The sequence below is a fragment of the Haliotis rubra genome, unplaced genomic scaffold (genome assembly GCF_003918875.1).
Source record: "Haliotis rubra isolate DU_JTF1 unplaced genomic scaffold, ASM391887v1 Scf141, whole genome shotgun sequence".
NCBI classification, from domain to species: domain Eukaryota; kingdom Metazoa; phylum Mollusca; class Gastropoda; order Lepetellida; family Haliotidae; genus Haliotis; species Haliotis rubra.
In genome coordinates, this window is record NW_025765348.1 from 113,134 (window position 1) to 178,759 (window position 65,626).

The 65,626-nt window shown below is 43.3% G+C and overlaps 3 protein-coding genes and 1 long non-coding RNA gene across 4 annotated transcripts; all 4 read right to left on the reverse strand.

The window, feature by feature from the left end:
* Positions 1 to 598: 598 nt before the first annotated feature.
* Positions 599 to 16,270, reverse strand: LOC124269009. Its single transcript, XM_046704038.1, has 6 exons — positions 15,088 to 16,270; positions 13,994 to 14,894; positions 12,221 to 12,323; positions 11,023 to 11,160; positions 1,845 to 1,997; positions 599 to 892 (listed from the first exon to the last, which is right to left on the reverse strand). The coding sequence occupies exons 1-6, from the start codon at positions 16,268 to 16,270 to the stop codon at positions 599 to 601; spliced, it is 2,772 nt and encodes a 923-aa protein (XP_046559994.1).
* Positions 16,271 to 16,280: 10 nt separating this feature from the next.
* On the reverse strand, positions 16,281 to 44,368 carry LOC124268977 (GON-4-like protein). The gene is made up of 19 exons (XM_046704005.1): positions 44,296 to 44,368; positions 42,350 to 43,194; positions 41,388 to 41,621; positions 38,837 to 38,971; positions 38,420 to 38,545; positions 37,498 to 37,641; positions 36,400 to 36,513; positions 24,952 to 25,129; positions 24,176 to 24,301; positions 22,776 to 22,872; positions 21,988 to 22,120; positions 20,823 to 20,909; positions 20,139 to 20,364; positions 19,132 to 19,288; positions 18,387 to 18,537; positions 18,131 to 18,247; positions 17,766 to 17,894; positions 17,505 to 17,596; positions 16,281 to 16,602 (listed from the first exon to the last, which is right to left on the reverse strand). Exons 4-19 carry the CDS (start codon positions 38,939 to 38,941, stop codon positions 16,281 to 16,283), a joined length of 2,304 nt encoding a protein of 767 aa, XP_046559961.1. The 5' UTR covers positions 38,942 to 38,971; positions 41,388 to 41,621; positions 42,350 to 43,194; positions 44,296 to 44,368.
* LOC124269010 (dentin sialophosphoprotein-like) lies at positions 41,417 to 42,918 on the reverse strand. The gene is made up of 2 exons (XM_046704040.1): positions 42,350 to 42,918; positions 41,417 to 41,621 (listed from the first exon to the last, which is right to left on the reverse strand). The coding sequence occupies exons 1-2, from the start codon at positions 42,916 to 42,918 to the stop codon at positions 41,417 to 41,419; spliced, it is 774 nt and encodes a 257-aa protein (XP_046559996.1).
* A 3,335-nt stretch (positions 44,369 to 47,703) lies between the features above and the next one.
* Positions 47,704 to 55,131, reverse strand: LOC124268979. The gene is made up of 2 exons (XR_006896388.1): positions 54,812 to 55,131; positions 47,704 to 48,674 (listed from the first exon to the last, which is right to left on the reverse strand). It is a non-coding gene; the product is annotated as an uncharacterized LOC124268979 (long non-coding RNA).
* Positions 55,132 to 65,626: the final 10,495 nt, after the last annotated feature.

The window sequence follows — 65,626 nt, forward strand, 5'->3', positions numbered from 1 at the left end:
TATTGTTACAGTGTCGCAAAATTACGCTACTGAGTCTAGACTGACAAGGCGGGATATCCTGATTCACCTAAAGTGAATGAGACCGACTTCGAGAATCACTCTGGCGAAAACACACCTTACGGCTAGGTGAACCCGGATCGAAATGGCCAACCACCTCGACCAGAAGCGAGACTGAGCGACTCTGGGAATCAAAGCTGATGATGGTGTGTCGAACTGAAACCTATGTTGAGGTGAACTGAGTGGGAATGTGAACCCGTTAGTCCTGGTGAACCCCTTGATGCGTGAATCAGTTCGGTCAGGTGAACCCATTTGATTCGTGAATCAGTTCGGTCAGGTGAACCCATTGAAGATGTACTGGTGAGCGGCTCGGCCGTGTGAGCGGTTCGGCTGTGTGAGCGGCTTCGGCCATGTGAGCGGTTCGGCTGGCTTCGGCCGTGTGAGCGGTTCGAATCAATCAAAGCGCTGTGGTGAGTCGAGCGGAAACACCTGTTGAGGTGAATTGAGTCGGGAATGTGAAGCGGTTCGTCCTGGTGAACCTATTTGAGTCACGAAACGAATGCGGCCAGAGGAACCCGATTCGACTCGTGAATCAGTTCGATCAACTGAACTCATTCGAGGATGTTCTGGTGAGCGCCTCGGCGTGTGAGCGGTTCGGCAGGGTGAGTCGGTTCGGCATGGTGAGCGGTTCGGCTGTGTGTGAGTCGGTTCGGCTATGTGGCTGGCTGTGAGCGGCTTCGGCGATGTGAGTCGGTTCGGCAAAGGTGAGCGGTTCGGTAAAGGTGAGCGGTTCGGCTATGTGAGTCGGCTTCGGCTGTGTGAGCGGCTTCGGCGATGTGAGTCGGTTCGGCAGGCTCGGCGGGGGTGAGCGGCTTCGGGGAAAGTGAAGCGAGACCTAGAAGCGACTCTTGCCAGCCGTGGAAGAAACGCATTGAACCTTCGCACCAGATGGTGATTCAACTTCGTGTGGGTGAATTGTTCGGTTAGATGAAACCGTGGAATTAGGAGAGCGAGTGCGTTCCAACCGCGCCGATCCCGCTTTGGCGATGAATGCTTAGAAGTTCGAAGTCTGTGATGCGTTCGAAGAAACAGACCTACGAGATAATGTAGATCGCAGGTCTGGCGTAGAAGAAATATCGGTCATTACCACCCTGAGTGCGCTCCTGAGAGCGTAAACTGGGTGAGGAACCTCCCCTAAAAGCCGTCTCCGTTCTCAGATAAATAGGAATCTGGCGAAGCGTCCATAAAATCTTAGTCGTCAGAAGCGAGGCGGCCGATTGAGAGCGGTGAGCAGTGAGGGTGGGGCGATCTAAGCATTGTTTCTTAGCGGGAGATGGACCAGACCCGCAGAAATAGTCCTAGCCCTATCTGCCAAGCGTCTGGCACAAACGCGTTTGTAAGATTTAAGCGCCTCATTAGACAGACCTGAACACTTAGGACAGCGTGTGTCCCAGTCACAAACACCCACACAATCAACACCGCGATGTGTGAGGGTCCCATGCTGAAAATACTTTATTACAGCGGACGCCAAAACTTCCGTTTACTGGCCTTAACAGGCTTAACCATTTTGAGCAATTCTCAGGCGAAAATTTTCCCGTCCACTCAGTGGGCGACAAGAAAGAGAATGAGTATGTGAGGTGATCAAGTGGGTGAGGACTGCGCATGCCTCGTGCTGTCATGGACTAGTGAGCACGACTGACACAGAAGACACGCACAGCGGGGAGAGGGGCAAGGTAGGCCTTGGAGCAAAGTTTTAATTCGTTTCCACTCATGGTGAATGAAGAGAGAGAGGTGCAAGTCGTGAGATAGGATAAGTTTAAAATATCTTTGTATCTAGCTGACATTACCTCAAGTTTTCTGAGGAGTGTCCTGGCCTTGCTGACTTCCTGGTTCTTCATGAAGCAGCCACACATGACAGCCTGTTCCGGGAGAAGGAACCCTGCAAAGTCATCCAGCAGCTCGGGGAAGTCCTTCAGCAACTGACTCAAACTTTTGTACACCTGGAAGTGAGAAAGCCACCACTTTGGTCACAATCTTGTTCAACTTGCATTTTGCAGTTTGATTTGTTGAACATATGTGAAAACAACAAAAGCACTATCTGCAATTATCATGATTACATGTAACAGTTAGTATTTCTTCGCAAGGTCATGCATTAGTTTACAAAAGAGAACTGACTTTGTGTAAGGTGAGTGAGTATAGTTTTACACCGCTTTTTCAAGGCAATATTCCAGCAATATCACTGCATGGGACACCAGAAATGGGCTTCACACATTGTACCCATGTGGGGAATCGAACCCGGGTCGTTGGCACCCCCTCGAGCCAGGTGAGCTAATGGTGATATATGGTCACTTACAGTTACTCATGCCTATTTTTACCTTTACATTCTTAACATGTCTTAAGAAACTTGAGCTGCCAGGTAAGAATGTTTATTGAGCTAAGCACTTAAACAGCTTATCACAAATCAACAACTACCAAACAGAGATGAGGGGAACCCTTGATAAGACGACACGCAGTGGACGTACATTTGATATAACAAAGGATAGCAATAGCCCATGATATAACAACTTTCAGTGTACATGTACATTAGACTTTATGAAGGATACAGGCAACCCTTGATATGACTTCAGTAGACACGTACAGTAACAAAGGATACAGGCAGCCCTTGATATGACTTCAGTAGACAGGTACAGTAACAAAGGATACAGGCAACCCTTGATATGACTTCAGTAGACAGGTACAGTAACAAAGGATACAGGCAACCCTTGATATGACTTCAGTAGACAGGTACAGTAACAAAGGATACAGGCAGCCCTTGATATGACTTCAGTAGACAGGTACAGTAACAAAGGATACAGGCAGCCCTTGATATGACTTCAGTAGACAGGTACAGTAACAAAGGATACAGGCAGCCCTTGATATGACTTCAGTAGACACAGTACAGTAACAAAGGATACAGGCAACCCTTGATATGATTTCAGTAGACAAGTACAGTAACAAAGGATACAGGCAACCCTTGATATGACTTCAGTAGACAAGTACAGTAACAAAGGATACAGGCAACCCTTGATATGACTTCAGTAGACAGTAACAAAGGATACAGGCAACCCTTGATATGACTTCAGTAGACGTACAGTAACAAAGGATACAGGCAACCCTTGATATGACTTCAGTAGACAAGTACAGTAACAAAGGATACAGGCAGCCCCCTTGATATGACTTCAGTAGACACGCAATTGATAGTAACAAAGGATACAGGCAACCCTTGATATGACTTCAGTAGACACGCACAGTAACAAAGGATACAGGCAACCCTTGATATGACTTCAGTAGACAGGTACAGTAACAAAGGATACAGGCAACCCTTGATATGACTTCAGTAGACACGCATTACAGTAACAAAGGATACAGGCAACCCTTGATATGACTTCAGTAGACAACGCATAGTAACAAAGGATACAGGCAACCCTTGATATGACTTCAGTAGACAGGTACAGTAACAAAGGATACAGGCAACCCTTGATATGACTTCAGTAGACAGGTACAGTAACAAAGGATACAGGCAACCCTTGATATGACTTCAGTAGTCAAGTACAGTAACAAAGGATACAGGCAACCCTTGATATGACTTCAGTAGACACGTACAGTAACAAAGGATACAGGCAGCCCTTGATATGACTTCAGTAGTCAAGTACAGTAAGAAAGGAGACAGGCAACCCTTGATATGACTTCAGTAGACACTTACAGTAACAAAGGATACAGGCAACCCTTGATATGACTTCAGTAGACAGGTACAGTAACAAAGGATACAGGCAGCCCTCAAACACAAGCCCTCAATCAAGACGTAAATCGGATATAGCAAACTTTGATACACCAACCGTCAATGGACAAGTGCATTGGATATAATACAAGGCAGGGGTGGAAATAACCCATTGCCCGACACCCGAATCCAGTGTTTTTTTCTGTCGGGCAAGCAAATTCGTATATCACACTGTACCGGCATCCAGTTGACTTTCCAATGTTATTTATGTTTTTTATTTTAAAAATTCAACAAGAAAACGGCCGGTGTAGTGGAACAATTATCAGGGCAAATGATTTCATATGTGCCACTGTACCAGAGTACACTAGCAATTTTAAAGTTATTTCCACCCCTGCAAGGTAGAGGCAAACCCTCGTTACGACGACTCTCAATAGAAGATTACATCAGATATAACAAAGAGGATATATTCAACCCTGCAATGGACAGGTACATTGAATATAGACTGGTGGGAAACTCTTGATACATGTACAAAGGCACCTGTTGTAGCGGTACATGGGATACAATTATGAAGTGCATCAGGGTAATTTGAGGAGGGAAACCACAACAGCCTTGATCGACAGGCACAGGAAGCAAAAACCTTGATACAACAGCCTTGATTGACAGACACAGGAGGGAAACCCTTGATACAACAGCCTTGATCGACAGACACAGGAGGGAAACCCTTGATACAACAGCCTTGATCAACAGGCACAGGAAGCAAAAACCTTGACACAACAGCCTTGATTGACAGACACAGGAGGGAAACCCTTGATACAACAGCCTTGATCGACAGACACAGGAGGGAAACCCTTGATACAACAGCCTTGATCAACAGGCACAAGAGGGAAACCCTTGACACAACAGCCTTGATTGACAGGCACAGGAGGGAAACCCTTGACACAACAGCCCTGATTGACAGACACAGGAGGGAAACCCTTGATACAACAGCCTTGATCAACAGGCGCAGGAGGGAAACCCTTGACACAACAGCCCTGACTGACAGGAACAGAAGGGAAACCCTTGACACAACAGCCCAGATCGATAGGCACAGGAAGGAAACCCTTGACACAACAGTCCTGATTGACAGGAACAGAAGGGAAACCCTTGACACAACAGCCCAGATCGATAGGCACAGGAAGGAAACCTTTGACACAACAGCCATGATCGACAGGCACATAAGGGAAACCCTTGACACAACAGCCCTGATCGATAGGCACAGGAAGGAAACCCTTGACACAACAGCCCTGTTCAACAGGCACAGGAGGGAAACCCTTGACACAACAGCCCTGTTCAACATGCTCAAGAGGGAAACCCTTGACACAACAGCTGTAATTGACACAACAGCCCTGATCGACATACATGGGATGAAAACCCTTTACAACAGCCTTGATAAACAGGCACAGGAGGGAAACCCTTGATACAACAACCTTGATTGATAGACACAGGAAGGAAACCCTTTATACAACAGCCTTGATTAACAGGCACAGGAGGGAAACCCTTGACACAACAGCCCTGATCGACAGACACAGGAGGGAAACCCTTGATACAACAGCCTTGATCAACAGGCGCAGGAGGGAAACCCTTGACACAACAGCCCTGACTGACAGGCACAGGAAGGAAACCCTTGACACAACAGTCCTGATTGACAGGAACAGGATGGAAACCCTTGACACAACAGCCTTGATTGACAGGCACAGGAGGGAAACCCTTGACACAACATCCCTGATTGACAGACACAGGAGGGAAACCCTTGATACAACAGCCATGATCGACAGGCACAGGAGGGAAACCCTTGATACAACAGCCTTGATTGACAGGCACAGGAGGGAAACCCTTGACACAACAGCCCTGATTGACAGACACAGGGGGGAAACCCTTGATACAACAGCCTTGTTCAACAGGGGCAGGAGGGAAACCCTTGACACAACAGCCCTGACTGACAGGCACAGGAGGGAAACCCTTGACACAACAGCCCTGATCGATAGGCACAGGAAGGAAACCCTTGACACAACAGCCCTGTTCAACAGGCGCAGGAGGGAAACCCTTGACACAACAGCTGTAATTGACACAACAGCCCTGACTGACAGGCACAGGAGGGATACCCTTGACACAACAGCCTTGATCAACAGGCGCAAGAGGGAAACCCTGGCACAACAGCCTTGATCGACAGGCACAGCAGGGAAAACTTGATATAATAGCTCTTAATGACGAGCTCATCAGATATAAGAAAAGAAATCCTTAAAACAGCCCAAAGGACTGGTAAATGGTAACTATTCAGCTGGGAATCCCTTTACATAACAGCCTGATCAACAGTTACATCACATATGTTAAGGTGGGGAGCCTTTGATACAGTGGCCCCTGAACAGACAGGTGCATGGGAATTAACAAGGAAAGCGTTGATACACTGCCCTACAACTGCAGATATGACAAAGGCAATCTCTCTAGTCCAAATTTGTGATCTGAATGCTCCCATCATCAATATATCAGTAGCCCACTCAGACCAGACAAACACAATGGTGCTTGACAGTCTCCATGGCAACCTGGATTGGCTGAATTTACGAGATATCAGCAATATAACTGACAAATCAGCTTAATAGAACAACACCAGCGTTTTGTTAATATCTAAGTTACAACAAATTGACTCTATTGGTACAAGATTGTACAAATGCACAACCATTCCACACTGTACATGCCTTCTACTGCATCAAAAGCTTTACAAATTAAGAGTCCGGAAACCACATTTGTTTCAAACAATAAGATGCCAACAACATTCTCCGAGGAGAACATGAGGATGTACAAATCAGCCAGCATGGACAAAAGCTGTTTTCTTATCCATAAACATTTAACAAGAACCTCCAAAATCTTTGTCAAATGAAGCCCGACTCTCAAACGTTTTGAATGAAAATGAAACATGAAAGTGACTGTGATCAATTGAATTTCTGTACTAAATTATACTTGTACAAAAAACAAAGTATCAGGTAGACATAGTGGTGGTCAGGCATGTGTTACAGAGCTTGTTTCAGCTGGAAATATCAAATATTTTTACATTATGTCTAACCAATACATTTAGTGTTGTTTGAAGTCTCTTTCAAACAATTACAGAAAGGAATAAAGTCGAAAAGTCAAATTCTAATTGATATGCCCAATCTGCTGACCTTGAAGGTGGATGTTTTTCACACCTAATTCTTTCAGCTTTCATACAAAAACATAATTGGGGCCTATTTCAGGAAAATGCCACTCAACATCAGCTGACTGGACAGGTGCAACTCAGCTCTCATCTGCTGTAATATAACTGACCCAACTAAACCTTGAAGGGTTCTCAAACAGTCGTAAATAATTGTGTCAATGATACCAAGATGGGAGGGGAGCATATTTACGGATACTGGTCATATCAAGTGTGCCAGGTTGTATTATTAGTCAGCATTGAACAAGTGGGCCACTTGCTGTCTGTCATATTGTGTTTTATGTTCCATCTGGGCCCTATGACACACAAACCTAAAGCCACTTCTGATTTTAACACTTTCAAGGCTAGGGTATATTGCCATGACTAGGCTGATTCAATGTCAGCCAAGTACGTCAGTACCAAGTAGCTGTTTCACAGCAATACTTATGCCATGATTAACATTAATAAATAACTGGCTATATTCTACATATCAGGTTAGGCCTAATAATAACAATATGATTCAATCACACTTGACTATAAAAAAATGGTTAATGTACATAGGTAGTATTTGTTTTACTGCATATTTTTCAAAATGGCTGCAACAACGATGCAAAGTCAGTAGTAATGCAGTATTTGATATATTGCATGAATGAATACACATAGTAAATGCCACTGAAATGATGTTACGATCAGTACCTGAAGTCCCCTGATAAATATTCAATTACTGTTGTAGTAATACTCTTATAAAATACAAATACATTTTAAATTCTTTTTCTCAATAATCTTAACAAAGTTTTGTCTGCACCCGTATATGGTTATAGAACATGCTGTACAAAGACAAAGGTAAATGGCAGGTGATACATACCAACTACGGGAGTTAAAGGGTTACATCTCCTCCTGACCAAGCCACGTGAACAGTGTGGAGACGCACCACTCACGCCAGCTGTCTCTGTCACGACAGTCTTCATCATAACGTTTCATAAAGACGTAATGCTCAGAGACAGTCAAAACTCCAGCTGGGAATATATGCCGGAGTCATCGCTTACATAATACCAAGAGCTAGAGTGTTGTGTGTATATACGGAGAGGAGCTGTTTGTGTTTCTTGTACAAGTGTACATCTATGAGGATTATGAACCAGAGAAATGCTTCTGTTCACCTTAAAGTCCTGGATCACGTCCATACACATCTCGACACTGGGTAAAATCGGTGCAATGGTTTCCAATATTCAGTTTTAAACGTGAGTCAATTGTGTGAACCTGACAATGGCGGGGAATTCAACAGAAGAAACGTCTACAATAATGTTTGACATGGACATGACACAGAACGGTACAAACTCAACCTTTAATGGCACAGATGGAATCATTCGGCCACCAATGCCACCCATTGATTTGGACACAATTCTTAACATGTACAAAGAGTACCGATGGTCGAGGTACCTTGGTATCTATGGTTACCCCATTCTTGTTGTGCTTGGAACTATAGGAAATGTGCTAAGTTTCATCGTGATGACAAGGAAAACAATGCTGCGATCATCTACCTGCTACTACATGGCTGTGTTGGCAGTTGCTGATACTGCGGTTCTGTATTTCGGTTGTTTGCGGATGTGGTTCGCTTACCTCACTGGAAATGATGTGCTTATACTAAGTCCAGCGGCTTGCAAAATATTCAACTTTCTCACATACTGGAGTTTTGATTTTGCAGCTTGGATACTAGTTGCCATGACAGTAGAACGCTATATTGCTATACATTTTCCTTTTACAGTCACTAAACACGCAACTATCCCTCGAGCCAAAGTTGTGTCCATTTTTCTCGGTGTCATTTTTGTGGGAATCAACGGTCACTTTTTTGCAACAGTCACTATCAGTGAGAGGGGTTTCTGCAGCTCTCTGGAAGAATACGTCAGATTCAATGACGTTGTGTTTCCATGGATAGACGCAGCCTTATATTCCTTCATTCCTTTCATAGTTCTCCTTGTGTTCAACATACTCATTATCCTTGACAGCAGAAAGGCCATTAAGCGACAACAAGCTCTTCAAGCATCATCACTGAATAACACAAATACTCTTAACATTCGTTCAAATTCACGTCTGACGGTGATGCTTCTGTCAGTGTCCCTGACTTTCCTTGTGGCCTCTGCACCAAAAGCTGCTCTAATCATCATCAAGCCCTACACTTTCGACTTCTACGATGGGCCTATGGTGGACTTCCACCTGCTATCAAAGTATACACTGACAGCTTCCGTGATGAATTTCTTAACGTATGGCAACCATGCCATAAACTTCCTTCTGTACTGCATCAATGGACAGAAGTTCCGCAGCGAGTTGAAACGGCTCATACATGTGTGCACCCACAGGAAACAACGAAGAAGAATAGCTTCAATACAGATTGAGATGGACGGCGTCAGAAGGAACTCAGCCTGCGCTGACCTGGTCATAAACTCAGTGCCAGATTTCGTCACTACGATTACAGATCCTCAAGTCAGTGAACCATAATGTTGAACACTTGGGAGGAAAAGGTGACTCAGTGCAAAATCATCATCACTAAAGCCCTCATAAAATCTCAACATCTTCAAGGTTAAAAATATTCTCCAAAACCCATTCATCACTGCACAAAGTTCAACATGATGAAAATGTGATCAAGTGCAAATTCAGCTCCATCAGAAGCATTACTAAAAACCACAACGCAATGAAAGTGACAAACATCCTCCAGTATCCCACTGTTAAACTGGATCACAACACAAAGTTAAACAAGATGAAATGCAATCAAGTGTAAATTCAGTTTCATCAGAAGGACTACCACAATCTGCAGCAAGATCAAGTTAAAAAACATCATCATTATCCTAAACGCTATGATGGTGACAAATATCCTCCAATATTCCAGTGTTAACCTGGATCACAACACAAAGTTCAATATGATGAAAATCTGATCAAGTGGAAATTCAGATTCATAGAAGCACTCTTAAAATCTTCAGCATGATCAAGGGGACCACTGTTCTCCAGTAGTCCAGTACCTAACCTCCATATTTGATCGCAAAGCAAGGTTAAACGTGATAAAAATGTGCAAAATCAGCTTCAAAAGAAGCCCTACTAAAATCTTCAGCAAGATCAGGGTGACAACTGTTCTCCCTGCATCCAACCGTTACACTGGAGCACAACCAAAAGATGTGATGAGAAGGTGATCAAGTTTAAATCACTGTCACTAGAAAAACTCATGACCTTTCCCCTTCATCAAGGAGACAAACATAGCAAGGACACCAAGTTATCAGACACCTGATAACCATACCTCTAAACTATCTTTCTGTGGTCACGTGGGGAACAGCGCCACAGCGGTACGACCGGTGTGTGGAATGACCCTTTGATCCACAAAGACTGATTAATGTTTTTTGTTTACATAAATATATTCATCAATGTGTCACTGTTAAAAGACAGGTCAGGACACAGCATAAAGTTACAATGAACTTATTTTCTACCCCTGAGTCCCTCGACATGATGGACAAACCGGATGAACAAAGACTGAAGGTCACACTGTAGTGACAGACAATGTCATTATTACTGCAATAACTGTCTATGTTGATATCAAGTCATCTGTTATATAGCAATGACGTTTACTAGAATAAACGTAACATTCGTGGCATATACACTGAGTTCTCTCCTTGCAATACAAACTTGACATGGTATTTCAGACTTTCTTGGTCAATATTAATTCAATACATAAAACTGCTGTTCTGAAATCCTAATTCAAGATAATAATATCTTTGTGAAAACTATTTCATTTTATCTGAAGTTAAACTTTGTCAATAATCTGAGTTTATAGGTCTCACACTGGTCAGCACAGCTATTATGATGCTAGTCTCAGAGTTTTGAAATCCTAATCAGAACAACACAGTCATCTACATAGGTAAACAGCAAACAATATATGGAAATTAAAGAAATTCTGGTGACATGAATATCTACCTCACAAAAGAATGCTGCATATATGAATACAAACCTGTGTTACCTTCTCCCAATTGTAAGGTTAAAAATATTTAGCACTACTGATCCTGGTCCGGGAGACCCTTATACTAACCTCGACAGCTGAGAGTCCATCCTTTCCTAAGTTGTACATGAGTGTGAGGAACTCCTCGTACACCTGCAGGTTTCCACTCAGGCTGTCCCGAACCCTGTCCAGGTACGCCTGGGCGAACGCTGTGTCCTTCTCGTCTTTCTATATGCGAGGACAAGCTTAAAGTGTTCATTATGCATTCATGGATGAACTAAGGTACAATAAAGTTTGGTTATAACAAACTCTCAAAGGGATCACTAATTTTAGTTCGTTATTACCATAGTTCGTTTAACTCATTCCAACTTAAACATTCAGCAAGGGCCGAGACAAAAAAACTGTTTGTTATATCCGTTACTTTGTTGTAAGCCTATTAACTATAAACAGAGTTAGCTGTATTTATAGAAAATTATTTCAACTGAGTATGTAATCAATATCACACTTCAGAATAGTGAAGAGATAGTCTGCCTCAGGGACACAATGGTTCTCTTTTCACGTCAATATTAATCTTTTGACTGGACAAGAGATGATAAGCATGTTGTTTGACTAGAAATACCAATATATACTGTGTATTTTGATTAGCATAAAGCATTGTTAAGTATTTCTTAGTAATACTACATAATATTGTTGACTACAACTAGGTTCGACAGAAGATAAGGTGGAGTTACCTAGAAGTACCCAAGCATGGGATGAAAATAAAAGGGCAAGGTCTGTTTTCCACCTGTATGACCAAATTGATGCACACTGATGAGAATTACGCATCACATGCTAGAAGTGACAAACATTCAAGTAAAACCTGAGATCCAGACAACCGATCCAGTGCATCCAGGAACAGTTACTGATGAACAGACCATGGTGACTAAGACAAATATCACCTGGAAACTTTTTTGGGACCATGGTTATCATGAGGAGATGTCTGCAAGTGAGTGAGTGAGTGAGTTTAGCTTTATGCCGCACTCAGCAATATTCCAGCGATATGGCGGCGGTCTGTAAATAATCGAGTCTGGACCAGACAATCCAGTGATCAACAGCATGAGCATCGATCTGCACAATTGGGAACCGATGACATGTGTCAACCAAGTCAGCAAGCCTGACCACCTGATCCCGTTAGTCGCCTCTTATGACAAGCATAATCGCCTTTGGGTTGCTGAAGACCTATTCTACCCTGGATCTTCACGGGTCAGATGTCTGCAAGCAAATGTATAGTAACCATGACAACACTAACCCTTGGATCCATCTCCAAGAGGTCTGGCGCCAACATGGCCAGTGTTTGTTCCTTCTTCCTCGTTTTGCTCTTGCTCCTCTCTCGGTTTTTCTTGTGGTCAAATCTAAACGACACAAATATGTTGCATTCAATTAGGATGATTAGGGACTATGATCATGTAACGAACGTAAAATTTGCATGATTCAAGATTCTCTGTGAATCTCTGAAACTCAGTAAGTAGTGACTGTTCACATGAATAAAATGAGTTTAGCCTATCTCCCTAAACTCATAATGTATACATGGTAAATACTGAGGCAACAGACAAACATTCTGAAATGATCCAAGGGAAACAACTCTATACATATCTTCTGGACAGAGAATCATGCAAACTGAGGACACTTTCCTGAAGTTTGTGATGTCAACATAGTCAAGATCCAGAGGTTAGTTTGGACTCTTATTCTACTTCTACAAAACAAAGTACGAGAGTGAATGGGTATGGTTTTACGTCACTTTAGCAATATTTCAGCGATATCAGAGCAAGGAAAACCAGAAATGGGTATCAGACAGTTTACCCATGTGGGGAAGAGACACTTGGTTCTTCGGTGGGACAAGCAAACACTTCAACCACTGGGTTACCCCATGGCCCCTACAAAACCTGACATGACATGTTGGCTAATGTGACATCGGGAGAACCGTCTACATGTTTATTGGACACTTAGGGGTCATCAGCATGACAAATAGTCAATACAAACAAACTATACTTCCTCAACTACAGTGTCCAAGGAGTAATGATGAATATCTTTGAAAGGCGCTATATAAATGGCCTATTATAATTATTATTATATCAGTCTGAATTTTGTAACCTTTTGCAATAATGATTAATATCATGCAATATGTGACAACCTGAACAAACAAAATGGTCAGAATGGATAGGTATTAGACCCAATATATACAGGTAAAACCATGTACCTCTACCAGGAAATCAGTCAACTGTCTCCGTAGAGAAGTTCATAGAAATAAATTAGTATTGTTTGTCAGAAATACTCCACATTAAGATCTACATTTCTAAAATAAGCATGAAAAGAATCATTAACAGCAGGGGTTAAGAAATCCCATCGCCCGACGCCCGGGACAAGTCAGTTTTCATTTCGGGTAATCAAATAATGGTATCTTACTTGTCCGTGGGCTAATAGATAATTTCCACTTATGGTTTCAAACTGCATATAAACTTGGATTTAATTTCATATCTGCTCAAAATGTAGCTATTTAAATTTGGCAATGATGATAAAGTAGAGTTATCTTTCTTTGCTATTTATCACTTTTCAATAAATAGTCCAGTAAACATTAACATCAAATACCATGTTGATTTATTCTTTTATAATTACATCATCATGATTATTTCATAAAATCAGGGCAAGTGGAAAATTGGTCAGGACAAGTTACTTTCTTAAAGTCACTTGCCCTGTGGCAAGTGGCTTTTTTAAAATAATTTTGAACCCCTGTAACAGGAAAACAATCATACCCAGAATAATCTTCACAGTTCTGGTGATAAGTTGAGTGACCATATACATTATGGTTGGTTTTAGCAATAGGAATGACAAGTCTTACAACTTCTAGAATGCCTCTCAAACAGTGGTTTCTGCAACTGTGCAATAATATCACAGATAGGTTTCACAAATTAGATTCCACTAAAGAATCAAAATAATGGAAGTACAGGTCCCATATACATATAACTATACGCAAATAATTACAAAATATTTTAGCATGTTTAGAATCTAATGAAATCCAGCCTACCTGAGTGTAGTGCTAGCAGCCATCAGCATATCGAGATGGTTCTTGTCTGCCGTCTGCCCATCCTCCGCCTCATCCTCATTCTGGCTGTCCTCCTGAGACAACACAGAATCTTCCATCTCGCTCTGACCACCATCACTTTCTTCCTGCTTCCCATCCACTTCAGATATCTTCCGCTTAGGTCCGGTCCTCAATCTGGGACCTTCCTCCGACTTTCTACCTTCCTCTGTTTCAGATAAATCATCACTCTCACTGTTGGAACGTTTCAAGGAGTTATGCAGCAGCTTGCGCACTGGAGTTGCCTGCTTTCGTTTCGACCGCCCGATATTTGACAATGATTTGTTGAGAGGGCAAAGCTGCATTCTTTGGATCCTCTGCAAGTCAGTTTGAGGGAGTAGTTTACATGGGCTAGTTCTCTGACAAATCATCTGAGCTCGTTTCCGTAAGCTTCTAGCTGCCCTCTTCGTAGGTGATTCTTTGGTATCCAGCACAAATGTTTTTGGCAGAATTGTCCTGTTTCCAACCACAACTCTCTTATTCTTGGGACTTTTTGAGACCATCTTTGGGAGGAAAGGAGAAACTGGTTTGGGAAGATCAGTCTCAGGCTTATTCAGCTTACAAGGTGATTTTGGTTTTAGTTCACGCAAGACTGTCTCAGACTGCCTCTTTGGTGGAGTCCTTTCTAACACATTTTGCCGAGCAGTCTTGGAGCTTGGGGAGTAGTATGGGCAGAGGGCTGCAATGATCTCCAGCGGAGTCACATAGGAAGTTGTGGAGGTGGATGGGGAGGAGGGTGGGGGACCTTTAGGGGCGAGTTCATCTGCAGCTGGACCAGATGCTTTGAGTGTGTTGTCATGGTTGCCCGCATCTCCAGACATACCCATTACTGTTTCTTGTTTCTGTTCTGAATTTGTTTCCAAGCTTCTCAGAGCTAGTTATTACAGAGTCTTTGGAATCTTTGTCTCCAAGTGCAGTTTGATCTGAGCTATTGATGGTTGGGTCAGTTTTCTCAGAACCTGATGTGATCTCAAACACTTGGTCTGGTACAACCTCATGAACACTGACAGCACTTGTTACTACAGCTGTCCTGTCCTCACCTGCATGTGCTGCTGTTGTGTCTCCAACACTACCTTCCTGAACATCTAATACTTCAACTTCTTTGTCATTTGCAACTCTCACGTCCTTGACTTCTCCAACTCTAACCTCCTGGCCATGTCCAGCACTCACTTCCTTGAGACGTCCACCATTCACTTCCTGCATACAGTCTTCACTAGACTGAGTCTGTGCAGTGTCAACAATCCCAGCAGAAGCAGTGGAAGTGTTGACGTCTGCTTCAGTCTGCTTCTCAGACAGATCTCCACTTGCATCAGTTTCCACACTCAAATTCACAACACTTTCCCTCTGTGATTCCTTCATGCCTGTGGCCACAGCTTGACTAACTTGGTTTGATGTTTCATTACACGAGGATGCTTCAACAACAGACCCCTCTGCCAAGACACCACATGAATCTGAAACATCTGATCTATGAATTGCAGCAGTATCAGATTGTTCACCCTTATCAACATCTGTCCCTGTCGGCTGTACAACAGCATTTTGATTATTGTTGGAGACTACACTGTCACCATGCCCTGAACTTAACCCAGGATCGCCTGGAAGATTTCTATGGGCAGCTTGATGATTATCACCCACATCGGACTCCATAACTTTCTGACACCTCACATCACAATTTTCAGCAACATCTGACTCCATAACTGTTTGACATGTTACATGAGGATCATCAGTTACATCAGACTCCATAACTGCAGGACACGTTACTGGGGAACTCTCAGTATCACCAGACTCCATAACTGTCTGGCTTCTGTCTTTGTCAATGTCCATTAAGTTCATCTGGCTTGTTTCAGAAGCCCTATTTGTTGTGTCATCAGCTGTCTGTCTTTCAATTACACCACCAACTCCACTAGTAGTCTCTACTTGACAATGATCAGCCCTTTCACCAGACGGTGTCTTCACTCTACCCACCGCATCAATGTCACTACATTCATAGGACATCCCTTCATCATCAAAGCCACTTTCCTGTTTGTCAACATTATCAGCAGGTGTGGATAAAGGACATCCTGACTTCAGCACTTCAGTTTGTTCACTAACATCACCACTCACTCTTACCATCTCAACAGACTCTGTCACACCAGCTTCCTGGTTAGACACAGTTGACCGTTCAGATTCAGAGGGCTGTTCTTGGATGTGGACTCTGTCTCGTCCTTCAGAGCCCGCAACAGACATTGTCCCCGAGTCAGGGCCACAGAACAGCTGCACTGGCTTCCCTTGGAAGTGCTATCACAGAGGATAAAATCTGAGGAGATTCACCTGGTTTAGTACCAGGAATCACTCGAATGGACCCATGCAGGGATTTTAAATCAGTTGATAAACTAGGCAAAGACAGCTGTGGGTTGGGAAACGTTGAAGATGGTGTTGATGATGTTGATACTGAGCTAGCTTGGGACGCTGCCTTGAAGGGGATGAAGATTCCCTCTGGCGTGATAATAGGTTTGCCGACTGGCATCTTTTGTGGGAAGTTATGTGCCAGGTGAGAGTATGTGTCTTCTACACAGCGTCTGAAATGGCAGATCTGAATTTGTACTTGCTTCATCAATTGGTATGTGTTGAAAGTTAAAAGGTTGGCATATTGTGGACTTTCTCTAACATATTGACAATCTTTACTGTATGAGAAATTTGACAGAGGTATAACTGAGTTCTGCAACATTCTGTTATTGGCCAAGTAATGCATACTCAGCACATTTGATAGTAACATAGAGAGAAATAGTGATATATGTAGCCTTAACATATGGTTGGTTTGCTTTAGAGTTAGTGAGTGAGTTGGATTTCACGTCACTTTTAGCAATATTCCAGCAATATCACGACAGAGGACACCAGAAATGGGCTTCACACACTGTTCCCATATTGAGAAACGAACCTGTGCCTTCGGCGTGACAAGCGAACGCTTTAACCACTAGGCTACGCCACCACCCCGGTTTACTTTAGACAAATGATCACTGGCAAATAATAATGCAATAAAACAATAGTGAGTGAGTGAGTGAGTTAAAATTTAACGTCACATCGGCAATATTTCAGCCATATCGTGACGAGAACAATTAATTTTATGCATAATAAGCAATGGCAAACTATAAAAACCTGTCAACGAAGGACAGTAAAATAACTAGATTATCACAGATTCGAATTTAAAACTAGCAATCAAATCTAAAACAGTCTAACTATAGGACAATACAAGGTAAAAACAACAAAACAATACCCCATTCTACAAAGCAATCTTAGCACTAAAGGTAACATCCATACTTTAACAGCGGCTTACAATCATCATAGATGGCTTTTTGGAACAGGCACCAGAACAATTTTGCTACATGAACCAGTGAAACAATTTTTCTCAACAGTTTCCTAACAAGGTGGAAGTCATTTGTGCTACTTTCACCAACAAAGGAATTGAACTGAAACACCTTACCTCTTTGTGCCACTGTCTCCATCCTCGTTATCAGCAGGTGAAACTGGTGCCGAGTGGGGTTTCTTCTTGCTTGGGGACCATGTTACATCCACCTAACAGACACAACACTTCAAAACTGAGGACCACATACATATTTTGTAGGAGTGAAACATATCACACAGCAGTAAGTATACTAGCATATTTAAATCCTAGTCTTCTGAACTTTGAGCACTGAACCTGTAACTTAGTTAAAGCTAAAGATTATTATCCTCTAACATTTACCTCAAGTTGATTGCTAACTTCCACCAAATCCAAAGGTGTACTCAGACTTGACGACCTCTTCCTCTCACTGCTCTTCTTCTGTTTCTTCTGTCCCTTCAGTGCACGTGCTGCCTCTTTCGCCCGTTTTTTCTAAAATACATAGAAAATAACACTTCCATTCATAGTATATAATTAATATGTTGATAGTAACAAGTTAAAATCCTACCTGAAAACATGTTCAGTCATTATTGCCATATTAGAATTTAAAGTGTTTTCCTCAATGCTGACTTTCTAAAACCATGCAACACAAAACTAGATGCACAAAATCTAAACCCAATCCACGTCATTGCTGGAACAATAACACACAGTTGCTATGCAGTTAATACCTTGGCCCATATTGGTAGAATACTGTCATCCTGGTCTCGTAAAGCCACCATTTGGTCTGGGGAGAAGGCTTCCACTACCAGAGTCTTTGGCAACATATTCTTGTTCTGCCGGAAATACTGTAAGAGGAGAAAATTTGATTACAACAAGTTATATTGTCATTATTGGTTTCACATTGCATTAAAAGTTAATAAAACATGCTAACATATAATAAAACAACTGCAAATAGTTTATTCATCCAAGGGGAGACAACTCTACCTTGATTGGATTATCTGGGGACCTCTGGCTGGACATATTCTTGATTCGTAAGTTGATCTGCTTCAGGGTTTTGGCAGGTAACAAGTACTTCTGAATGAGACTGCGAGGGTTCTTCAGTCCATGGAACTGCTCCAGACCCAGGGCTATCAAGCTGGAGAAGCAGAAAGATCTTGTCAATCAATTTGGGCTTAAATTGACTGACTGACTGAGCTTGGTTTTACACCGCTGTTAGCAATATTCCAGCAACATCACGTCGGGGGACACCAGAAATGGGCTTCACACAATGTACCCATGTGGGGATTCAAACCCGGGTCTTCGGCGTGACGAGTCAACGCTTTAACCACTAGGCTACCTCACGGTCCCGGGCTTAAATTGAGTACAAGAGTTAAAGTAGTACCTTTTCTTTCTTTTGGGGGTTGTGGGGGTGTGTGTTTTTTTTTTAATCAGAATAGTTAAGAGAGTGTACATATCATCATGACTAGTCACACAAATTGTTAAGTAAGTGAATGAAATGATTTGGACTTAAAATTGCATGACCCAGAATGGAGCATGTAAGCTTAACATAGTAATGTCAATGAGAATAAGAGTAGTGCTGAGTTCCAAGGCAACTAGTAGATCCTGGTACAACAAAGGGATTAACTCGAGAAACAGATTTGGGTTCAGCTATCATGATCATCAAAGTCCAAAACATGTCCAACAACAAACATTTTACAGAGTAAACTTATCAAAGACAACATATCCATACTTGTCCTCCCCGCTGGTGAAGGTAAGACGGCTGTCTCTGGCTTCTTCCAGCGACAATAACCGCCGACAAGGCAGCAACTGAGGGTAGAGGAACACTGGGCTGGACCAGAACACCTCAATCTGAGATGGCAGTAATGGGTGCTTTGTAGACGAGCTTCCTGATGATACAAACACAGGGCTAATTACAGGTTTGCAACAAACCAGAACGAAATACAAAACGAATTACAAATTACTTTGGAAGATTTGTGTGTTTGTTTGGTGTTGAACACCGCATTCAGTATTAGCTAGCTGTATGGCGGCTAGTGGTGGTCCGATTAATTGAAATAATCGAAGATTGGTCGCAATGACTAAAATGTTTTCTCATAATCGAACAAAACAATTTTGGAGCACTTGTTTGCATTAACAATGTTTTTCACAAGGTTGGTTTTGTCTGTTACATTTCATAAGCACTACAAGCTCGTTCCAAGTCAGGATTGAGTTTATCTTAAAGACTCCAGGAAATTTTTGCTCCTAACATACCAGTCATCCTTTGTAAAATTCGCAAATGCATTTTGTACAATTTGCAAAAAACTCGAAAGAACTACGTTTTTTCTGTATTTTTTGTGCATTAACAAACATAACCAGGAAAATCTGATAAATGACGCTTACCAATTATTTGATTTGATTGATCGGTTGAAATGAACCAATCATCAATTATGAGATTTAAACCAATTCCCAACAATAATGGCGGCAGTCTGTAAAGGAACAAGGCTGGACCAATCAATCCAGTGATCAACAGCATGAGCACTGATCTATGCAATTTGCATAAGAGCATGTCCATTTGCATTGCCATTGGTTATGCATTGCATAACAAAGTCAACGAGCATGGCCACCCGATGCCACAATCCTGTTTAGTTGCCTCTTACGACAAGCATTGGTTGCTGAAGACCAAGTGGAACCTATATTTTAACGGGTTTACTTTTCACGAAGCTGACATGAGTGGAACACATGGTTTCACTAATAGTTTACCTTTCTTTCTGGCAATCTTCTTGCCTCCATCCACCGAGTCATAGTCAGAGTCTGTGGCATTGCTGTTGGTGTCTTCCACAGAGTAGGAGGAAGCATCTTCATTCTCCTGGATCAGGTTCCAGGAGGTGTCCTCCCCGACCACATCTATAGCCTGCTCCAGGTTACATACGTTGTAGGACGACAGGTCACGTGCCATCGACACACAGCGGAAGATGTCAAGCTCCCTCTACAATTTGACATAAGGTTAGTGAGTGTTATTTTAATAAGCACTACACCATATCACAGACATCATGATGGCCTGCACATAATTTTGTACATGACGTGCAGGGGTTGGGGGTGGAGGGGGGGTCCACTTACTTTGTACATAAATTTTAGGGGGTGGGGTCATTCACATTGTACATGCTTCTCCATAAAAATCATCATCATCCTCATCCCCCCAAGCCATAACTTATGGGCTGTCCCTTATGCATATAGTGTGGTGTGAAATCTCAGCCTGTATTGATTCATGTCTTAGATGCTAAGTGAAAACCTAGAAACACAATAAGAGCTAACCACACTTCAAAATCTATGACGAAAGTTTTCTAGCATGCCAAGGGAGGTAACTCTGCATATCAGACAATTGGGCCAGTTGTTTCCCTCTGAGCCTCACTGCCAGACATGTGGACACATGGAACTAGTTCCTACCAATAGTTGTCTGCATGAGCTGGTCAGGGACTCGAAGTCCTCGCTACCCTTACAGAGGAAGAAGAGCTGTGTCGTCAGTTGGACGTGCTGCAACAGAAATGTTTGTTACTTTGTGAGTTCAACACTTCAATACTTAACAGCATTCCTAGAGTTCACATCAGCATGGCAGCATTAGACATCATTATTTCCAGGAGTAAATAAAAGTAAATAGAAGCATGTAAACACTACCTATGCAAAACAATGTCGTTTTCCCATATGCAGTGATAAGTACCACAACATAATTTCATCAATATCAATATAAACATACTCTTGACAAGTAGGAGATGGTGAGGAGGCGCATTACGTTGTGTTCAACTAACGTGCATGCAGCTGCTAGTACTAGTCTGGACTGCTGATAATTCTGTAGTGCTAGTCCACAGAGATACCATGCTGCAGTGTGCTGTATCCCCTTTGTTTATCCCAGGCAGGATAACAACAAGTGTTTGCCAATATGTCCCCCGCCGCTAAAGAAGATTGAAATACTTTTAACATATTACTGCTTTTAATTTTTTGGTCACATACAAGATGCCTGAAATGACTGGTGTCTGCATAATCACCCAAATTTGTCTGTCACCAAATTTGAAGACATTGGGTACACCAATTCATGAGATATTGCGTTAACAAGAGTTTGAAAAGTGGTCAAAGTGTCATGGTGACCTTGAAAATAAGGCCAAGGTCACCAAAATCGACAGGTGTCTGCATAATCCCCCAATGTAGGGTGTAACCAAATTTGAAGACATTGGGTGCAACAGTTCATGATATATCGCGATAACAAAATCGGGACGTATGTACATTGCTGAATACATAGTCCAACAAGTACCATCTTGTAACACTTTCTGGTATGATACAGCCAGTGATCTTTCTGCTCTCCCAACCAACACTCTATCAACTAGACTACAAAGATGGTCAAAAGATGGCAAACTTTCATTTATGAGAAGCAAATGGATATGGTAAGTTCTGATGTTATGGTCACTTTTGGTTGTACAACATCTTCAACTTGTGGACTCAGCTTTATCAGTAACAAGAATACATGGAAAGTGACTCTTTTTTTCAAAATTCATGTCCTCACATTGTCAACTACAAAAGCAAACAGACAAACCATTCCTTTAATGTGAACATAGTTTACCTTTCGCATTTGTTCCTCGATGAGTAGTTTCTCCTCTGTAGTGGTGATGAGAGCATTCTCCTCCAGCTCTGCCCGATGAATACTGGTCATGGGAGCTTTAACTGGAGACTTTTTGGCCTTGACGGTTGGCTTTCTGGAACAGATAACACCCAATAATCTCATACATACCAAGTGGAAATACAGCAATGCCATGACAATACCCATTCACATAGATTCACCACAGCAGCAAGATATCCTTGTGCCAGTTTCTTGTTGGTTGTTTAACACCACGTTCTGAAATATTCCAGATGTACAATGGTAGCCTGCAAATATTCCAGTGAGTGAGTGAGTTTAGTTTTATGCCGCACTCAGCAATATTCCAGCTATATGGAGGCGGTCTGTAAACAATCGAGTCTGGACCAGACATTCCAGTGATCAATAGCAAGGGCATCGATCTGCGAAATTGGGATATCTGCTGACATGTGTCAACCAAATCAGCCCAGCCTGACCAAATCTTCCAGGATCCCGTTAGGGTAGCCTAGTCTTTAAAGACAACAACCAGGTTCAATTACTGAAGATCAATTCTAACCCAGACCTTCACTGGTCAAATCTTCCAGGACTAGCAGATAGTCCAGCGACTGATATAAGGAGCACCGATCTACACAAAAGGGACATGAAGACATGCAAGTGATCAAGTCTGACCACCCAATCCGTATAGTCACCTCTTACAGACAGCAGTGTTTGCTGGGGACTTATTTTGTTTGACCTGGTATGTACCACAGATCTACCAGGAGAATGTAGGTACATACTGTGGCAGTGTTTCCTCCAAATACATAGACTTATCCTCTTCCTCCTGCTCTGGGAACAGTTCATCAAGTTCATCTATCAGCTGGTTCAGTTCCTTCTCTGAAACAGACAGGGAGAGTTAGGCCAACCAAGACTTGGTGAAGGCAGTTTCACACCTAGGTCAACAGTATTTGATATACAGTGCACCCTGGTTATAATGCCCCTGGTTACAATGCCACCCTGGATAGAATGCCATGTTTTTGCCAAAACAGATTTCCTGCTGTTATAATATCCAGGTTGCAATGCCACCAAATTGCCAATGATAGTTTAGTTTAAGCGCTTTTAGCAATGCCATCTGCCAATGTCAAAGTCACTTTGTACCAATGGTTATAAATGCCAATGGCTGCATGTATATTACAAACACTAATCAGACCGTGGAGGATGCAAAAGTCCAGCTTAGCGTCATCTTCAACATTTTTCAAAGGTGTCTGCATAAAGCATGAGCAGGGCCCAAAACAATACAGTTATTGTACAACTTTGATTAAACCCACAAGGATAGATATGTCATACTCAGGAAGGTAAGCTAGGAGATTCAGAGGCAGTGGTTTAACGGTTGATGCCATCACAGGAGGGCTGGGACGGGTACCCCGGATACCCGGGACGAGTGGGTAATGAACTGGACCCGGGTACCCATGTCAATACCCAGACCTGTTATGATCATGTGCCTAATAGACCAAATAATGTAATATGTTATTCTTTCATGATTAAAAGGTTGTATTGTCTTTGAAGATTTAGACATAATTTACAGTCACCTTTTTGATGGTTAACATATTGAAAAACTCTAAATTGTAGCCTCCGAGCTAAAGAATATATTGCCATTTCTTACAAATTTGATATCAGGAAATAGTGAGTGAGTGAGTTTAGCTTTACACCGCACTCAGCAATATTCCAGCTATATGGCAGCGGTCTGGAAATAATCGAGTCTGGACCAGACAATCCAGTGATCAACAGCATGAGCATCGATCTGCACAATTGGGAACCGATGACATGTCAACCAAGTCAGCAAGCCTGACCAGCCGATCCCATTAGTCACCTCTTACAACAAGCATGGGTTGCGAAGATCAATATTCTAACAATACCTTCCTTCCGCGGGCAGATATCAGGAAATAACATAACGGGTATCAGGGTAGGGTAAGGTAATAGGGATGAGGTACCTAGGTAGAAAATTTGAACCCGTCCCAGCCCTACATCACAGTAAACTGTTGTGCACTCTATCTCCTCCATTAATCCTTGATCAGTGACGCCAGTGGATAACTGCGTTACCAGCCATCAAGCTCACATGTATGTGTCTGGGTCATGCTTCAATAAACATGGGAGATTTCAGATTAAAATGATGTGCCTTATATGAATTCTTTGTCCTTACTTGAAACCCTAAAAGGTCGGTCAAATCTGAAATCTTCCTCCACTTCAACAATTTTTTCAGCTTCCTCCAAGAAATTGAATTCAGGATCATTTGCCTCATCGTCAGCTGGCTGATCAACAGGCTCCGCTAAAACAAAGTATAGCGATCATTCAATGTCTGCTAACTGAAGTGAACATGGAAAATCAAAATCAGCATTCAAACTGGCTTTCCGCAAGGAAATAAAACACTGTCTTGCCCGATACTGTGATTGACCTTTTGTCAAAAGTGAGAGATTTCGTTGCTGGAGTGAGTGAGTGAGTTTGGTTTTACGCCCCTTTTAGCAATATTCCAGCAATATCGCGGCGGGGGACACCAGAAATGGGCTTAACACATTGTACCCATCGTTGCTGGAGGGTACTGGTACAGCACAGACATGATCGTTGAAAATTTTGGATTCAAATCTAGGACAGAGCAAAGGAAGGTAACTCTGCCCAGGAACTGCCATTAGTGTGTCACAGCTGCCTGACCCCTGTCAAATACAGGTTTTCATGAGGGAGTGAATTAGACTTTGTTTCAGTCACTTTATTCCAGCAATGGGACACGTGTAAAGGGCATCACACAAAGTACATGTGGGGACTTAAACTCAGGCCTTTGGTGAGATGACAAACACTTTATCCACTCAGCTACCCCAATACAATCCTTCCCCAACTCCCCCCAAAACACAACAAACAGAAACATTACATGAGAACTTATGTATAATTATGTATAAATGCTTCAAAAGTCCCTATGAAACTCACAGTCTGGCTTGACGAGGGACCGGAGGAACTCCTGCCATTCTGAGTCATCACATTCCGTGTCATACATATCTGGAGTGATGTCTGGTGCGACAAACGCTTCCTCTATGGCGGTCAAAGATGTGTCAGTCAAGGGCAGTTTGGATCTTGTTCGTCGAGCTATTATATCTGAATGTGTACTCTGGAATAAACATTTTTACAAGAGTTTTACAAGAGTCCAATGAAGGACATGATTCAGGTAGTTTACAGGGGATGGTGACTTGTTTTCTGATTTTGTTTATATTTAAAGGAGTTCGATTAAAGGAACCTGATTTGACTTGCTCTAGGTGCATGTTGACATGGAAGCAAAGTTGCTCCAGACAAAACCAGCTTGCACCCTATCTCACAAACTTATCAGAGTTTAATAAACAGGCCCATCTGCTTCCTGTGTAACGGTAGTTGTGTGTGTAACACACAACAGTACAAGGACAAAATTCTACACATGATACTAAAGGAATTTAGGAGATTGGTCATCTTTGGAACCCAAAATTCATTTAATAGGACTAACTATATATCTGCATGCACTTTATTTTAAATACAGTCAACAGTTGTGTGCTGGACAGATAAACTCATGACAGGTGACTACCATCTAGAACATAACAATTTTCCATATAACACAAATGGTTATGTGACTGACTGACTGAGTTTTAGTTTTACGCCGCTTTTAGCAATATTCCAGCAATATCACGGCGGGGGACTCGAGAAATGGGCTTCACACATTGTGCCCATGTGGGGAATCGAACCCGGGTCTTCGGCGTGCCGAGCCAACGCTTTAACCACTAGGCTACCCCACCGCCCCCAAAAGGTTATGTGATACTATAAATGAGTGAGCGGGTGAGTTTGGAAATTTTAATATAAATTGTATATTTATATACTTATCCTACCTCATGATTTGCACTTCTCTCTCTTGCTTCGACGCTAAGTAGAACGAATGAGAACTTTTCCTGTAGGCCTCTCTTGTCCATACGCCCGTGTTCCCGAGGCTGCTCTCTTTATAGGACAGGTCCCTAGTCCTTGGATAAGCGTGCAGCACGTTCCCTTGTCTACCTACGTGACTACCTCAGAGTGATCATTCTCTTCTTGAAGCCAATGACAGTTATACGTAACCGTCTGAGTAGAGGGGAGGCTGGGTGTGCTAAGGTACTTAGGAGCTTTAACGCTACGAAATCCATAAGGAACTCGGGAAGGACGTGATTGCTCCGTGGAGTAGAGGTCAGCAAGCGAGATTGTCGAACACTTCTACATCCGTAGGGAGCAACGACAAGGTAGGCCCATAACTACCAAGGTCACTACGTTCGATGGTTAGTTCGAACCCATTCATTTACTAAGCACAATTGCTCCCAGGGACCGGGACTCCTGAGTAATGTAGTGTTCAGTCACTACCTTCACGAAAGTGAAAGGACGCAGCTTAGCAAGTGTGATCAGTCGCATTACCACGATTTCCAAGGTACCCCCGTAATAAAAGTCTAATAACTAGTATCGGGCCAGCCCCTGTTTCGAAACAACCCCCACAGACACCGTCCCGAGGAGGGTGAAAGGGTAATTGAATCGGAAAACTCACAATTTTAACGTTCAGTACCACAACATCATCTTATGACTTCCACTACTTACCACAGTAAGATCACATAGATGGGTATAGGTACTTAAGAGCATGACGCTACGAAGTGTAACACTTCGGGAATGACTCACTTCACTGATGTTATTACTCCACAGAGCAGACGACAGTAAGTGAGGTGGCGACTCTCCAGAGTCTCAAATGAAATTGAGAGAAGAAATCGAGGTCCCGGAAGAATCGAAGACACAAATCAGAAATAAAATTCAGAATTTTATTCAGATTGTACACAAAGCAGCAACGATCGCAATTGGTGATCATCTGCGCTGAAGCTGATGGTTGTACCGAGTGGCAAACAGGTCTACATCTGGTCATGATAACAGGTAGATCTTAGATTGGAATATCAGAGGCAGTTGTTTCCACTCCGTGAGTGACGGGTGTTTGGGACGTGACAGGGCATCGGCAATAACATTGCTCATCCTGGGAATGTGTCAGGTTCTGGCCACTGTGTTGAGTGAATCGATCAGATGATAAATTCAAAACATCAACTGAAGCAGAACTGCTGATCCTGTCGACCCCTGATGGAATATGTATCAAACTACCATCGAAATGCCTGATTGAATCAGTATATGAGAGGACCGTAGTTCAACTGCCCAATGCCGAACGGATCCTGATGACCACTGGGCCACTTAAACACAGCTCGCCGATATAGTTCTCGAATCCAACGCACACCCATCGACAATGCAGGTAGCTTGTTATAGGATTGGGTACCTGAGTAAAAGCCAAGAACTCGCCACATATGCCAAACAGCAGGACCTCCATTGGTATCAATGACATGACCTTTGAAAGTAAATCGAAGATACTTCCAATAGTCTGGATGTATCCGGATGTGAAGGTAGGTGTCTCGCAGGTCAAGGGAAATGAGAGATGTAACAACTTTTGCCTCTGACAAAGAGATATCTCCTGAGATAGGAACATTCAATTAGTCCAGCTACCATGCCAGTACTAATGGAGTGCTGAATGTAGTAGGTTCGGCGCATGGAGATTGTCAGTCAATCTACAGGAATGTTCTCATTGTAAACGGTCCAACCATGAAGAAATTTGTATGATCGGGCGCATGGAACCTCAGGAATGTTTTGGTTGGCGAACAAAATGATGGTTCGCCAGGGTTCGCCAGTGAGTGATAAAGGTAGTAGATCGCTGCCTGGTGACAGTCCGACATAATTGCAGTGACCTCTGAACTCAGTGCTTGAGCTAGTGTAGAAAACCGCTGTAACCCAAGCCAAAGTCAAACCGTTCATGGGTGTTTCTGTCTGTCACCCTCGATAAGCAGTCTCTCTCTCGACTGGCTGACGAAATCCTGACACAATCATTCTTACCGGGAATGGCACCGTTCATTGTTACTAGCCTTTGAAGGCTGGACTTGATATCTGACTCGTGGGACCAAGACAAGTCTGCCAGGGCACTTCATAGTCACTCTAATCATCAAAATTCCGGTAAACAAACAGTAGTCTGCCATTTGCAAACGTTACCCACGATGCGACAAAAATCCGGACAACACAGTCTTCGGTTAACCGGGCGAGTCACAACCCATAAATTCTGGGCTGCGCTATGCTGACTACTTGACAAGACATCGCTGCTGGTACCATGCACAAAAACTTGACCCAAAACGCAGGGTGCTGAAGATGACGAACCATCTGCATTGATTGCACCCAGCAATACACAGAAACGCCGTTACGAGTAGTCTGTAGTAACAAGACTCAGTGAAGCGTCGTAAAGTATTCCTGGCTAGCAAGCTTATCTAGTAGTGCCCTATCGGGTGGTCGTAGTGCTGATATCTACGCCGAAGATAGATTCTTTGAACCGAATCATTCATCAAAGGTAAAGATCGGATGGTAGATTGAATCTGGAATGAGATGAGTCCAGGTCACAGAGGAATCTTGAGAACTGGGACCATCAGGCCGTCAAGTGCCGAGCGTAATATGTCTAGATGACTGCGCTACTGACATCAAATGTGAATCGATTCGGCATGGTGAAGCACATAGCTACTACCTCTGTTCAACCAGCAGAAAAAGGGTACCAGGTGGGATAAGTTATGTGACTAAAAACTTTAAACGCCTCTCAAGCCGTAAGGTAAACTGGATAAACAAATCAGCTTGTTGTGCTTAGAGCTTGTCACTCCATGGTGAGGAATCTAGCGCCTCACAGATGCCCTGAAAACTAGGATTGTGTTGAAAACTAGCAGAGTTCGAAAAATTTGGCCGTATTTAGATGCAAGTTCACAATGCTCGTTGAGGATGTTAAAAACCAGTGTTGACAAGTCCCGATCCTTCATGTTGAATGAAATAAAGAAAACATCTGGTATTTTCCTCTAGGTAGCTGTAGGTGGTCGGCGAACCAAGTGATTATGTGTGTCAAATCAACCAAAGCCATTCCTGCATCTTATAGGCGACTGGCATAGCCCAAACCATGAAAACAAAGACGAAGTTCTATGTGGGTTAAGTGTCTTGGGAGGCATCCCAGACACAATTTGCATAGGCTCTGACGAACCAATAGGCTGGTAAGATCGCCCGTGTTGGAAATAACACGAAGTGGTGAATCGGCAATTCGTGAATCAACTCAATTGGTAGGCAAGGTCCGAGGAACAGATTATTGACAAATGCTGACAGTTCGATGAATGCTGATGAAATTTAACCAAACCTGAAGAGGTTTTCAATTCTTCAAGAGAGTCGTCCTTGGGGTACATATTATGCATTTTCCGCTGAAAATGTCCTGTGACAGTTGTATCAATGTTTTTGAATAAAAAGATTGAACAATAAATAAACTCTTTTATTTATTATAATGGTCCCTGCCTCACGGAGTTACCTCCCTTAGCGCATGCCACTAACTGGGTAGGCTCCTAGACCCGTGATCATCATTCCTTCTGCTGAATATATCAGTGAACAGAATTATGGGAGGCGGGAGGCCCTACCCTCAAGGATCTACTCTCTTCAAAGAATTGAAAACCTCTTCAGGTTTGGTTAATTCTTCTTCATAGAGATCGCCCTTGGGGTACATATTATGCATAAACACAGACTCCCAAAGACCGGAGGCCAGGGAGGAGGGAATTCTGTCCAAGCACACACAAATATAGCGATCGTGATCATGGAAAAATTTGAACAGACGCCATAACACTCACCTGTCACTTGTCCCAGTTTCGCTTCCGCACAGAGGCATTATGGGAGGGGAACTGACAGGGAGGAATTGTACTCAAAGATCTACCTCCATTTAGCATAATGAGACAACGCATTATAGTGTGAATGTCAATAAAGCCCCACCCACGGCGTGTCTATTAGTGAGCACCGTGAGGGAAATGCAATACCGCCACAATCGACAAATAACTCCTAAGAGAATCGAAGGGGGTACATGTTCTCTGAGTGAGCTCACAGTAGCAGACATGTCAATAATACAAATATTGTACAGTAGCCGCCAAAACAGACCAATAAACCAAGACTCACTCGTCAGGGTGGCAGGACACTGTCCACTGGAGAGAACAGTACGGCCAAAGCTCGCACGATTACGGAATGCGATCGAGCTGATAATGCCGTGATAAACGCGTTTTGGCCGGCTCCAAATAGCGCAGAGCAGATCTCTTCAATGGGGAGTGCCGATGCAAAGCTTTTGATGCTGCTACTGCCCTGACCGAGTGAGCCTTCAACCCCTCAGGGGAGGCTTGCCCTTAGCCTGATAAGCAGCACAAATACATCGAAACTAGCCAGCCAGACAAAGTCTGCTTGCTCGCTGGCAGACCAGCCTTCCCGCCACCAGAACAACAGAACAGCTGGGTACCCGCACGGATTCCCCGCGCTCGCTTGATATAGACTTTGAGCGCCTTACGGACATCCAACGGGTGAGTGCTCAGAGGAGTGGTCCCCGATGTGGAAGGCTGGGTAAGAGTAGGAAGTTCGATAGGAGCTGTCACATGGAAAGCGGATCGACCTTCGGGTCGGTAAGTATCTGGGAGGCTTAATACTGACACGATCCGCGGTGAAACACAGTCAGCCGGGTCGGACGACATAGCATGTAAATCGCCGACCCTACGCCCAGATGTTACCGCCACCAAAACACAGCTTTCCAAGTTAACAACTGAATGGAAATAGCCGATAGGTGTGAGAAAGTTGGACCGACAGCCAATCGAGCACAATTGACAAATCCTGGTGGACTGGTTCGCCTGAGCCGCAGGTCGAATCCGCTCCGCCAGCAAGAAAGCTGCCAGACGAGAGGGTGCTGCCCCAGAAGAGCACCATCGACAGGGTGTGAAAAGTGGAAATAGCGTGGAGTAGCCACGAATGGTCGGCCGCCAGGCCTTCTTCCAAACGAGCTTGCAAAACTCCAATACTGGACTAAATCCGCAGAAAAGGGATCTGCAATCCCCTATCTGAACACCAGCGCCAGCATAGCGGGACCACCTATCCTCGCATTGAACGCTTGTCGAATCTCTCCAAGCCAGAATTGTGTCTGCAACTGCTGCAGGAATTCCGCGGCTCGAGGTTAGACCTGACAGAGGCCAAGCCACCCACTGAACTGCGGATTTGGGTGGGCCCCGCTCTGAGTGAGAATGTCCGTCAGAAGGTAATAGAACAGGAGGCTGAGCCAGAAACCTGAGAATTACCGAAACCAGCTCTGTGACGGCCAAAGCGTGCCAGTAGCACAAGTAGCCGAGCTGGCTGGGTGGACAGCTGTGAAAGGACACGGGAATGAGTGGTAACGGCGGAACGCCCAGAGCACTTTGCCCGGCCCAATCCAGCAGGAAGGCGCCGGCAGCCAACGCCTCTGGGTCCGTATCCGAGCAGAACACGGTGTCTGATGCGCCCCGCCGACGCAAACAGATCCACCTGGAACGACACCGCATAACTGGGAGATTACTGTGAAAATCTGCCTGTCGAAAGCATCCACTGCGCGGGCCAGGATCCGGCGAGAGCCGCATCTGCTCGCGACGCTCTCCAGCCCCGGAGATAAACAGGGAGTACCTGACAATCGCATTGGTCGCACCAGAGGAGAAAGTCCCACGCCCCGGAGGAGCGCTGGGGACACCGCGGCCTCCCTGCTTCAGGATGTACGACATGGCCGCCTGGTTGTCCAACTGAAGACGGACTACCTGGCCACGGACATGCTCTCTGAAGCCAATACCAACCGCACAGCTCTCAGTTCCAACACGCTGATGTGAAGGTGGGCTTCGCTTCGACCAGAGTCCGATGCCGACAGACTGCCCAGAACACCCCCAGCCCGTGAGGGACGATCGGTCTGAACTGTGAGAGCTGGCGCCGATTTCCAAGGGGATCCCCTGGTGAGATTCCCCGACATTTGTCCACCACTGAAGGTGAGGTGTCAACCACTGGGACTGTGAGACTGCGCCCAGATCCTCCGTGGTGAGTCCACAGCCGAGCCAAAGCTTGCTGTATAGGACGATCTCAACCGCTACCGCCACACTACAGAGATCGCCGCCGCCATATGGCTCCAGTAGACGGAGCCAAGTCCGCTGGTGCCTGGGGCTGGGAGAGGAACGAAGATACCATCTCCAACTCTGGTGATCCGGTCGGGCGACAAGGAAACGAAATCCTTGTTCGCTTGAATCGCTACCAAGAAAACCAAGTCCTGGGTGGGTACCAGGTCGGATTTCTTGAGGTTGATGATCCACCCCAGTCGAAGTTAGAATGTCTATCACTGTGTGAGTAGCATCTTGACTCGCTGGCTGAGTTAGTGCTCCGAGCAACCAGTCGCCTAGGTAAGGGTAACAACGCCTTCCTTGCTAACGAGCTAGGGTAGCTGGGACTAACATGAGCTTGGTGAACACCCTTGGGGCAGTCGATATGCCAAGGGGAGCACCCTGAATTGGTAACACATCCCGCCGTAAGAGAACCAAGGTACTGCTTGAACGATGGATGTATTGGTACATGCAGATACGCGATCCTTTAGGTCGATTGACGGAGCCAATCGCCGGCTGAACAGATGAGATCACCGAAATGCAGTGTCTCCATCTTGAAGGATGGTACTTCCAGCATGCGATTCAACCCCTTGAGGTTGAGAATCGGACGGAACCCGCCGTCTTTCTTCGACGAGGAAGTACGCGGAGTAAAATCCCGCCTGTTCCTCTCCCGGTGGAATGCGCCGATTGCGGACTTGTCCAGCAGAGCCTGAACTTCGCCGCTAAAATATGTCCGCCTCTGGCTTGACATGACGGCACCGGAGTGCGACGTATGCCGGTGAAGTCGGGCGACTCCTCGCCCACAGTGGTAAATGGCCTATGCTGACCGTGGCCAGCACCTGCTGCTTGTTGGTAGCCTTCTCCCATTCCGCAGGAATAGAGAGAGGCGGCCTCCCACTGGGATATGGGGTAGGAGCGCGTGCGTGGACCCTAGTAGCGGAGCTGACTGGGTGTGACACACGGCTTGAGCGGCAGCCTGATGGGTTAACGGGAGGTCGGGGCAGACCTCCCGCGCCCGCGAAAAGGCTGGGAGCTAGTCGAGGACTGCTCCTTGCCCCTACCCTTGGCGGACCTGTTCCTCCGCCTACCCCTACCAAGCGGCCGGCCAGCCGGCAGACTCGGCGCGTAGGCTGCACCCCGCGGAGGAAGGTGGAACGGAGCGCTGAGCCAGACACCCTGGTGCTCCAACAAGGCCTTAGAATCCTTGAAGGAGGTAGCTGCAGCAGCAGCCTCCCCGTGATGACCTGCTGGGCCCCTGGAAAGAGGGTCGCCCCCAGACGGAAAGGGAGGGCCAGCAAGGTCTGCTGCGCCGCTGCCGAAAGTACCTAGACGCCGACAGCCACAGCTTGGCGATCCCCATGACTGCGCGACATCACCGCCGACGCTGCAGACCGCAAAGAGTCGCTGCGCAGGTGTGCCTGAACTTCCGAGCTGACGGAGCAGCACGACATGCGCTAAACGCCGCCAGCATGCCCCTCCGCCTCCAGGGCCGACCTCTGAATCGAGGAGAGGTAGGCCTCGCGGGACCACCACCCGCACCTGCTGCATCGCTGCCCGTAGACCTCCTCAGAGGGTCCGGGTACGCGGTGCCGCAGGGGATGCCTCGCCAGGGGCAAAGGTGGAGTGAGGCGCCTTGCCGAAGCAGCCGGAGCTGCTCCGAGGAAGCCGAGCCTCCCCAGGGCTTACGGAAGTGAACACGCACTCGCCAACGATGGGAACTACTTAACAGGAGTCCTCCCCAAGCTGGTAGCGCCGCACGAGATCCGCAAGTCGAACCGACTCGGCACCAGACAAGAGGGGATCAACCACGCCCGAGACCAACGGAGGCAAATGCGGAGCTGCGTCTGCGCAGGGTTGCCGAGGGGCAAACGCCGCCAGGCAAGCGAACTCAGCCGAGTCCACGCAACTCCACAGGCACCGCTGCTTGGGTAGGCCTCGCAATTTTTTGCCGGACCTCCCGCAGAGCCGGCAAAACGGAAGCCTCCGCCATGCTCCTCAACCTCCCTGCTCCATCGCCTCGGCGCTCGAGCCCGAAGTCAGAGGCTGGGTCTCCTCCGAAAGAGGACCCTAACCCCGACCCGTGGGCTGCCTAACGCTAGGAAGCACAGAAAGGGAAGAGCAGACAGACTGCTCCACGCCGGCGCCAGCAGGCGCATGGACCCCGTCCCGGTGACGCTGGAGGCAGGCCAGGCAGAACTGGTGCCTCCGCTCATGGGGGGGAGTGCGAGGGACCGAACACCAGGAATACTCAACGGTCCCCGCGCCAACTCCGAGAGGGGACTGGGAGCACCTCCCTCCGGGCAGCCGAGGCGGCCCGGACCCGGCCAGAGGCAACGGGTCAACAGACGCCAAGGCTGAGGGATCGAGCCGAGCCCGGCGATCCCACCCCCTGACTCTCCTCACCCCGCCCGAGTGAGCGAGGAACTCCTGCCGGAGACCTCCAACTGACTCACTTAACGAGGGACTTCACAGAGTCCATATGCTGCTGAAACAAGGTTTCCATTATAGACATGTCAAAGCCACCAGTACTGGCGGGAGAGGGGCTTGGCCACGGGATTTTTTCCCTTTTGACGGCTTTTTAGCCTTAGACGGGGACCTGGCGTCAGTTCCCCACCCGCCACGATCTCCCCGGTAGAAGAGCCGTGATCCGCCGCCCTCCTTTTGGGCCCGGGAAAACCCAAGACATATGGGACAAGAGTCCGCAATCGTGACCAGTCTTCTCAAGACAGGCAACGCATTGCTCATGCCTGTCGGCCCGTGGAATACTCTGTCCACAGACCGAACAGGATGAAAAGGCCTGAAAGCAAACACGCAGCATGTAGCTAACGGCGCCAGCAGCATATAAACACGAGAAAAACATTGAAAATACGTGAAGGTTACCACGGAAAGTAATAGTTGGTTTTAATACGCAATATTACGACCACATGGCACGCTAAACTTCCCGCCATGGCAGAGCAACACGCGGCGTAAACCACGGAAAGTTCGCTGATTAGAATTAATACAAAGTCACAATTATGAAACAACCAACTGTAAAGCTTTACTGTTCCTTTCATAAGCAAATAAAGACCATACATACAGGTGGTGTTTGAGACATATTCAATTTCTGGTTCGCCAGAAAGTTCAGCTGCGTCCGCTCATGAAGTATTCAACATACGCCTGTTCATGGCAGTGACAGCAGAAGGAATGATGATACGGGTCTAGGAGCCTACCCAGTTGGTGCGCATGCTCTAAGGGAGGTAACTCCGTGAGGCAGGGACCGTATAATAAATAAAAGAGTTTATTTATTGTTCAATCTTTTTATTCAAAAAACATTGATACAACTGTCACAGGACATTTTTCAGCCGGAAAATGCATAATATGTACCCCAAGGAAATAAAGAGTTTATTTATTGTTCAATCTTTTTATTCAAAAAACATTGATACAACTGTCACAGGACATTTTTCAGCCGGAAAATGCATAATATGTACCCCAAGGACGATCTCTATGAAGAAGAATGAGTTGATGTCATGATCCAATACGCCTTGGCGAAACGGTTCGGCCTGGTGAATCCATTCGGTGTGGCAATCTGACGATGTAGATCGGCTGCGTGAGTCAGCTGGCAACACAGAGCGGTTCGATGAGGTAGAACGACGAGTAGACATCTGATGATGCGCCAATAAAATCATCACCTTCCGACATGGGAATCTCCAAATGACGAGCAGTTAATACTGGTCGTTGAAAGCAGGGGTTTTGTCGGGTGATCAACTGTTGAACAACTCTGTCTGCCAGCCAACGGAAGCAAGCATGCCTACATGCTCTAAAAATGTCCTTGATAAGGGAGCACATTCCCCACCATGCTTGCTTCAGGAACACAGGACAATACAACCCACACATGTGGGGATCCGAGGAAGAAAATACTGTTACAGTGTGCGCAAAATTACGCTACTTTGGGTTAACTACCCATGATATATTTCTGTTAACTTTTAAGGAAAACTGAGAACTCTCACAATACGTCCACACAGTAGTGCGACAAAAGAAGCATGATCACTCAGAGGTAGTCACGTGGGTAGACGGGAACGTGCTGCACGCTTATCCAGGGACTAGGGACCTGTCCTATAAAGAGAGCGGCCTGGGGAAAACGGGCGTATGGACAAGAGAGGCCTACACGAAAACTTCTCATTTGTTCCACTCAGCGTCGAAGCAAGAGAGAGAAGTGCAAATCGTGAGATAGGATAAAACATTAAAAATTTAGCATTACGCTGCTTGTAGCAACATTCCAGCAATATCACGGCTGGGACTCCAGAAAGGGGCTTCACACATTGTACCAATTTGGGAAATCGAACCCGGGTCTTCTGCGTAACGAGCGAACGATTTAACCACTAAGCTACCCCTATTATGAATGACTAGTTACCAGTACCTCTTGTGTAGAAGTGTCTTCCAGGGCTGCCATGGAGGTCTTGAAGTGCTGTCCCAGTGCCGAGGTACGATGTAGACTCACACCAGATGTAGAAGCCATAGGACTCCGGAATGTCTGTGTATAAGAAGCCATGGCATCCCATCAATGCTAGGATAGAAATGTCTGCTAACCATGTCATGTAAAAATGTGGATGGATTACTATATCTTTTATCAAACAATACAGGCCTTTGTTCCACAAATCACCAGTGTGAGCTGCCTGGTCACTCGTTCACCAAGCAATCTTAGTGTATGATGATCGTAGCTCCCATACTTTAACATAGCGTTAAATAGATTTAGCAATAAGGTCACTTTGTGAAATTGGGCCCAGGACAAGCTTGGACTTGGAGTATCTCATTATACATTATTATGTTACGTGGGTTTTGGTGTGTTTTTGTCTGTTGCAATTTTCAAGCAACAGAGCTGATTGTACAAATCAAATTCGGACCAGACAATCCAGTAATTGATATCATGAGCACCAGGCCACAATGAAGCACAGGAAAATAACCATATAACCTTTTCATTCAATTAATATAGGTCACAAAAAGCACAGACTGAAGACCTACTCTAAATCCCAGTGACCGTGAGATGTAACTCAACATCCTGACTCACACACACACACCACCCCAAGATAAAAAGATAAGAAGGTTCTTAAAAGAACAAGGAAAAAGACCTACTGACATTCAAAACTTTACCAACCTTCCACCATCAATCAGCCAAGATGCTTGTCATGACTGACATTAGAAAAGTCTAAAGTATTTGTGAAAATTTGGATCAGCATGTAGACAAAGCAAACAATAGGGCATATATAAACAATTGTAGATTTAAATGCTGTTGTAATATGCTTATAATAAACAGCCACTATATGTTAATTGATTTGCTTTAACAAGGAACAAACGTGAGTACCGTAATAAAAAAGGACTTTGAAAATATGTGGAAGTGTTATGAAAATTATATGAAGAAACATACAAAACTTATTGTAAAACGCAACATATACAGTAACATAATTTTTCTGCATTCTACAAGGGAGTTGAGTGGTATCCCATTCCTGTTGTGACATACCTCGGTGTCCCCTGTCTGTGGAGTATTGACCTGCAGGGGGGTCCTCACTGTGGGGGTAGAGGGGGTGGGCGGCATGGGGGAACCCAGATCACTTGCTTGGGAGGATATCATACTCTCCATGTCATCGTCACTCTCACGCTGAGCCTAGAATAATAAGGCAATAATAATTGTGAGAGTAACAGGTCCACCAAGTCAGATTTGTTGATGTTGTTTAAAAGAATGCAGGGTAACTGCAGGACTCTTTCATAACATGACTGAGAATCTTTGTAAACTGTAATGGAAGCATATATGATGCATGCCATTGTCTAATTTACTGAGTGATGTCATATACTTCTCAGTTGTTTGGGGACACACAGAGAATTGAGTGTGAATTTCGTAAAACAATGTTAATGAGCATCATCATTCTGATGTGCTTCCAGACTTGTTGGTATTATTGAGATCTTGATGATATTTCAAACCTCAACATTCAACAACAGCTCCACAAATCTGAAAACGACCTATGCATGATGTACATATCTGTGTCATATCAGAACCACTCCAGCTTTTTGCAGCTGTCTCAAAGATATCAAAGTTTTATGAAAGTGGCGTGGCCTGTAAATAATCAAGCCCCACTAAGGCAATCCAGTGATTGGTAATGTTATCAGCAACGACCCCCACCATCGTGTACATAAGCATGCTATCGAACCAAGTCATTCATACAAGCTGAACTTTCATGACCATTGCAGACCAATTGCAGATCAATTGTACCCTTCAGAAATATTCACTCCATACAATTCTTTACATTATGTTTCTAACAGCATGGTAATCAAGCCACATCTGTAGAAGAGCTTCAGGGTTTGTCCTTTATTTGTGGTTAGTGAAAGACCCTGTGAACCTAAGGGGGATAACTCACACACGGTCTCACAGGACAGGAAGTACAAACCTCCGTATCTTTGTCTGGGGAGTACTCATCATCGTCTTCATCATCAGGAAAGTAGAGGTCCAGGATGCTTGGCTTCTTGGCTGCTGTTGGCTTCTTCACTGGTGACAGCGGCCATTTTTCTAAGGGCTGAGAGACCATAAATACAATAAACATGATGACAATCTGTTTCATTAGTCCTCAGAGCTTGCAGCAATTCCTGCTTGAACATGTCAGACAGACATCTTTACATTTTGTGTCATTTTTATCATGTATATATTGTTAAGATTTCTTGAAAAATTGGTGCAATGAGAACTGGTTCAGAATTATAATCAAAAGCTGCTAGTCAATGAGGCCACATGAATGCTTTTTACTTGTCCTCAACGCATTGTTGACCATGCAATCTCATCTAGTTCATAGAGAGATGAGGAGAATACCCACCACCCCTTTCTCGATGACCTCCTTCACTTTGGCTCGTGTCATCTTGGGTTCATGGGTGAGACGCCCAATGCTGGTCAGCTGTTCATTCAGGCTGTTCCGTATCATCTGTTGGACATCCTCATTCTTCACCAGTTCCTGTAAAACATTCATATCAGACAGAATGAACAACACAAAATGTCTAGAAATCGAATCATTTTGTCAAAATCTACGCATTTCTTTGCTAGACGGACAGTATTTTCCCTGAAGTTATCATATACCGAACCGAAATGGACCAAACCAAAGGCCTTGTACCGCAATATGTACCATACCGTGGTAAGAGCGTACCGTTTCACCCCTACAGCTGAGTTCATTTGACAAAGCCAATTATGACAATTCTCTTACATATTTAAGGCCTGTAAGTGCAGTAGGGGAGCATGGTGGTGAAAGCATTACGGTACAGTGTAAATCCCAACTCACTCATACTTCAGACCTGCACCTTTTTAGTGATTTGATGAATGTCTGTTAATCATGCAGAGATGCCAACCCTGAATCCAACAAGCATTGTCACTAAGCTGACATAATACCCTGCAGCAAATTATCAAATCAAACTTAAAAAGTAAAAGATGAAGTTAAACGTCAACAAAAACATGACCAGTCAACCTCTCTTGATATCCTGCTCTTTAGATCTTCAAACACACAAATATTTTCAAGACATAAATGTCATAGTGTATGGTGAATATGGTGTCCAGTGAATGGTTCTTGAGATATCTCGCCAACCATTTTAACATGCAGGTTAACAAGCTGAAATCTTCAAAGTGTCGCTGTGACCTTGAAAAATAAGTGAAGGTCACCAAAATCGACTTGGCCCTGCGCCTTCCCTAGATAAAGCTTGGTGTTGAATATGAAGAAAATCTAGTGAACGGTTCTTGAGATATCTCGCTGACAAGAGTAAAGTGTTAAAGTCCCTTGTGACCTTGAAATTAAGGTCAAGGTCACCAAACCTGACTGGGACCTTTCTTATACTGTGATGGAGCTAGGTACCAAATATGAAAACAATCTAGTCAACGGTTCTTAAGATATTCCAATTCGTACGGACGGACGTACAGACGGAGCTAAACGCGCAGCGGGGGATAATGAAAGCAGAGTCATGCCTGGCTGGGAGTCAGCACGTGGTCGGCTCTGCCATATTGTTGCACTTACAGGCGCTATGACACAGGCTATGACATGCATTCAGAAAAACATTGTGAAACTTCATCAACAATAACACCCAATATATATAATATACACAATCGACACCCAAAAATGATCACATGCTAAGCTTCTGAATGCTTTTACCAGTGTTCACTCAAATAAATCACTGATGACTTACAAAATTGTATACCGTAAAAATAAATTCAGAATTGTTTCTCAAAAGTCGGAGTTTTTTAAAGAGAGATCGGAGAGTGGATTTTGTATTTGAAAATCGGAGTAACTCTCCAAAATCGGAGTGGTTGACAGCTCTGAATCATGTTGTTAAGGTACTGATATTTGTCATTCAAATAAACATGATAAACACTAAACAGAATTGTTATCAGCATGAGTGATAACCAGTTTGAATGACAACCTCTCAAGCATGTCAATGATACAATACACAACCTTTTTAAAAACGTAATGAAGCATTTTGAGATAAAAGATTCAAACCTGGTTTGCTCTGATTATCATATTCATATTTCTAGATTCGACAGCACCATACTCATGCTTAAGGGTTTCGTCACAGCAGGGACTGATTTCGCTATATACAGACAGCACCAGTGCAGTAAAATATTACTAGTGCAGGTAGCTCTTTTGTCAGGTCCCACATGAGTACAATGTGTGAAGCCCGTATCTGGTGTGCCCCGCCTTGATATTGCTGTAATCTTGATAAAGCGGCGTAAAACTGAACTCACTCACTCACTTTTGTCAGGTTGCACCAAGTACATGTGATGTTTTCCACCACAAGTGCACAGCAGGGTTCTTCTTGGTATAAATTTCCTTTGTCTACATCCTTTGAGTGTATCAGGTGAATCAATTACCGGAAGCGAAAAATGCAAACATGCCTTCTTCTCCATACTCATGAATTAGTTACTTATAGCACACACTGTACACAATCTTCCGATATTTCATTAAAGGCCTGAAGTCACTCTGTGATATACATTAAGTTTGCCAAGCAGTAAAGAAATTTAAATTAGGGATGAAAACGCCGGTTTAATAGCAACCATCTATCAAGCATACAGTAGTATCCGACATCAAGTAATGTGAACCTTTTTAGACATGGTGAAGTTGGATATTGTCTGCTGTCAGTGACAAGAGATTGTTGACAACATGCCACATTCAATATTTGACATGTTAGACATGTTTGATGTGCAACCTGATTAATTTACTTGTTTGTACATGGTGCAGGTAGTGAACAAACATTAAATATTACCCTGCACAGTTTCAAGCATGTAGATGTGCTTCCATATAAGTTGGCACTCCCTGATAAAACCATGGTAACTGAAATATCAAGTGGCATTAAACCAAACTCATGGACCAGAGATAAAATACTAAAACCTACATGAATTATATTCTTCACATTGACCGCAGTCAGGCCCTTGCTTCTGGCGCGCTCTCCTCCAACTTGTCATCCATGTCAGTATCCGCAATTTGCAATCTGTCCTGGGAGGTGTCGGCATCGTCAGCACTCAGGTAGTCAACACCAGCAATGCCACTAGCACCAGCAGCATCAGCAACAACCGACTTGCTCGGTGTCGATGGAGGCGTGGTTTCAAGTCTCTTCTTCAATGACTTCCTGAAAATGAAATATGTAATCTGTTATTCTGCTGAAATACGACACAGACCATGCTGACCAAATCTTGCGTAGTCTAATTTTGGGGAAAATCCAATAACTGGAATACAATATATAACTTTAACATGCTTGGCTGGTTGTTTAATTATGCACTCAACAATATTCCAGCTATATGGTCGCAGTAAATAATCGAGTTTGGATCAGACCATCCAGTGATAAACAGCATGAGCATTGATCTACACAACTGGTATGTGATGACATGTGTTAACCAAGTCAGCAAGCCTGACTACCCGCAATGTCGCCTCTTACGATAAGCTTGGGTTGCTGAAGACCAATTCTAACCCGGTTCTTCTCAGGTCTCTTAGTCTTAACATGGTTAAATGTTGGCTGTTGATCACTACTGAGCTACTGCATGTATAATCATTATATGGTTAAGCAACTCAACATGAAACAGGTGGTAAATATGGTAAATGTGCCAATTTCATTTCAACATAACAAAAACATGTAATCCAAATATCTTTTAAATTGGGGGTCATGGGATAGCCTAATGATTAAAGCATCAGCTCGTCACGCTGCAGACCCGGGTTCGATTCCCCACATGGGTACAATGTGTGAAGCCCATTTCTGGTGTTCCCCAGCTGTGATATTGCTGGAATATTGCGTAAAAGTACTAAACCATACTCACTCATTCCTTTAAATGAAAATAATCATGATAATGTGGTGAGACAAACCTGTTCTCTAGTTCTAAGCTTGCCATGATTAGATGTTTCCTTGGCGTCTTCTTCTGGTCACCCTTGTGCTTTGATGGTGTGTTTTTCAACTGTTTCTTCTGTGACCGATGCATGGCTGTATTCACTTCACTGCTCTCCTGGTTCAAGATTGACAACTGCTCACTAATAAATGCATAGTTCTGCTTCTCCTCTTCACTCAAACTGCTGGAGTTCTGAGCTGCTTTGTCCTTGACTGGCGTGCTTGCAAAACTCTTACGGGAAACAATCTGAACAGCAGATTCTTTTTCATCTTCTGTTACTTCGTCTGATATATCCGTCCACTGGCTGTCATCAGAATCCGTATCAGGGCTTCCAACCCTATCAGAACATGCCACAATATCAGAACTACCTTCCATTATGCCTTCGACTTCCTTAGTTCCTGTGCTATCAGCAACCTGTTCTTCAGTCGAATCTGAGGATTCTTTCTGATTCTTTTTAACATCTGTGCCTTCATCTTCAGTCAGTACTGAGTCTTGATTGACACTGACGTCATTGTTTGACACACTAGCATCGTGTGGACTGTTATCCATCATGACACTGATGGGTGGTGTATTCACACCAGTGATGGCACGACAAGCACTGAGAATAAAGTTGAATTTATATACTTCATGTTAGTTTGAAAACCATGATTCAGTGCTGCCTGGATCTCCCAAAATCTGAGGTACATGGTAGATTCCATCGCCTCATCGGAGATAAACGGTAGATTCCATCACCTCATCGGAGATACATGGTAGATTCCATTACTGAACACTCAGAGTATGTTGGCTGGCTTCATCCTTCAGTTCAATAAAACTGTATATCTGAAACTGTAACCGGTAATAAATGTAAAACATTTGTATAGAGTATGATTACACAATGCCATTTTTAGAAAGTGGGCAAATGGCACATAATCGCCAACACACAAAGTCAGCCACGGTGTTAAGCAGCTGACTTTGTGTGCTTGCGATTAGGTGCCTGACTCTGAGGGTGTGGGTTTGAATCCCAATGGGAACCAACCCAACAAAAGTACTAGAATCTGTACTTTACTAAGAAAGTGTAATCCCAAAGTACTTAAAGTAAGTTCAGTTTTGCAAAAGCAATATTTGTGAAGTAACAGTAGTGTGATAATACGATGACTAAATGGTTAAGTGATTGGTGCTATGTTTAATAACACAGTGATTTGTTTATTTTCATTCAGCAATATCCCAGTGATATGATGGCAGCTTGTAAACTATGAAGTCTACACCAGTCTGTTGATCAATATCGTGACCAACAAATCACACTTTTGCCATGGTATGAAGAGATATGAAGGAAGACTAAACCATGAGTACTTGCATTTCTGATTAAGACAGCACAGGTAAATGTATTTAATTTACAGATTACCACAAACTTCATCAAATATAAACGAAGTGAGAGCCCTGTAATATAAGTTAGGGCTTTCTGTTTTTCAGTCTTGTATGTGGATTTTGTTTCCACATTGCTAATGAACATACAAACAATTCGAAAAGCATATTAGTTAGCATTCATTTGGAATGCTTGACATGATAATATTCACTAACTTCTAGAATATCATAGCATGAGAAACAGGCAAAACAACTGTAAGTTCTGGGTTACATTCGATGTAAATATGACAAATAAACAATAGATTTGTATGGAAACAATCATGTTTGTGTTGTGTTTATGATTGTATTTTATTCACCTGGATAAATTAAATATATCTCGAGAGACTGCATTAGATATTTCTGGGATCCTGTTGTGTAAACATTGATGATTGAAACAATACATCATCACTATCTGTATTTGGCGATTAATGTTGAACGTTCTTGGCCGACGCAATCCATACTCATTGAGGAATGTTATGCATGTGAAAAAAACAAATATTCTGCAAATCATTCACAAATAATCAAATTAAATACCACCGTAAATACCTTATGAGTGCGCCTATGTGTAGACTTCGCATTTCTGCATGCAAACCCGCGCCATTTTAGTTGTCGATCAAAACTTCCGGTGGGTAAGCAACAAAACATGAATTACGAGTGGTAGGTGAAAAGAAACGGATTTAAAACGTTTGTTATGGTCTCTGGTTTCAGTATCCTATAGTGAATCTGTGGGTATCATGGAAGTATAATTAATTTCCTGTATATTAGTTATGGTATAGGTATATTAAATCAGATTATAAACACATGAAACAAACAGAAAAAGCAAGCATATGAAATAATTTGAAGCAGCAGGGCAGTTACATACGGGGATTTGGGTTAGCATGACTGTGTCGAGGGTTCGGGCCTTAGTCTGTGCCAAGCAGACAAAAATAGAACTGAGATCCTTGGTTGTGTTAAACATATTGTTTGTTGCCTGTGAATATAGAATAGTACAGCATTATAGGAAGATGTCGTGTCAGCCATACATGTGTGATGGCTGACGGATGACAATTGAATGTCTATCAATCAGACACATTAATTATACAATTGATAACATATCATGGTACAGTGGCATACGTTATAATTATGATAACAATTGAATAATAGTGATTGTTTACATGATGACGTCACATACAGGTGATGCATCATATTGTTACTAAAAATATACGCAGCTGGTGTTGATAATAAAGGTTTATAAAATAGATAATAATTATACTTTCACAATCTGTCTTACGTACAAATGGTTAAGTTAGTAAGTGATACGCGATAGATATGTTTACTTTATGCGCGATCGGTAATAATATGTTTACTAACTTAGGGTACTTAATGGTAAGAATTAGATATTTAGCACTATGAAATATAGAAAGAATATTGAGAGGGTACTCACTTGTGAATATGGAATAGTACAACATTAGGAAAATGTTGTGTCAGCCATACATGTGTGATGGCTGACGGACGATAATTGAATGTGAATTCAAATTGTTATACGTTACAGGTGTAGAAGCCCGTGATTTTGGTGGCGAGCCAAATACGGGTAGCACGTACGACTCCCTATATCAGACAGTGGAGAAGCAGCCTTCTGATGGAGAGATAGAGAAATTTAAGGCTGTCGGCGACAACAGCTACAAACACGGATCCTGGTCACCATGACAAATTTACATACATACGCGGATCCTCATACATTTTAGCACGTCAGTTACATCCGGGGATCCTGGTTACCATGACAGTTACATCCTGATTTGCGTGACGCGGATCCTGGTTGGCGTGACAGATACAATCGCGGATCCTGGTAAGCGCTGATCCTGGTTAGCATGGCAGCAGTTGCGTGACATACGCAGATCCTGGTTAGCTCGAGTTACAATCGGGGATCCTGGTTGACAGTGACAGTTGGTTAGCACATACGCGAATCCTGATTGGCGCATGACAGATACAATCGCGGATCCTGGTAAGCATTTGGCAGTTACAATCGGGGATCCTGGTTAGCATGACAGTTACATACGCGAATCCTGATTGGCGTGCGGATCCTGGTTAGCATACAATTACGCGCGGATCCTGGTTAGCATGACAGTTACAATCGGGGATCCTGGTAAGCAGGCAGTTACATACGCGAACAATCTGGATCCTGGCGTGACAGATACAATCGCGGATCCTGGTTAGCATGACAGTTACAATCGGGGATCCTGGTAAGCATCCTGGTAGGCAGTTACATACGCGAATCCTGATTACAACGCGTGACAGTTACATACGCGCGGATCCTGGTCGCATGATCCTGGGATCCTGGTTAGCATGACAGTTACAATCGGGGGATCCTGGTTAGCATGACAGTTACAACCGCGGATCCTGGTAATGAAGTTACAACCGCGGATCCTGGTAAGCATGACAGTTACAATCGCGGAGTTACATACGCGAATCCTGATTGGATCGTGGTTAGCATGACAGTTACAATCGCGGATCCTGGTTAGCATGACAGTTACAAACGCGGATCCTGGTTAGCGTGACAGTTACAATCGCGGATCCTGGTTAGCATGACAGTTATCCTGGTTATGACAGTTGCGCGGATCCTGGTAAGCATGGCAGTTACATACGCGGATCCTGGTTAGCACGCGGATCCTGGTAAGCATGACAGTTACATACGCGGATCCTGGTTAATTACATCCGGGGATCCTGGTTAGCGTGACAGTTACATCCGGGGATATATTGGGCATGCAGAACTGCGTAGCACGCAATCACCCCTAATACAATATTATCAATCTTTCCACCCTTGCAGTCGTCTAATATGTCATGTACCATAAAATATTCATTCCGGGATACATTTTCAGTAATGTTACATTTACGGAACACAAATTGTCAAATTACGAAACACAGCCCTCTCACAAAAAGGATCCGTGCGTTCAATGCTCAATAGTGTTCTCACCAAACATTTCAAAATACATCCCCATTTTGTCCAAGCCTTGCGCAGCAAGAAGCGCCGGTGCTGTCGTAACTTATCGATCCTTATCCACAGACTTGAGACGATTCTTGGTCATCTGGTCGCAAGTTGTAATCCGACAATCAATATATACGCTCATCTAAATAACGTGACTTTCAGGGGTACCAGGCCTGGCGGAATGGCAACCCAAGCAAATTGTACATACACTGCATGGTGTATACTGCTCAAAAGAAGTAACGGGCCTTCCGCTTCTTTAATATCACTGTAGTTGACCTGCCATGTTTAACATGTAAGTTCTAATATCTTATTAATGTGATGGTCAAGACCTGGGTGGAAAGTGGGCCGTTGTTCAGTCTCCATTGAAGATAGCTTTGTGGGCGAGCAGACAAAGACTATATTTGTGTCGTCACATACCTTTAAAGCTTTTAGCTATATATTTCAAGGGTGCTCACGTGAGTGAGTGAGTATGTGTTTACGCTACTTTAAGCAATATTCTAGCAACATCACGATTGGGTACACCAAAACTGGGAGGTATCGTCAATGCGTGATGACTGAACGCTTTATAATCCGTAACCTCTGGGCTACATTACCGCCCCCGACGGTTTTATGACGGGGGACACGAGAATGGGCTTCAAACATTGTTACCATGTGAGGAATCGAACCTTGGTCTTCGAAATGGCGAATGAACGCCTTAAGCACTCGGTTACCCCAAATGCCGCTTATGGCCCTGGAATAATATGAGTGAGTGAAATTTAGTTTAACCGGAATAATATGAAAACTAGGGAACAAAATAATTAACATAGCGTTTCAGTTTTTCATGTACTATTCTCTAGACGAGTATGAATAAATTGTCTGCTCTCGTGTACTGTGTACGTTGATCAAGCATCTCACTTTCTTGAGTTGAAGATTTTACTAGCGTTTCCCGTGGAGCTATTTTCGCACGTGGTGACCAGCTTTCCGTGAATAAACCAAGAAACTTAAAGACAACATATTGATAAAATGACTTTATTAATTTAGTTCCCTCTTTCGTTATCAGCTCAACGAGGGTTAAGTTATTGATATATGTTTCTCAACTGTTTGTCTAATCACTATGGCAATTGTTTACGAGAGGCTGGATGTGTGGCGACGCCTCAAATAGAAAGCATAGAGTATCTGTAAAGTGATTACGAATATAGACTTGATCCAACACAGCTCCAGCGTTCTCCCTATCCTCCGAGACACTAGCGTGAACCAGCCACACATACAGCGGGACATCGTCAACCGTAGTATGAAATAAAATACTTGAAACAGTAACGTTGATAACAGAGGCAGAACTATATGCTTTGCGACGTTCTGATCTGACGGGTCTTTATTCGCTGAGATGCCTCTTTTTTGTCGGTTTATACATAAGAACATTGAAGAGAGTAAGACGGTGATGCACATAACGACTTGTGGAATGAGGGACTTCAGCCCTATTGAGCGGGCCATTTGTTTCATTGACCAATATTGGCAACCCTCATCGTCCATGTCATCTGAAGGCTGATCTCGGGAAATTCCGGAGAGAAACGCCAATGTCATAACGAGGTTCAATATTGTCGTGATGACGAATGCACTTTTCAAACTTTTCTCAATGTCTGAGTTACCTTTGGGCAACAGGCGAATAATTCTGCTCATGCATAGTGATAGAGCTAAAAAGCTGCATATTGTAATGACAACAAACACAAACTCCACAAACATCAGGTAATGTTTGTTGCAACTAAGCGTGAGCTCGGCGTGGGAATACAGGTCGACCACGAGGGGCGATAGCAGAACTGTTGTGATTGGCTCTGTCAGAGCAACAGCCACCGGCAGTGATTGGCTGATGCGATATGACGCGCACAGAGGTCCCATGGTTTTATCTGCCGTTGTCTTGCTCTGACACGAGTTCTTGTTCAAAGTTCAAAGGTGATTGCATAACCCGTCCCATATGCGTCGAGTACCCCTGCAACAAACAGAACGACAGTTGTAATATTAAAACTACCGGCATTGTGAAAACATCTACTGAAGAAAGGGGTTGATTCTGTAGGGCTGGTATTGTGGGACATATATTCCCAGAAATAAATTATCGTATAATTAATAAAACTAGACTTTATCTAAACTCTAAAAAATAAAATCTAAATTGGGCCTAGAACAATCCTACCGATTCAACCCTGACTTACCAAGTCAACAAAGGCTTGAGTAGAAAATCTTTCATAACATACACATAGACATTGATCAGGCACCACTCACATTTTTATATGAATAGGAAAACACTACATGTTGTTGCATATGCCCTGAAATCCAAAATACGCGAATTAAAATGGTAACAGTGACATATTTCTACTCTGATTCAAACAAAACAGAGACTGAAATTTGTTAACTATTTCCTGCTATCGGAGAGGAATACACAAAAAACGGCAATGTCAACATTGCCTGGATGTATGGTCACCATGGCTACGCCACGGACGTGACCTGCACGCAGTCCTCATACAATGATTGTTGTGAGTGTACAAACCACCACTGGCGACCGTATCAGTACCTGTTGTAGCCGGTCCGTCTAGCCACACCTTTCACGGAAAACATTTCTCCCTATTTTGGATTTTCAGCATCGGAATCTTCTGTCATTCCTCATGGAGTGCCTGTGTCAATAGGACCCCTAAGTAGGTCACTGCACTTTACGAGACCTACGTTGTTTAGTATTTCCGGTAACGAACGACATTTTACGACAATGGCGATAGCACTGACACAAAGGGACATGCCCTGGCAAATCATGCTGGACACTCTCTGTGTGACTCAGAAAACTATGACATGCAACATGGTACAAAACACTTGGAGCATGTGTATATCTGCCAAGTAGCTGCAGAGTTGTCAAAGCGTCGTCTTCGTCAAAGCGTCGTCTTCAGGCTGGCCCATTCATTGGTCGAGGAATGTTTATTGATTTCTTTGGTTTCATTAAAAGGCTGTTATAGATTAATTATGACAGGTAGAGTAAGGATGGAGTTGAGATGTGTGCAGATCGGCTAATCGTTGTATTTGTTATTTCATAATAGGATTTTGCAGTTGTACATTTATGATCACCTACGTTATTCATCACAGCAAATATCCCGAGCCCTTTCCAGTACATAGCAATGTAAAGCCCTAGGAACCTCACAAAAATATTTTTGTGAAAAATGGAGATGGGACAAATTTTGGGGGGGTCAATGTTAGTTATCAAATATTCAATTTGTGCAAAAACATTCTAGGGGGGTTGGGTGGGGGTGTGTGTGTTGGGTGTGTGTGTGTTGGGGGTGTTAATAATAAAGGTATTTTGTAATTGGGACTTATCAAAAAGATATGTTGCACAGTTGTGTCCATTTATTAAATGTATAAAGTAGTATATGTAAGTATTAACTAGAAGATAAGTTTTTATTTTGAAATAGTAACTGCAAATATTGTTGCAGGATAACAAATATTGGAAATTACATACTTTAACTGAAAAGGGTATGACAAAGTCAATGTGGCCAAATATTATAAGCAAGTATGAGTTGTTCAGCGATATTTTCGTCATCAAAATTGCTAAAATACAGATGCTAACGGTATTTAAATAATGTGGTCGTTCAGCTCCATGTTTTATGTGTACACTTTCGGGACAATAGGGAGCTGAGACGAAATATAAACGCACACAATATGTCGGTGTTGAAAATAGGGTGTGTGTCATTGTTTACATTTCGCCAATGCAACGACGACTTTCGCGTCTCGAAAATGCTTAAATAACGTTTCTGTGTTCTGAAAGTAACGATTATCGTTGTTCTGGTCACGAAGACTTTGAATTAGTATCGATGAAAATGCTTTGAAAAAAATCTAAACACCCAATCTCTGATTTTTCAACAGTAAATATATGAAGTGTCGCCTGGTAGGGCTGGGACGGGTAACCCAGATACCCGGGAAGGGTGGGTGATAAGTTGGACCCGGGTACCCGTCTCAATACCCGGACCCGTTATGATCATGTGACTAATAGATTAAACAATGTAATATGTTGTTCTTTCATGATTAAAAAGTTGTATTGTCTTTGAAGATTTAAATTTACAGTCGCCTGTATTGAATATAATACATGCCATTACTCACAAATTTGATGTCAGGAGTCAACATAACGGGTATCAGGGTAAGGTAATAGGGGGTGGAGTACCCGGGTAGAAAATCTAGACCTGTCCCAGCCCAATCGCCTTGTAGTGACGGACACCATTGGGCAGACCTTGCCGGGTCAGTGTTGAAGCGTAGCGCAGCAGAACCCGGGAACCAGGCTGCTCTCGCTCGACGTTGATGTCCAAGATAGTCCCAAAGATATTCGATGGGGTATATATCGGGGCTCCACGGAGGCTATGGTGATGTTTCGATGGCGTTGTTCTGCAAACGGACTATGGTGAGGTCTAACGTCATCTAGGAATATCTGACGACTGGCAAGGGTGGTTTTCAAAATGAGCCACGACAGCGGTATCCAGTATACTTCCTGTTGATAACGTTGGCCATTGAGTGTCACAGGTATAGACTAAGGCTTAGTCTCTGAATATATATAATTTTGATAGTAACAAACAAGCCCATTTATATTAAAAAGGAGCCCTAGGGAGACCAGAGATTCACAACCTGAGGAAATCTAGACTTGCTTTATTTATGGCTTTAGCACTGCAGAGAGGGCTTGGCAGTAGGGAAATTAATGTGGTTCAGGGACTGTGAGACAGACTATCACAGGTACTGTAATGAGACCCAGCTTGCAGTCATACGAAACGCTACCCCACATCATCATTGAGCAACCACCTAAGGATTCAGCTGCATCAGATCATCTCCTGGCGATATTCCTCATTATGAGGTCTTCATATGCGACAACGGCCATCCGTAAGGTGTAGAAGGTAGTGAGTTCCATCAGACCAATCATGCTAAGGCCATGCCATCTCGAGGGGCGGTGGGGTAGCCTAGTGGTTAAAGCGTTCGCTCGTCACGCCGAAGGCCCGGGTTCGATTCCCCACATGGGTACAACTTGTGAAGCCCATTTCTGGTGCCCCCCGCCGTGATATTGCTGGAATATTGCTAAAAACGGCGTAAAACCATACTCAGCAGCAGCAGCAGCCATGCCATCTCAAGTTGCGCTTTTCTCGGAGCCTGCACCACACCATCCTCGATAATCTCCAGGGTATACGTTCCGATAAATCTCCTCTAGTACCCTGGAGTGGAGGGGAGTTTATCGGAACGTATACCCTGGAGATTATCGAGGATGGCATCACGCTTGACGTTCCTGACGTTGACGTCCCTATCTTTGAGGGAGGGAAGGGACGTCTGATCCGACGACATTCCCTTCTGATGGTACTGTCATTTGACATGGGTCATGGGACAGCGTCTTTGGACTTGGTCATCACAGTCACTGGTCTTCCTCCAGGACGATTTACTTCGGCCACGCGTTTCCTCACAAGTTGACAAATAACCGCGTAGTTATGTTCCAGGTATGTGCCCGCGTCATGCATGTCAATAACATGTCCTCAGTATTTTTTAACGTTTTGCCATGTCAAGAAAATTTAATTTTGAGTACTGTCGTCTTCTAAATTAGTTCAATAAACTGTAGTACACATTTTGCAATTATGGAATTTATATCCAAATGTGTTTGGCGCCTTAGCAGTACGTGAACATGCGACGAATAGCTTTTGAGATATTGTGTGAAGTACGTTCTTTACATGTGCTTTCCAGTATGCAAAAGATCACCTGTTTGGACCATTTTGTACATAATTTTCCTCGGATTCAGGTGCTGATTAATTACTGCTCCATGTTCTGGAAGACTTAATTATGGACATACTCTTCTGGAAACAAGCATCACCAGGCTAGCTATTCTCGAAACGTTCGTAGTCCTACGAACTCTTAAGCCCATTCTTAACACATTGGCTACCATCAAAGTTAAGAATTCTTAGGGCTACGAACGTTTCTAGAATACAGGCCCTGGTTCCGATCCACAAAGCGTTCGTAGCCGTACCACATTCGTAAGCCTATGATAAACTATATAGAGTTACGACCGGTCGTAATGTTACCAACAGTTTTCCAGTCACAGTATGTATTCACAATCTTATCATCCAGACTGGGGATATATTCTTTTCTCTCTGTATTCAATATATTTTACTCCTTTGAGACGAGCCAGTTTCAACTGACACTCTGTGAATTATTTACCGCAGCAAGGTTCATTTTGATTTGATCTCTTGGAAATGCTTCATTCGTAATATTTACAGCCCAATATCTATACCATTTCGTTTTTGACATTTCATTTTTTGTATTCACGCAACCAACTCAGACGTAATTGGGGAAGGGCAACGTGTTTTCCGTATTGACGCAGATATGCAGCTGAAGAGGAGATCCGTAGGGTGAGTTACTGACTACTAACGGTGAATATGTGATGCCACAGGAAAGTTTAAAACAAAGTTTTTGTTTGTTACAATATTGTATTTCCCGGACGACATCTTAGAACTAAATGACATATGCACTTCAATCAACATCACAGATTTTGTGTTACTGAGGAGGGGATTCGAACTTGGCCCACGACTAACGCCAAGAAAACCAAGGTTAGTATTAATTAACTGATTATGCCAAATGATCTGTGTGGAGGCGAGTGTGAATATATCATTTCCAACAGGGAACTACTTGTCGGATGTGATCCTTTAAGTCGAGGCTATTTTTACATATCGACAATATCCCTTTATTGGTGCTAGCAGAAACTGACTGAATGTATTTTATTGTCAACAAAACAGGGCTCCAGATAATGTTTCGTGATCAGGAGTACGTACTCCTTATTTTTACAATACAGGAGTACTGGAAAACAATAAGAGTACATTTAGAGTACTGAATGGAATTTAATGGAATATCAGTAATCTTGTGTTTCGTTTCATATATGCACCACAACATTGCTATTCTTGTGTAAACAGGTCAATCAACAATAAAACAATACAGTTTCAGATAAATACATCTGTAAATGATTCTAAGACCGTACACCATTGCTGTGGTGCGTATCTGCTACGTTTTCTAAATTATTTCCTACCGTGTCGTGCTTATTTTATATCCGTACATACGCCGATACGGCCCTTATCTGGAACCCTGAGAAAAATAAACATGTTTCATCAAATCCATTCATACAGAGGAACACCTTTCGGCCACAAGTTGACATTGAAATACAACATACTTATATATACATCAACACTATGTAAGAAACACAATAACGCCGTCGTTAAATATTCAGCATGGACGGGCGATCGAAATTCCATAAACTGAATCAACAGTCGACATTCGTTGCTAGGCAACCTTTCTGATAAATGCAGAGTCTGGTAGCAACGTCAAAATTGATAATGTACAAGTATCGATATCATAACTGATATCATAACTACAATACGACAAGCTGTGCAATATCAGCAATTCACCATTAAACAAGAGTGCGAATACAGTTTGTTTCCAAATGATAAAACTAGACAAGGCGCTATGAGTATGCAGCTTACAATCCACTCAGTAAAAGGTGTCTTCTAATTTTGTAATGTGCCTGGAAGAAGTCTGTCTCACAGTCCCTGAACCACATTATTTTCCCTACTGCCTAGTCCTCTCTGCAGTGCTAAAGCCCAAAATGAAGCAAGTCTAGATTCCCTGAGGTTCACGTTCTGAATTTCCCATTCGACTGGGTCTCCTTTTCAATTTAAATGGGTTTATTTATTACTATAAAAATTATACACATTCAGCGTTAGTCTAATCTGGAAGCTTTCATATTTATTATTACAAAAATAACTTTGTACATATTTCGTAATTTTACACAACAAACTGCATTTAAACCGTATGTCGATAAACCTTCCACTTAAACATTGAGCAAAACCAGAGACCATATACCGATATGGTCTCTTGCAAAACTGATGTCTAGATTGCCATGCACTTGTTTGCACGGTTGGTTGCACATATTGCGCAATAAAAGTGCCACCATACAATTAAATTACAATCGCGGTATAGCGAGGATGAATATTTACCCGATTTATTCGAGGGTCTTCAATAAAGCGCGCTGTGGGGAGGAAACTGATACGTACTGCAACGAAGCTAAGTCATACATGAAACACATACCCGTTTGATCTTCATGATCTTCCATCAGTCTGTAAGACACGCTGTTCTGGCTTGACGGTACCTATCGTGAAGTTCAGTTTTGAAGCCAACGCAGGCTGGCGAGCAGCCGAGCTAGACAAGCTGTTTGTGAACAACGATGTAGGTCACACCGACTTGGAGGGAGGAGACGATGGATGGTCACGTGGCTAGCACTTTCCCATCGCTCTGATTAGAATCTATCTGCTAAGGGATGTGTCTTCCCGATCGCACGTGACAGTTATGGTTTTGTTGGCGATGTCGCGTTGTTTAACTTCTGTACATCAAAAATGCGAAGCGAACAAACGAACTATTTTTTTCACTATGATCAATCAATTGCGGTTTTTAGTAAAATGGATGTACATGTCCGAAATAATCGGTGTATATAAAGATGACTGTACCATGGCTAGTAAGTTTGACTTTTGTGAAATGAACAAATGGACTCGGGGAAATGTGTGATCACATTTGTGTTATAGAAGGGGATATATTGGAAAGAGAAGTTCCATTTCGATAAAAGTGTACCAGATTTTGTCAACACACGAACAGCATGTTAAATTCTACAAGATAGCGCAAACGTCTACAGTCACAACATCCCGAAAAATGTATGTCCACCAGAGTTATCTCCCTTGTAACGCGTATTACAGTTGTCTGTTCATAAAACGTCGAGTTTTGTCAGTTAAAGGGGAAAATTACTTTGGTGAGATGTTAGACTCACTAATGCACTTAACATGCGGTTCAGGGATGATTCACCACTAAATGCACTTTGAACATACGGTTCGATAATAGCACGCATCTCTGGTATGTCAAGAAAATTGATTGCTGATCAACATGAATCTATCAACATAATCCTTTAGCTGTCAAATTTATAAACAATGTCTTTTTATGAAAAATGCAAGCGTGAAGTTACCGGTGTCGATGCTGTTGATACCCTCAGTGAAATAAAATGCTTGGAGTATTAAAACATTTCCAATTCGCTTGGAATGAGCGATCAAGGGGAAGTAACTCGTACCTGCCGCCGCTTGATTTATATATCAATGTGGTTGCTTTAATATCTCTTCTATCGCAGTCAATTATTGTATTCAATTAAATTCAATAAAATAAAATAAAAATAATAAAGTTTTCATCTGTCAACTGACGTTTTGATAGGTTGTTCGTTGTTGCAATTCTCTATAGCCACATGACAGCGGTCTGTAATTAATCGAGTCAGGACCAGACAATCTAGTGACTGACATTTATCGATCCACATCCTTGACGTTAGGTTTTTTTCCTCTACAAGCCCCTGTTTATCGATCTACGCAGATGGGATTCATTGACATGCTACAAGTCAGATAATAATGTCAATAAGATCACTGACAAAACAAAATGTGCATCATTGCGATGGATTTACATTTACACGTTCTGATGATGTTCCTTCGAACGTTTTTGATTGTACCTGGTAAGAGTCAGTTTTGTTAATAATTTTTAATAAATATGTTTCCTGTCTTAAGGGAAACGAGAAAAAGTAAAACAATCTGCAAACACGGGGGTTGGCGATAATTAATCCTTGGCGATAAGTGGTCGCTAGGCAGTACCTCTCAGTTTGGTTTAAACGCAATTGTCAGACACCCTATTTGTCACGCGACCCAATCATCAGACAGATCATTCAACTAGTACCGGCGGAACTGCATGGTGTTACCTACAGATTGACCAAATTATGATTGTGTTTATAAGTTGCGTCTGATCTTGGTTGTGTTGCGTTTTATTGGTTTTATTATCCCAATATGCAGAAGTGGATACGAAGCTGGACTTCACCTTCTTCCGTTTCCTGAGGTGCAAGAAGCCTGGCTTGAGGTGATGGATGCGCCACCTGCACTGGGAAAGTCCAAATATTTCAGACATTACATGGTGAAGACAGGGGTTGACACCTGAGGTGGGAAAGTCCAAATATTTCAGACATTACATGGTGAAGACAGGGGTTGACACCTGAGGTGGGAAAGTCCAAATATTTCAGACATTACATGGTGAAGACAGGGGTTGACACCTGAGGTGGGAAAGTCCAAATATTTCAGACATTACATGGTGAAGACAGGGGTTGACACCTGAGGTGGGAAAGTCCAAATATTTCAGACATTACATGGTGAAGACAGGGGTTGACACCTGAGGTGGGAAAGTCCAAATATTTCAGACATTACATGGTGAAGACAGGGGTTGACACCTGAGGTGGGAAAGTCCAAATATTTCAGACATTACATGGTGAAGACAGGGGTTGACACCTGAGGTGGGAAAGTCCAAATATTTCAGACATGACATGGTCAAGACAGGGGCTGACACCTGGGGCGGGAAAGTCCAAATATTTCAGACATTACATGGTGAAGACAGGGGTTGACACCTGAGGTGGGAAAGTCAAAATATTTCAGACATTACATGGTCAAGACAGGGGTTGACACCTGAGGTGGGAAAGTCCAAATATTTCAGACATTACATGGTGAAGACAGGGGTTGACACCATGAGGTGGGAAAGTCCAAATATTTCAGACATTACATGGTGAAGACAGGGGGTTGACACCTGAGGTGGGAAAGTCCAAATATTTCAGACATTACATGGTGAAGACGGGGTTGACACCTGAGGTGGGAAAGTCCAAATATTTCAGACATTACATGGTGAAGACAGGGGTTGACACCTGAGGTGGGAAAGTCCAAATATTTCAGACATTACATGGTGAAGACAGGGGTTGACACCTGAGGTGGGAAAGTCCAAATATTTCAGACATGACATGGTGAAGACAGGGGTTGACACCTGAGGGTGGGAAAGTCCAAATATTTCAGACATTACATGGTCAAGACAGGGGTTGACACCTGAGGTGGGAAAGTCCAAATATTTCAGACATTATTATGGTCAAGACGGGTTGACACCTGGGGTGGGAAAGTCCAAATATTTCAGACATGACATGGTCAAGACATCGGTTGGCGATGAGGCCCGTTCCCTCTTTGGAATCATCACCAACACAGTGGGATAATTATCAACCTGGAGTGTGTCAGCCACAGTGTTCTACATCCGCATCCTAACTAGTCTGTCTCACAGTCCCTGAACCATATTATTTTCCTAGCCCTCCCTGCAATGCTAAAGCTCTAAATGAAGCAAGTCTAGATTTTCCCAGGTTCTGAATCTCTGCTCTCCCAGGGGCTCCTTTTCAGTTTAAATGGGTTTGTTTATTATTATCAAAATTATATATAGTCAGAGACTAATCATTAGTCTACATCCTAACCTGAACAGAACTGTAGGCTTGCTTCAAAACATTCAGAAGGCGCCAAGCAGACTTTGATGCTGCTCCTCCACACCGGAAGAAGGGCCACAGAGAGTCTGATGGAAGGCTGGTGAGAAAAAGAGAAGCTGGTCAAATGAATTGTTGGATGCCGTTGGACATTTGCTGAAGCTGGGCTGGAAACTGTCCTTGTAGTGAACTGTGTTCCGGTTATATTGCGCATATGGTGCGTTCTGCAATATTGTATATAACATAGCCTGTAAATAATTCAAATTGTGCCATTTTCTTGTAAATACTTCAAAATGTGTGCTGTCAAACATATGTTGCATAGTATGTATGTAGTCTCATCCTTACAACGTGTTCATATTATATATTATGTAAACTGATAACATGTATGCTGTATAAGGGGGCGGTGGGTAGCTCGCGCGTCACGTTGAAGACCCGGGTTCGATTTCCCACATGGGTACAATGTGTGAAGCCTATTTCTGGTGTCCCACGCCATGATATTGCTGGAAACTTGTTAAAAGCGGCGTAAAACTCACTCACTCACTCTTTTGTATAAGTGCTAAGAGTAAAACATGTTACACATTGATTCCTATTAAATATATCCTGTAAATAATTCAAAATATGTGATTTCTGGAGAATATTTCAAAATGCGTGATTTCTAGTATGACTTGATGATTAAAAGTGCGTAAGATACCTATCCTGTACATTTCTTCAAAATGTGTGTTTTTAGGTCTGCTCCACTTTAATGAAACGTGCAAGTAGCTGTGCCCGTCACATGTGCTTGGCTCAACCTTGTGATAGTGAGATCGATTTTCAGATGTTGTTTGTCAACACCACACCAGAGTTCAAAGGCAGTGCACGTCTATAAGCTTCCAGCTGTCATGTAACTTGAATATTATTGAAACTATCGTTACTCGCTTGGAACCCATACTGGATGGTGTCATCTGAGATGAAAATCATTAAAAGACCGTTTACCTGGAGAGCTAGACTTGCACTAGTCTCTAAGGTAATAATTAATAGTTTAATAGAACATTTAAAAAATATATAAATAACAGATTGGCGTCCATAGACTGTAAGCTTATCTAGTTTAGAATTCCTATACATCTACGGGTTTAGCATTCCGTACAGACTTGGAGCAAGGCTACTGAAGAGCAAAAGGTTGGATATTTGATCTTCATGTGTTTATATACGATTTATGTTGGTCGTATATTTTCATGTGGCCCTCTGTTTTTATCGACCGCCTCCGTGGTGTAGTGGTTAGAGCGTCCGCCCGGAGAGCGGAAGGTCGCGGGTTCGATCCCCGACCGCGTCATACCAAACATAAAACTTGTTCTGTTTCATCATTCAAGCTTCTTAATGACATTAAAGAAGCAATAGATGAATCTTTAAAAAGTTTACAAAATGGTTAAAGTTAAAAAAAACAGCTGATATATCGCCCTCCTATATTGATCGACTGGATCAGGAAACACATATATTGTTTTTCGGCCTTACGCACACAGGCTCAACACCCTCAACAGTTCATGGACAATGAGTTAGTGAACTTGACAAAACCACAAGTTGTACCTGCTCATGGTGAAGACGGGGTTGACACCTGAGGTGGGAAAGTCCAAATATTTCAGACATTACATGGTCAAGACAGGGGTTGACACCTGAGGTGGGAAAGTCCAAATATTTCCAGACATTACATGGTAGAGAAGACAGGGGTTGACACCTGAGGTGGGAAGAATCCAAATATTTCAGACATTGGCATGGTGAGAGACAGGGGTTGACACCTGGGGTGGAAAAGTTCAAATATTTCAGACATTACATGGTCAAGACAGGGGTTGACACCTGAGGTGGGAAAGTCCAAATATTTCAGACATTACATGGTGAAGACAGGGGTTGACACCTGAGGTGGGAAAGTCCAAATATTTAGGACATTACATGGTCAAGACGGGTTGACACCTGGGGTGGAAAAGTTCAAATATTTCAGACATGACATGGTCAAGACAGGGGTTGGCGATGAGGCCCGTTCCCTCTTTTGAATCATCACCAACACAGTAGGATAATTATCAACCTGGAGTGTGTCAGCCACAGTGTTCTACATCCGCATCCTAACTAGTCTGTCTCACAGTCCCTGAACCATATTATTTTCCTAGCCCTCCCTGCAATGCTAAAGCTCTAAATGAAGCAAGTCTAGATTTTCCCAGGTGCTGAATCTCTGCTCTCCCAGGGGCTCCTTTTCAGTTTAAATGGGTTTGTTTATTACTATCAAAATTATATATAGTCAGAGACTAATCATTAGTCTACATCCTAACCTGAACAGAACTGTAGGCTTGCTTCAAAGCATGCAGAAGGCGCCAAGCAGACTTTGATGCTGCTCCTCCACACCGGAAGAAGGGCACAGAGAGTCTGATGGAAGGCTGGTGAGAAAAAGAGAAGCTGGTCAAATGAATTGTTGGATGCCGTTGGACATTTGCTGAAGCTGGGCTGGAAACTGTCCTTGTAGTGAACTGTGTTCCTGTTATAATTCACCGTTAGTCGTCAGTAACTCACCCTACGGATCTCCTCTTCAGCTGCATACGGAAAACACGTTGCCCTTCCCCAATTACGTCTGAGTTGGTTGCGTGAATACAAAAAAATGAAATGTCAAAAACGAAATGGTATAGATATTGGGCTGTAAATATTACGAATGAAGCATTTCCAGAGCCACTGCAGAGATCAAATCAAAATGAACCTTGCTGCGGTAAATAATTCACAGAGTGTCAGTCAGAAACAAGTAAACTGGCTCGTCTCAAAGGAGTAAAATATATTGAATACAGAGAGAAAAGAATAAATACCCAGTCTGCGCAATATTGTATATAACATAGCCTGTAAATAATTCAAATTGTCCATTTTCTTGTAAATACTTCAAAATGTGTGCTGTCAAACATATGTTGCATAGTATGTATGTAGTGTCATCCTTACAACGTGTTCATATTATATCTTATGTAAACTGATAACATGTATGCTGTATAAGTGTGTGTGTGTGTGTGTGTGTGTGTGTGTGTGTGTGTGTGTGTGTGTGTGTGTGTGTGTGTGTGTGTGTGTGTGTGTGTGTGTGTGTGTTAGTGTGTTAACCTAGTGGTTAAAGCGTTCGCGCGTCACGTTGAAGACCAGGGTTCGATTTCCCACATGGGTACAATGTGTGAAGCCTATTTCTGTTTTCCCACGCCATGATATTGCTGGAAACTTGTTAAAAGCGGCGTAAAACTCACTCACTCACTCTTTTGTATAAGTGCTAAGAGTAAAACATGTTACACATTGATGCCTATTAAATATATCCTGTAAATAATTCAAAATATGTGATTTCTGGAGAATACTTCAAAATGCGTGATTTCTAGTATGATTTGATGATTAAAAGTGCGTAAGATACCTATCATGTAAATTCCTCAAAATGTGTGTTTTCAGGTCTGTTCCACTTTAATGAAACGTGCAAGTAGCTGTGACCGTCACATGTGCTTGGCTCAACCTTATAGTGAGATCGGTTTTCAGATGTTGTTTGTCAACATCACACCAGAGCTCCAAGGCAGTACACGTCTATAAGCTTCCAGCTGTCATGTAACTTGAATATTATTGAAACTATCGTTACTCGCTTGGAACCCATACTGGATGGTGTCATCTGAGATGAAAATCATTAAAAGACCGTTTACCTGGAGAGCTAGACTTGCACAAGTCTCTAAGGTAATAATTGATAGTTTAATAGAACATTTAAAATATATATAAATAACAGACTGGCATCCATAGACTGTAAGCTTATCTAGTTTAGAATTCCTATACATCTACGGTTTTAGCATTCCGTACAGACTTGGAGCAAGGCTACTGAAGAGCAAAAAGGTTGGATATTCGATCTTCATGTGTATATATACGATTTATGTTCGTCGTATATTTTCTAGTCTGTCCTGCAATGGGGAGGCGTTATGATCCCGAGGGTGGTTGGTTGGTTTGACGCCGCCGCACTCAGCATCTTTAATTTATTGAGCAGTTTGTTTACAAATACATAAGACTCAAAACAAGTTAGGGAACACTTATATACTACCCATCAAAAGTTTAGACTCACTAGTGTAAATGTAGCCACTTACTTGTCCACTGTTCTAAACTAGCTTTTTGCAAAATATTCCATACTGTTTAAAGGTACTGTTTAGTTATGAACTGGTGTATTGTAAAACATATTCGTAACATTGAAAAGATTATTGTCATGAGTTCAGTAAATGATTAAAATCTGTGAAAATTGGCGAATTCTTAACAAAACTTTACACCAAAACGAATCTGTTCACATGCACGACATTTGCTCATGCCTTTCGCAATTTGAAGCATCATCCTTGTGCAATTCATCTGCATAAGGTTTTCAGTTGGTTCCCCCCAAGTTGGTGGAGAAATTCATCTTCGATGTAACCACATACATATACATAACATATAGTGAGTGCTTTAAGTGAGTCTAAACTTTTGATGGGTAGTATATGTTTGCACCTTAAACCAAACAGGTACAGAGAAAGGATACATTGGTGGTAAATTCATTATTTAGTGACTATACAGAAATCACAACGTGAACAAGCGGTGATGCCAATAATGTCACTGAGAGAGTCAGTATCGGGTGTGACCGCCCCTAGCTGCCACACATGCAACACAACGACACCTCAGGGAATTCACTTATGTCTGTAGTGTATTCTGTGGGATAGCCTGCCACTCCAGACTCAGCCATTGAGCAAGCTGACGCAGATCTTGAGGTGGAGGGCAGTTCTCTCTAACACGTCTATTTAACACATCCCACACGTGTCCAATGGGTGCCATATCAGGAGAATATGCTGGTCATTCCATGCGAGTAACATTGTTTTGTCCCAGGAAGTCAGTGGCTATGCGTGCACGATGAGGTCCAGCTTTGTCATCCTGGTAAAGCGCCTGTTGTCCTATTCGATGAAGACAAGGAATTACCATTGGTCTCAGAATCTCATACCTGTAGCGAACAGCATTCAGATTGCCCTTGATGACGTACAGATTGGTTCTGTGATAAAATTAGGCGTCCCACACCATGACTCTTTCACCGCCAAAACGACTGTGTTGACGTCAGCAAAACGTTCACCATGCCGTCTGTAGCCAAGAACACGATCGTCATTATGATGCATTGACAGGGGCGTAGCTACCATTATTAACAAAAATGCCCGGGCTTACACATGATTGTTGATAAAATGGTTGGGCAAGCCCTTAATACTACCCAAATATAAAGTTTTGCAACCTATCGGGCGTACACGGAAAAAAGGCTTGCGACGCGCCTGATTGAGGACCGCGATTCGTCAGAGAAAAGAACTGCTGACCACTGTTGTCTTGTCCACTGTCGGTGATGCCGTGCCCATGCGGAAGAAGACGAGTTCTAACGGCTTGATGTCGGGGCCGGAGGTTTCTTTCCCTCAGATGGTTTTAATGGATTGGTCACTGACGTTTGTTCCTGCAGCATCCATCAGTTGCTGTCGGAGATGGTTTGCTGTGACGGTTCTCCTGCTCAATGCTTCAACAGCGTGGTACAGGTCTTATCTTCCTGTTGTCACACGAGGGTGCCCTGACACTGGTCTCTCGCGTAGTGTCTGGGTTTGTTGAAATCGCTGGCGCAATCTGCAGATGACAGATGGACTAACATTTAACCTTCGAGCTTTAACTCCCGTTGTGAAACGTCCTCCTTTAGCCATCCAATAGCTATCGCTCGTTCTTCAATCGTGAGGTGTCGACGTTGCGGCATGTTCAACAAGTTGATGCAGTTTCACAGCGACCTGCCTTTGTAAAGCCAAATTTCGCACATAAATTGTTTGTGGCTCGTGCTTTATGAGTCCATTATGATTCAGATTCTCTGTTCTGGTCATCAAGTGACGAGAGTAAGTGTAAGTCAGCAGTCGGCCAGAAGACCATTTTCGGCATACCGTTCCACTAACCAATCTTACCCAAGTCAATCGTAAAGTTAAGATCCAAAGTCTAAGTTGCTCATGACCAACTTAGGATCGCTAAAATCAATCGTAGAGAAACCAAAATGGTGGCTTTCATATTCTATATGAAGAAGAAGAGCGAGCATTTCACCGTGAACGTCCCCTAAAACCCCTATGAAATGAATTTGTTTGTTTTTCTGTGATGTAAACAAACACTGCACTTAAACCTTACAAATACCAATGTTCCCTAACTTGTTTTGACGAGGATACCATGGTGATTATGGAAATGTATTGACATTAATACAATTAATATATAGAAACGACCTTAACGATCAGAACACGTATATTTCGGATCGGCTGACTAAAAGAAATTCAGTTCGCTTGTTACTGGGTACATTCTATCCATACTCCTCCGACTGTCCCATCAGTTCCTTAGAGATGTATATATGTGTCACAACAACAAGACATGTTAAATAACTGATACAATAATAATACTCTTTAATTCTCGGAGAGTTGAATATTTGCAAAACATATATGAAGCTATAAACTTACACGCCAAAGAAACTGTAAATTAACAACATCGATTCACTGGTACTTCCCAGCATGGTTGATTCATGTAGTTAATCACAGGCAAACTGTAGCGCAAATACGGTTGCGCAACAGAGAGAAAAATGACCAGTCTTTCCATATGCGAGCGAAGCCGTTGAAACGGCAGGGGTAATGGAAACCAACAACGATTTGATATGCCACGAATGGCGCTGAAAATGTTGAATTAAATATACTTTACGTGACTAATTATAAAAGACGAGGTTGGAAATCTACCAGCACAACCCTGTGAGGAAATGGGTGTCTACCTTTGATGGTGGCGAATCTGGCAATATTATATTTTCACATTAAAAATATTTTTCGAACCGAAGCGGAGGAGGTACGTTGCCAGCCTTTGCTCGCTTCGCTCGCATATAGGAAGACTAATGTTTTTATCTCACTATTATGCAACTCTATTTGCGCTACAGTTTGCCTGTGAGTTAACACAGTACTTGTGTATCTGCCAGCTCATGCTGTATCACAGCATGTTGGCCTAGTAGTTGATGGCCCAAAGGACATATGACGCGTGTTGCGTGCTGTTTTCATCATTCACCATTATATAACATATCTGACAGCTGTCTCTAAATAATCGAGACTGCTCAGACAATCGAATGATTGACTTCATGAACATCTATCTACGCATTATTATACGTCATGATGTTTGAACCAGGTTCTGGGGTCTGACCACGCGATATTTAAGTCACGTCCTGAGACTTGTATCCCAACCTGGAATCCCCGCGGGTTGCCGCTCTGTAACATTATGTAGCCAGTAGGGCCCGTATGTAGGTCACAGCACTTCGCGAGGCCGGTGATAAACTGCACTTGGTCTGGTCTAGTAAAGTCATATTTGGCGGTCGCGCAATTTGGAAAAACAACTGGTTCTTGAATATACGCATGTCACCGGAAATCTGATACTGGAAGTAAGCTGGGTCCCGTCTCGCATGTCGCTCAAAGGGAGCCGTGAACCAGCTTAGTACCTGAAGCAGCGCCTCGCGAGACTTATAGGCCCTATACCTTACTACTAGGATCCGTGCAACT

Bases quoted from the DNA above. Each gene is read 5' to 3' on its own strand.
- LOC124269009 (XM_046704038.1), bottom strand. From the start codon at position 16,270: ATGTCTGTTGCGGGCTCTGAAGGACGAGACAGAGTCCACATCCAAGAA. The intron at 14,895-15,087 runs GTGAGGACAGGA...AAACAAATTCAG, and splicing joins CACAACAGCAGCACATGCAG to AACAGAAACAAGAAACAGTA. The intron at 893-1,844 runs GTAATGTCAGCT...AGTCGCTTCTAG, and splicing joins CACTCCTCAGAAAACTTGAG to GTCTCGCTTCACTTTCCCCG.
- LOC124268977 (XM_046704005.1), bottom strand. From the start codon at position 38,941: ATGATACGGAACAGCCTGAATGAACAGCTGACCAGCATTGGGCGTCTC. The intron at 25,130-36,399 runs GTACTGGTAACT...TGTTTATTCCAG, and splicing joins AAGACACTTCTACACAAGAG to AGTACACATTCAGATATAAT. The intron at 17,895-18,130 runs GTATTAACTGCA...TATGTATTTTAG, and splicing joins TTCTACCAATATGGGCCAAG to AAAAAACGGGCGAAAGAGGC.
- LOC124269010 (XM_046704040.1), bottom strand. From the start codon at position 42,918: ATGGATAACAGTCCACACGATGCTAGTGTGTCAAACAATGACGTCAGT. The intron at 41,622-42,349 runs GTTTGTCTCACC...TTTCATTTTCAG, and splicing joins AGCTTAGAACTAGAGAACAG to GAAGTCATTGAAGAAGAGAC.